The sequence below is a fragment of the Prionailurus viverrinus genome, chromosome C2 (genome assembly GCF_022837055.1).
Source record: "Prionailurus viverrinus isolate Anna chromosome C2, UM_Priviv_1.0, whole genome shotgun sequence".
Taxonomy (NCBI): domain Eukaryota; kingdom Metazoa; phylum Chordata; class Mammalia; order Carnivora; family Felidae; genus Prionailurus; species Prionailurus viverrinus.
The window spans coordinates 25008911-25080999 of record NC_062569.1 but is presented as its reverse complement, the minus strand read 5'-3'; the positions used below and the strand labels follow the sequence as shown (position 1 = coordinate 25080999).

Here is a 72089-nt window from a genome sequence, read left to right as displayed (position 1 = left end):
TTTGTTTTTATTTCCCACTGAGACACACACACACACACACACACACACACACACACACACAATCTCTTTCCCTTAAAAAAAAAAAAAAGTGACCATAGGTCAGTTACATTTTACCTCACATTTTTCAAATTTGAGGATTGTTTGTTCCCATCTGGGTGTAGGCATATCCTAGGCACTGCCTGATGGATGGCCTTGGTTTTTTCTCCATTCTTTTTGGCTCTATTTTTTTGCCAGTTTGAACATTTTTGCTTAGTTTCAACATCTTCTTTCCATTAAGCCAGACATTTCTGTTGCTTCACTATTTTAGTGTTTTTTCCTTTGTCAAAAGTATGAAATTTGACAGATCATTTACTGATAATGAGCTATTGAAAGATGAGGCCATTTCAAATTATGAGTTTCAAAATCTAGCTCTGGTGAATTTGTTTGAAATAATGAACTCTTAGACCCTTTCCCCTTTCAGGTTTTTTTTTTTTTTAATGTTAAAAATAAAGTGATAATGCTGGACTTCTCATCCTGTTAAGGATTTTGGTTTTCATCCTAAGAACGATGAAAAGACACTGAATATTGAATGATATTTCACAGAGAATAAAGTAACCAGATTTGTGTTTTTAGCAAATTTCTCTAGCTATTGAAAATGGATTGGAGGATGGGGCTCAGGATTGAGAATGAAGGCAACAAAATAGATAAAGTTTGTGTTAATACGGGCAGGAGATGATGGTGACCTGGATCAACAGGGCGGCAGGAGAGTTAGAGGGAAAAAGATAACTCAAGGGAGCTGTCTGAATTTGGTGATCAGCACAGACAAAGATGAATCAAAAATTAAGGAGCTAAACTAAATAATTCCACACACAGACAGACAGAATTGCATTCCGAATTACAGTTCTTCCTCAGAGCAAATATTATAGCTAAGATATAGCCATTGGTGTTCCATCCATTTCCTTTGGATTTACTTCCAGAGTCAAGAAAGTCAGCATCCATAGACCTAAATTCTTAATGATTTTAAATGATAAAGTTCATTTAAAACATACATATTGAGGGGCACCTGGGCAGCTCAGTCGGTTAAACATCCAACTCTTAATTTCGGCTCAGGTCATGATCTCAAGGTTCATGAAATCGAGCCCTGAGTTGGTCTCTGCACTCACAGTGCAGAGCCTACTTGGGATTCTCTCTTCCTCTCTCTCTGCCCCTCCCCTGCTCTCTCTCTCTCTCTCTCTCTCTCTCTCTCTCTCTCTCTCTCTCTCAAATAAATTAACTTAAAAAAACTAGACATGTTGAAAAACTAACCTCTTGAACGTTTCAAGAAAAAACCCATTCTTCCCCTTCTCCACAACAGACACCCTTTAAATTGAACAGTAAGCATACTTATTTAGGAAAGAAACAATCTCTTTATGTTTTTCCTCCCAAGATGGATGGTATTCTTATTCAGAGCTATAAGAATGTCTAGGAGGTTGGACTGTCTGATGTTTTGGTAAAGTGAGATAAACATTCTCAGAAGAATGATTGTGGGTTAAAAAAAAAATTTCCATAGAGGAGTTCTCCTTTGGGAACAGACACTTTTCTTTATATTTTCTCTAGCCACACACAGATGAAAAATATGAAAAAGGCATAATATATCAATTATGGAAACAGCTACATTTTAAAAGAACTCAGATTTTTTTCCAAATATATCTTAAATCTTCAACACAGGAATTCTAGATGGAGACAGGAATGAATTTTCTTGCTTCTAAAAGCACTCTGATCTCCTTCTTGTTAAACATTTTGCACCATTAACACTTATAGATTAGCTCAAGGAAAGTATTTGTGGATGAAAAACTGTTCAGAAGAAGGCATTGTATTAGTTAAACTGTCTGCCTACAAATAACCAAAACTGATTCCTGCTCTCTTAGAAAAAGAGGGGAGTAACTGGAAGGATATCTGGGGCTTGCTGACTTGATGGTAGGCTGTGGTCCCAGAACCAAGGGGGTTCTGAAAAGGACCATGTCCCAGGAAGTACCTGGTGCAAACACCTCCTTGTCCTGAGATGCACCATGGTTTCCAGATTTCAGAGCCTGGAGGGGAAGGTGAACCCAAGTGCCAGAGCCTTTTTCCCTGACTGTGTTCCTCCCAAAGCCTCACATGATGGAAAAATCCAAGAGGGGTGGGGATGCGAGACAGCTTTCGAATGACTAATGTCCACTCCAGGCACTCCTCTCTACTCCAGGACCACCTCTGCAATTGTCCTTCACTGGGTTCCTTGGATTTGGCTAACTTATACAAAACAGTTATCAATTCAGAGCCTACAAATTCGATATGACAAGAACTCATACAGGGGGTGGAAAAGAGTTTAACAGTGGCATTGACAAAGACAAAAAAAAGGTTTCTAATAAATGAAAGGAAGGTTGTTTAACTACTTAAGAGAGAATTAAATGCTTTGGAGCCCTGATGAAATTTATTGGTAGTCAAACCACTTAAAGTAGGTAAGCTCCTGGGGCTGGAATTTGATTTTTAAGGCAAGTCTTTACTTGGTAAAACTTAGTCTTTAAATTGTAATGCTTAAATGTGTTTCTGAACTGCTTTTGAACAAGGAAAGTTTGATTTTTTTTTTTTAAAGGTGAAACTTGATTATTCAGACTCTGCACTAATTCAGGCTTTCCTTCCTACCAACAAGCCCCTTTTAAGATGGTTTCTGACATCACTAATATTGTAATAAATGTTTCAGTAATGAAGACTATATATAATATATAATAATATAATATAATATAATATAATATAATATAATATAATATATAAAAACTTCCCAAAATATTTTCATGATTATTACCTTATCTCATCTCCACCACCATAATGTATACGAGGTAGATACATTATTTTCATTTTCCAGATGAGGAACTTGACACTCAATGATACTCACATAACTTATCCCAGGTCAAATAACTAGGAAGTGTCCAGTGATTACTCTTCTATTACATGGCCCCTTGTTATTATGGTTTTACTTTTTCATCATAACTCACCTCTTTATTATTGTTCCAAAGGCAAACTCCAAATCTGAAATAATGGAGGAAATCAATGCCAAGCCTATTTAACAACAAATGTTTACTGAGGGCTAGTACTGGCAAGGAAACGGGCCAAGCTGCTGTAACAAAGAGACCCCAAGTACACAAGAGCAGTAGCTCAAAAAGAATAGAAGTTTGTTTCTCTCTCACATAACCTTCTAGGGCAGTGGCATTTCAGGGTGGTTCATCCAAGGACCCAAGTTTATTTTAGCCTGCCCATCCTCTAGGGCAGAGGTTCCCAAATTTTCTTGGTTCACAGCCCCCTCAGCATCTCAGTCGTTTTTTCACAGCACCCATAGGTCAAAAGAAATGCTCAGAAAACGTATATTAATTAGTCAGGTCCAAATAATTTAATAATTGTATCTTAACAACCTATGACTATTTTTTATTAAAAATGTTTTAATCGAAGTATAGTCAACATACAGTGTTATATTGGTTTCAGGTGTACAGCATAATGATTCAACAATTCTATACATTACTCAGGCAAGGATGCAGAGAAAAAGGAAACCTGATGCACTGCTGGTGAGAATGCATACTGGTGCAGCCACTGTGGAAAACAGTGTGGGCCTTCCTCAAAAAATTAAAAATAGAACTACCCTACAATCCAGTAATTCCACTATTGGGTATTTACCCAAAGGAAGTGAAAACAGTAATTTGAGAAGACATGCATCCCTATGTTTATTGCAGCATTATTTATAATGAATAGCCAAGATATGGAAGCAGCCCAAGTACCCATCTACAGATGGATAAAAATATAAAGATGTGATATATATATATATATATATATATATATATATATATGAGATCTACCCCTTTGCAACAACATAGATGGATCAAGAAAGAAAGAAAGAAAGAGAAGGAGGGAGGAAGGAAGGAACAAAGGAAGGAGGAAGGAAAGAAGGAAGGAAGAAATAAAGTGTGAGAGGAGCACCTGGGTGGCTCAGTCAGTTAAGCGTCCAACTTTGGCTCGGGTCATGATCTAACAGTTCATGGGTTCAAGCCCTGCATCAGGCTCTGCGTTGACAGCTCACAGCCTGGAACCTGCTTCAGATTCTGTGTCTCCTTCTCTCTCTGCCTTCCCCCACTCATGCTTGGTCTCCCTCAAAAATAAATAAACATTAAAAAATATTAAAAAAAAAATAAAGTGTGAGAAATAAGACCACCACTCCAATCAAAGGAAGGATGTGGAGACTCAGAGCACAGTGGAAGTGAGACTTTAATCAACGTTCTTGCAAGAGCAGGTGTCTGATGGACAGGCACACTCAGGGAAGTTACAGCAGGCAATTTATCTCCTAGCAGGAAATCCCTCCCCTGAATCCTCATTGGCTGAATACTACAGAGGTTACAGCCTTACCCGACTTTGCCTATGCTCATGTAAGACCAAAGAGTAGTCTGATCGGAATAAATGTACATTCCTTGAGGTGACTCAGAGACTTCAGTTCTTTAGTGCATGCTCACTGCAAAGCCCGCAAAAAATAAGCCTGCAAAATAGAGAGGGAAAGAAGAACTAGGAAGTGAAGTGTCTAAGGGTTTGGGGCTCCATTGTGGGGCAGGGCGATCCTACATATTTCCAGTAGGTTGTAAACCTATTGTTAACAAGACAGCACAGCTTTTATTTGGCACTTCTGAAAATGAATCATCTCACTTACTTCTCACAGAAAGGAAGAAAGAAAGGGAGAGACAAACTAAAAAACAGACTCTTAACTATAGCGAACAAACTGGTGGTTACCAGAGGGAAGGTAGGTGGGTGGGTGGGTGAAATAGGTGAAGGGGATTAAGAGTACATTTATCTCGATGAACACTGGGTACTGTATAGAACTGTTGAACCATTATATCATACTTGTGAAACTAATATAACACTGTATGTTAATTATACTTGATTTTGAGAAATGTACACTAATCCTGAAGAACCTAGCAACTACTTGAAAAAATAATACATACAGATTGAAATGAGAGATGGTGTTTTGTTTTGTTTTTATATACAAATACAAATAAATATAAATGACCACAATGTCTTAATAATGGGATGAGTGTGACTTTTGGGCACTGCACAACTTCTCAAACCTTGGACTCAGATCGGATATCATCATCGTCATTTCTTATCCCACACTGATTTATGAGTACAGCATGCTTTTTATCATAACAACCATCTGAACCCCAGCTTTACGAGACATGATGTCGTGATCTAATGTTGAAACTGTGAACTATCTTGAACTAGTCATTTTATTTAGTATCTGGCAGAGGTTAATGAGTTTCCCTCAAAAATCTAAACTATCCTGGGGCGCCTGGGTGGCGCAGTCGGTTGAGCGTCCGACTTCAGCCAGGTCACGATCTCGCGGTCCGTGAGTTCGAGCCCCACGTCGGGCTCTGGGCTGATGGCTCAGAGCCTGGAGCCTGTTTCCGATTCTGTGTCTCCCTCTCTCTCTGCCCCTCCCCCGTTCGTGCTCTGTCTCTCTCTGTCCCAAAAATAAATAAACGTTGAAAAAAAAAATTAAAAAAAAAAAAAAAGAATCTGAATTATCCTGTAGCATTCCTGTGTGTTCACTGAGGTTCCCCAGGGTGTCTTCGCACACATCTAGGAGAACCACTCTACCATAGTGTTATCCTTGTCTCCCTGGCTGTGCAGTCATTGTGCTAAAGTTAGATATGGCTTCTTCTGCGGGAGCTATACCTTTTGGCCTCTCGGGTAATCACTTCCTAAGCTCTCCCCAGACTACTATCATTACGTAGTACCCATGGGTTATGCAGGAAGAATGAATGCTAGTGAGTTTACCAGCAATTTCCTTGCTACCATGCCTCAGCCGGGTGGGAACCAAGCTTCCCCACCCCTGCTTGCCTTACCCCAGTGAGAAGCCCAAAACAAAACTCGACTCACTTAAAAAGTAAAGGTGATGATTTGTAGGCTCCTACATTCCTCTGTTTGACATAGACCAGACTCTACACTGGGTTGAATTGTGAAGAATGAGATGTCCCTGCTTCCATGAATGCTCCATCCAAACACTGGGAACTGTGTGAGTCTGAAAGGGCAGGGCATGCAGGACAATGCACTGTAATGGGAGCCAATTGTCTTGGAGCCCACCGGCTCTGATCTGAACCACTGAGCGTCTCAAGAATTGATTGGTGTTGAGGCAATTCTATGTAGACAGCACAACACACAGACTTCAGGCGGAGGTGGGGGTGGAGGGTGGGGGTGGGTAAGAAGTCCAAGTGTCTTTGTTTGGACTGAATTTGACTTCTGTTTCAAACCTCTGTTCTGCTTGGTGATAGAAACGAAATTGCAGGCAGTTCTGGGTTTCCTACGACATTACGCTGAACAATGGGAAATTGCTGCTGTTTGATCATTTCTAAACAACAAAAATGGCAAATGTATAGCATTCAAAGTATAATTCAACTCCATTGCTCCCAGGTTTGTGTCTACATTCTATGGGGCTTATGTGGTGATGCGGTCGGGGCCACTGGGCCCCCTCAATCACTGCCCGCTCTGTAACGCCCCTGGGACTGGTCCATGAAGATCTCTTCTCTGTCCTTGCTCCATTTCCAAGGCCTCCATGAGGCTGCATCCCTCTCAGTAATTCCCACAGCCCCTTTGGGTGCATGTGAGATGTGTGTGGTGGGAGCAAGGCATAGTCTCCTTTCTCAGTAAGACTTACTAATATCCAAGTTCTGTTCCCTACTCCTCACGTCTCTTCCCCACTCTCTTGCAATCTCATTTATTCTTCCAAATCTATTGTTTTTGGCATAAACTTTGGGCCTTAATTCATTAGGGCTCAGATTTTTAAGCTCCCGCATCTCTAAAATTTTTTTTTTTTAATGTTCATTCATTTTTGAGAGAGAGAGTGCTAGTGCGAAAGAGGCAGAGCGAGAGGGAGACACAGAATCTGAAGCAGGCTCCTGGGCTCTGAGCTGTCAGCACAGAGCCCGATGCGGGGCATGAACCCACGAATGGTGAGATCATGACCTGAACTGAAGTTCAATGCTTAACTGACTGAGCCACCCAAGTGCCCCCAAGCTCCTGCATATCTTTAAAGCCTTGTTGCAGGAAACAAAAAACATGTGCTTCTACTTTTATGCCTTAATGTCCCTCCTCTGACATAGCAGATGCCTCCGGTGTAGCTTGAGGGAGAAAGCCTTTGGGGTAAAAATGATTACAAAAATTAGTATCAATGTATCATCCTGCTGTGTAGTGGGGTGCCTGACCCTTCCTTGTGCCTATGTCTTATCCAGGTGTCCAGAAAGACATTGGGCAGGGAGTCAGGAGACTGTGTGAGAGTCCTGACTTCACATTTCCAAGCGGTACAACCATGGACAAGTCACTTACCCTCTCTCTGCACATCAATTTCCTCAGGCCCTCAGAGTCAGAAAATGTATCACCAATAGGCGCAAAGCTCATGCTGTGTGGTCAAAGATATTTAGGCAAGGGAGAAAAACATCTTCCAGATTCAATCAAAGTGTAACTGCCTCCGGTTGCATTAGGAGCAGCAAGACCAAATGCTTTAAAAAAAACAAAAAACAAAAAACACCTAGAGATAGTATATTTGAAGCAATCTGTGTATACTTTATTCCGTCTCATCTACCCCCACTGGCCAACCCAAATGAAAAAAGGTACAAAGCACATTTCTGGCTTGACTATTGCCTGTTTAGATACAACCCATGGTGAAACACCCATTTTCCCACTCAGCTGTATTCGTGTTTATTCCTGTTAACACATGGTCTCTAAAATTGGCAATGACTTTCTCTTTGTTAGATTTACCTTCCTTTCGGGGGCCAGCCCAGACTCCTGGGTGGATTCATTTCCCATTGAATTACCAGAATAGGGCAGAATCTGATAGGAAGAAGTGTGTGGAAGAAAGCCCTGTTCCCAGGCCCTTCCACCAGGGGATTCGTCCTCCCATCCAGCCTGGGGGCCGTGGGGAAACTGAAACGGGACATCCTGTCCCCTCCATCAGCATTCTTTCCCTCACCAAGCAGCAGTATTGCCTTTTGTGCTGTCACACAATTCAGACGAGGTGGAGTAGCCAGTGTGGCACGACCGGAAAGACCCCATGACAGAAATGCCCCTTTCTCCAATGCTGAAGCCAAGGGCCCGAGGGCACACCGTTGTTTGGGGTGCCTCTGCCTATGGTCCTTTTAAAGAAGAAATACTCCAGGAATGGGCTGAAACACCAGGCAAGTTTGAAGCACAGGCTTCACAAATTTCACTTTTGAGGAGACAGGACAGCCCGGATCTACATTAACCAAAAGTACAAAAGGGGGCCCTGAAGACACACAGCTTCGCCAAGGACCAGCTTTCAGGCATAGGAGAAAGGGCAACGTCCAGGGCAGCTATTTTTCTGTGCTGAACGGTATGGTCGCCCTTGCCACCACCTCAGCCACATGGTGATGGGCCTGGCCTTGCGCCTGCCCTTGTCCTGAGCGTGGAGATATCTTTGACTCAGAAGTTGTTAGGACCTTCCACTTTCTAAATGTAGGACCCCGGATAAATCGCTTAACTTCTGTCTGAAGCTCAATTTCTTCATATATAAATGATAGTAGTAAACCCACCTACCTGACAGGGTTGTTTTAAAGCTTAATCAGAAAAAAATATGTGTCTAAGGGTTTTATAAAGCACCATATGAATATAAAGATAGTTTTTCCTGACTTAGAATCTTTTGGAAGAGAGCTTAAATAAATCCTTTACCCTCAACCTCTACTAATTCAGGAATCCTGGGCAAAAGGTCACCTACCCTCTGCTTGAATCCTTTCTAATGATGGGAAACTTGCTACCCTTCTTTGATGAGAAATTACAACTACCACAAAACTTTATGACTTGAGTTTGCTTCTTTTAAATCACAGCCACCTCGCATAAGCTCCAGAGTAAACGGGAAGAGTGGGTTTTACTCCTCCAGTAATTGCAGAAGGATCATCATGTAGATACAGTTGACCAGATGTTTACAGACATTTTTTTCCAATTCTGAAGTGATTATATTCATCTCCCTTTTTTGAAGGTTAAGTGCGTTTGTTTTGTTTTCATTATCAGAAACACATTAAAACCAGCTTAGGGACAATGTTCAGAAAAATGACAGGAAAGGTAAATTCACAGATGTTCAAGGCAGTGTATCCGCTGTATGAACAAGGAGTAAAAAGTGGCCCTAGGACTACTTCACTTTGGCTATTTAATCTTTTTTTAAATATTTATTTAGTTTTGAGAGAGACAGAGAGAGAGAGAGAGAGAGAGAGAGAGAGACAGAGACAGAGAGACAGAGCGTGAGTGGGGGAGGGGAGAGAGAGAGGGAGACACAGAATCAGAAGCAGGCTCCAGGCTCTGACCTGTCAGCACAGAGCCCGAAACGGGTCTCAAACTCATGAACCATGAGATCGTGATCTGAGCCGAAGTTGGACTCTCAACTAACTGAGCCACCCAGGCACCCCCACTTTGGCTATTTAGAGAGGACTCCTGTGACTGGTAGAAATGGGGAAGAAAGCTTTGTCCATTTCTTTTTAGCCCAAAGAGTTCAATGAAACAAACATATCAGAGAGATTCCTAACTTAAATCTCTGCTGTGAGATGCTATTGAGGACACCAGTATGTGCCTTCCAAAGCCTAGAACTTTCTTTAGCTTTAGTTGCAGCACAAAGGAAAATTGGTTTTGCTTTTGGATTTAAGATTTGGCAAGCATGTGAAATTAAGTACTACTTTGGGGAATTTTTACAGAGGGGAGCTAGGATTTTAGGAGTGTTAGGGCTTATAGTTTAAATCTGCAATTAGTATGAACATGCAAAGGTCAGCCTATGGAGACGCACGCACCTGTGATCTGTAGATGGAAATGTAAGGACAGAAGTTGGCAGACGGGGTTTTGCGAAAAGTTGTGCCACAGAGGTTCAAGTTCACACGCATGTATTGCATCAGTGATCTAAAAGGAATCATAGAGATTCAAGAGTGAGGAATCATCAGCCCAGAGGGATGCCATTGACCTTGAGCCTCACAAAGTAAAGGACAATTTTGGCTGAAAATATTAGTCATCAACTCAGTAGTGATTATCTCCTCCTTCTTTGTTAATGGAAAACTAAATCTGTTCAGAAATGCAGCAGATAGTTCTGGAAGCTAGGCTAGGCCCCACTGAAGTCTCAAGGTGTAAATCTTGATTAGTCTAGGTCCAAAATTATAATTGTTTCCATTGTCAGTGATTGTTTTAAGATGAGGCATTTGACACAATTCTGGCTAATGAGAGGTCTGCAAGAAGGACTTCTAGGAAAGTTTTCCTCACTCTTAAAAAGGTGAAACCAAATCAGACTTTCTGATTCTAGCATTTGGATATCGCTGGGAAAGATTGTGATGCTTAGAGCTCTTGTAGCCATCTAATGACCATGAGGGGACAAACCTGAGACAAAGGCAACATGCTTAGGAGAATCTTTTTCATGTTAGGAAGATGGAAAAATCTTGAATCCTGCACTGTGTTTTGCTGCTGAAGCAATCAATGCTGGTACTGCCTCCCTATGGACTTATTATCATGTAAGAAAATAGATCTTTTTCTTATTTATGGAATCATTTAGAGATGAGACCATAGACTGAGACGTCCTAGGTTCAAATCTTAACTTCACTGAAACTTTACTTAAATATTTTATATAATCAAAGGAAAGACTGTCAGCATGAGTGGTGGTCAGGCTTCAATGAAATAAGGCAGCAGCCCTGCCTTCTTGGATAGGATAGGTTCTGCTGCTATACAAGTTAAGGCCAAATCTCAATGGCTTAACACAACAAAATAGTATTTCTCATTTGGGTTACAGGTCCAGTGCAGGTCAGCAAAGGGTTTTTTGCTTCCCACAGTCTATCTGCCATCTTGGAGGAACACCTTTTGGAGCATATGGCCTCCATGATTTCAAGACAGGGGAAGAGAATATGAAAGAGCCAAACTGGTTCCTAGGTGCCTTACACCCTCACACCCATGCCTTCCAATCACATTCCCATTGGCCAGAGCTCATCCACAGGACTATAGGGGGGTTTGGGAAATGTGTGTGGCCATTTGGGAAGCACTACTTGTTACTGCCATAGACACTAACCTAATTACAGGGGTGGGGGGTGGGGGAAGATGAAACAAAGGGTTGAAGTTGAAAGCCTTTCTGCCAATCCTCACATTTATCAAAAAATTCCAACATCCAAAATACCCCAACCCACAATTATAATATTTTATTTTATAGGCAAGTCTTCACTTTCTCATTTGATAATCTTAGTACATCTTTGTAAGGAACAAATTAACTCATACTTAAGCTGCATATCAGAATTACATCTGCTGTCATTTCTTTTTAATAATGAAGCTTGAAGAATAGATGGCAAGCGCTAGCATTGGAGAGACTGGCTCCAAATTCCTTGATAGTGTGAAATACAAAAGAACAAACGTATAGATTCACCATATAATATGCGGATGTTTAAAACTGAGTGGGCCACTCTGGATGAAGCTTCTCTCACTTTCTTAACACTTTGCAAAAAAAAAAAAAAAAAAAAAAAAGTAGCAGGTAAGGAGGGGAAGTCCTGGGCTTCTTTCCATTCAACACTTTGGGCAGAAGCCGGGACAATGGAGCTGTCAGAGTAGTCATCCCCGCTGTGCCCAGCCAATTTGCCTGAACTTGAAAGGGAAGTGTTAACTTTATGGAGTGCAAGTCCATCCATCTTCTGCCTTTTTCCTCACTGAGGCTTTCAGCAGTGCCTGAAAAGTCTCCCCCCAACAAGGGGAAGAAAAGGTGGTTGTTTTATTCCTAATTGTACAGAGCAGCTGATCAGTGTCTGCATGACTTCTTGAACAATGAACGTATTTCAGGCCTTCTTACCGCTTGCTTACTTCATTTAAAATTTAACAGATGTCAGTTGTGACACAAACACTTTCTCCCTAGGTGATGGATTAAAGCAAATTTCATTTTAGGCCTGGCACTAAAGCCATGCTATAGTGTGTGTTGAAAGACCATTATTTTAAAAGAGAGAGAAAAAGAAAGGATAAACCATTTGGACTTAAAATGCTGTGATAATGGAAGAAAACCAATTTCCACAAAGGCATTGTTCTGGAAAGCTTTGTTGGCTTAGGGCGCCACCTACTGGGTCCTGTGGCGGATTACACAAGGGCTGTTTCAAGTCACTCGTGCTGTGGGCACAAAGGCAATGTGTGTGGCTGTGAATGCAATTTATGCGGAGTCCCATGCCCAGCGAGATTTTGTCTTCAAATTCTAGGTCTGCTTCTAATTAATTATGAAACCCTGTGCAAGCCTCTCAATCTCCCTGAGCTCCAGGGTCCTCACCTAAATGGAGGTTCTTGAAGTCTTCTTTGTGGAATTGCCCAGAGGACTCAGAGAGGATGTATTTGAAAGCGTGATATAATCCAAGGCTCAGGGACTCAGATACTGCGGGTCATGATGTCATAACATCATGAGGCCCTGCGTATTTTGTCTTCCTCCTTTTGGTAGAGATGCAGGTTCAGAAGTATGTTTCCCAACAATAAGGAAAACAAAAGCGCAAGCATGAAAATAAATGGCAGTAGGCAGCAGTCCTCAAGGTTGGAGGTGACAGGAAAGTGTGGGGACTGTAATGAACTGGACAACACTTGTCTGGTTTCAGGGGATGGCCACCGTCAGCCCAGTCGATAATGGTCAGTTTCCTGTTTGCCAAAAACAACCCCACTTACCCAGGTGGAATCTCCTGCTTTGTAAATTGGTTCAATTTTTGAAACTCTGCAGGACCTAAATAAGCCATACGTGGGAAATGAATTCAGCCTGTAGGTCTCCAAGCTCTACTGCTGTTCTACAGAAGTGTAAGAAGACAGGGCTCCTGGAAATGAGCCTGCTCCCTGAGGGCTGCTGGGTCTGGGAGAGGGGAGCACAACCCTCCATTTCTGGGGGCGTGAATCTAGTGACAGGAATGGGAGCTGGTCTGAAATCACCATTGTGCCGGCCCTGAAGTGAAAGACACAGCTAAGGAAGCCATTCCTCTGTTATCAGTTGCCTCTTCCTCTCTCCCTCCCTTTCTCTCCTGTTTCTTGGGACCTGTCTCCCTGAAGCGCCAGGCCCCCTGCTGAGCCCCTCCCAAGAGCCAGACAATCACTGGCCAAAGGGAAGAGTGCCAGACTGGGAGTCAGACCCTGCAGATAATGTCACTTGGGGTGTGACCTGGGGCCGGACACCTCTACACCTCTGAGTCTTTGTTTCCTCATTTGCAAAGTGGGGAGACAAACACCTTCCCTGGCTTCTTCTCAGGATGGTGCCTGGGTCTGGGTCGAATGAGATTATGTGTGAGGCAGTGCTTTTGAACTTTAAAGTGCTGAACATTATTTGGTTATTTGAAAACTAGGCCATCTACCCTTGAACAATTCTTAAATGCTGGAAATACAGCAATAAGAATGGATCATCCATTTATTTGGTCAATCATTCATTCAACAAATACTTAGTGAGCAGTGACTAAGACAAACAAGGATCTTCCTGTCCCAGAATGTACATTCTGAAGGAGGAGGAGGAGGCAGGGAACAAGAAAAGAGATGAAGGAAGAAGGGAAAGGAAAAAGGGGAATGAGGGAAGAGGAAAAAAAGGAGGAAGAAAAGAAAGAAAGAAGCTTGAAACAGGCCACGATAAAATTATTTACACCACTAACATTGACAGACTACAAATCAGGGTCCTTTCCAAGGCTGACTATTAAACATTTACCATCAACCACTGAACCAGAGGGCTAGATCTCAACAGTGAGGAGCCACAGAGGGATTCTGAGCACAGCAGAAAGATGATTCGCTATACATTTGTCAAAGATCAGTCTTCCACCATGTGGAGAATAAACTGTAACCGGACACAGTGGCAGCAGGACCGGCCTTGAAGGTCATGGCAGTAATCTAGGCTGGCGATGGAGGGGCTCAGATCAGGCCAATGGTAGAGCAGCAAAGTGTGAATGGATTCAGATAGGTACTGGAGCAGGGTGCACAGCATTTGTTAATGGATTGGCTGGGGGAGAAAGACAGAGATGGGCTGTAGCAAGGAGAAATCAGTAACATGTGAGCATTCACCAGCTGCCTCCCTACCCTCCTGAGCTTTCCATTTATCACTCCTGTGAGCTGCTGGCATAATGAGAGAAGTGGTAGAGATGAAAGTGAGAATGGGAAATCTGAGAAAACAAGTCAGGAGTATGGCAAGAGGGCCAAAAAAGACAAGACTGCTGGTATGAATAAACTATCTGATAGACAGCTTGGGAAAGAGAAAGATTTGGAAGACAGCAGGTGTACTAAAGAGGAGAGCCTTGAAGGAGACAGATGATGAGTTTCTTTAGGGCTGATGGCAGATTCTATCTTTCCACCCTTCCTGTACGGACTACCTTGGACATGTGACTTTGTAGATAGATACTCCTAATAAAAGCACAGAATATGTTTCACCATAATCCTTCCTTATCGTTATCCATGCAAAACTCATCTATGGAGTTTTCAGGAGACTGACAGTAATTAAAGTGCTTTTACATAATCATTTGCTTTACTGACATCTGGGATATTCTATTAGTCTCATATAGCCTATTTTTCTTTCTCTGGTAAAACTTTTCAAGAAAACTGGGGAGCCTGGGTGGCTCAGTTGGTTAAGCATCCAACTTTGGCTCAGGTCATAATCTCAGTTCATGGGTTTGAGTGCCGCATCAGGCTCTGTGCTGACAGCTCAGAGCCTGAAGTCTGTTTTGGATTCTGTGACTCCCTCTCTGCCCCTCCCCTGCTCACATTCTGTCTCTCTGTCTCTCAAAAAAATAAATAAACATTAAAAAATTTTTTTGGAAGAAAACAATGAGCTATTTCCCACCTATGTGTCAATGCACATTCTAAATCACATTTCCAAATTATTTTTATATTTATTGGTTTTTTAGCTTTTATTTATTTATTTATTTGAGAGAGAGAGACTGTGTGTGTGTGCACACGAGCTGTAGAAGGAGAGGGAGAGAGAGAGAGAGAGAGAGAGAGAGAGAATCTTAAGCAGGTTCCTCACCCACTGTGGAGCCTGATGCAGGGCTCGATCTCACAACCCTGAGATCATGACCTGAGCCGAAACCAAGAGTTGGATATTAAACTGACAAAACCCTGTTGGTTTATTAAAAATTATTTTTAATATCAAAGTATTTGGGTTCCATTGCTGTAATCCAGTTTTTTTTAATAATTTATTATTTTTTTAGAACGTTTATTTATTATTAAGACACAGACACAGACAGAGCATGAACATGGGAGAGGCAGAGAGAGGAGGAGACACAGAATCCGAAGCAGGCTCCAGGCTCCAAGCTGTCATCACAGAGCCCGACACGGGGCTTGAACTCACAAACCATGAGATCATGACCTGAGCCGAAGTTGGGACACTTAACTGACTGAGCCACCCAGGTGCCCCACTGTCATCCAGTTGTTATCAAAGTGAAGTCTATTGGTCAACTGTAACATAATCATAAAAATCATTTGGGGAACTTTCTAAAATTACAAATATTCTTTCCTCTCTTCTTTCTTTCCCTTAACAAACAATTCTGCTAAAATGATTAGCTAAAACAGAGCAAGACAGGCATCTGCACCAGCAGCTAAGAGTACAAGGAGGGAAAGTCTAGATGGCAGGGTACTCAGAGCAGGTGACAGGGCCCAAACAGGGAAAGGAGGATATCCACAGAGAAGTGCCTGAGCAGGGTAAGCATGATGTTGATGCGTGGGTGTGGCCTGCAACAAGGTGACAGACTTTGAGCTGGGTAAAGAGGTGCCCATTCAGAGAAGCAGCATGGCATGGGTTTTAAAGCCCAAGTGGGGTAAGGCAGGCCTCTATGTTGGAGGGAATGTGGTCCAGAATGTGGATTCAGAGCTCAAGCAAGGTAAGAATTTATCTCCCAGAAGGGTGTCCTAGTGTCCTGGTACAGGATGTCAGAGCCCAAGTGTGGTGGGGAGAGCATCTGTATTAAAAAGGGGGTGGTGGTGTAGCAAAACCATATGATCATCTCAACAGACATAGAAAAAGCATTTGGCAAAAATCTAATACCCATTACTAATAAAAACTCCTAGAAAACTAAGTATAGGAGGGAATTTCCTCAAATTGATAAAGGACATCTATACAAAACCTATACTGGACACATCATACTTAATGGCCAATAATGAATGCTTTCCCCCTATGATCAGGAATAAGATAAAGACACTTGTATTTAACATTGCATTGGAGGTCCTGGAGCATGCAATCAGACAAAGAAAAAGAAATAAAAAGGTATTCAATGTGGCAAAGAAGTAAAAACTACCTTTATATATAGCTGACATCATCACCTATGTAGAAAACTCAATGGAATCCACAAAAAAGTTAGAAGAATAACTAAGCTAAGTTAGTTAAGGTTGCAGGATAAAAGACTTAGCTAAGGTTGCAGGATAAAAGATCAATATAAATATCAAGTGTATTTCAGTAAGCAAATAACAATCAGTAAACAATTCATTAAAATTTTAATTTTAAAAACAGCATTTAAAATAGCATAAAAAATATGAAATACTTAGGGCTAAATCTGACAAAATACGTGAAAAATTTGTACATATTGCTGAAAGACATTAAAGACCTAAATAAGTGGAGAAATATACCTTATAGATTAAAAGACTCAACATTGTTAAGATGTTAATTATCTCCAAAATAATTATATATTCAAGATAATCTCAATCAAAACCCCAGCAGAAATTTTCTAGAAATTGACAAGCTGATTCTAAGATTAATATGGAAATGCAAAAGATCTATACTAGACAAAATGATTTGGGAAAAGAACTAAGTTAGAGGGTTAATACTACCTCATTTCAAGACTTATTACAAAGCCAAAGTAATCAAAACAGTGTGGTATCAACATCAAGTATTGACAAAGGTATTTAAAAAATACCTTTTATTCAACAATAAAAAGGAATAATCAAAAACATGGATGCATGTCAAAGTATTTATGTGGAATGCAAGAAACCAGGAAATAAAAGAGTATGTCCTGTATTATTCCATTAATATAAACCTCTAGAAAATGCAAACTAATCTATAGGACAGAAAGCAGATCAACAGCTGCCTGAGGAGGGAGGGTACAGGGAGGGAAAGATTACCAAAGTGCACAAGGAAACTCTTCGGGGTGACGGATATGTTCACTATGTTGATTATGGTGATAGCTTCACAGGTAAATGCATGTATCAAAACTTACTAAACTGTACCCCAAACATGTGTTTATTTTATGTCAATTATACCTCCAAATGTTGCTAAAAAAAATTAAGCTCAGATTAATTCAATAATTAAGAGTCTGACAGAAGGAAAAATCAATTAAGATTTTGCTTGTAGTTGGAAAATAAATAGAGCCAAATGGGTAAAAATTTGCTGTTCAACCCAATTAAATGTCAGTGAAAAACTGGAAATTGCCATTTGTGCAATGGTTTTGTACAGTGTGAATCTACAAGTTAAAGCACCATGCAGGTATTTAAAAAATCATTGTGAAAACATTTGTTTAATCCAAAATAAATTGAGAAGATTGAAAATTGTGCCTAACCCTTTGACTATGTGTGCATTTTAGTCAAGAACTGGAAAAATACATGGAAAAATAAAAAGAGTTTGTGTTGAGGTGATGGGACTATGGGTGACAACTTTCTTCTTATTAAATCTATGTAAACAATAAGTAATATAACTAGTAAAAAACGGAAGTGAAGTATTTTTAAAGCTATTAATTTTAAATCAATGGCCTAAGGCCGTTTATTCCTAATTATCTTTCTACAATGATTAAAAACCAAACAGATGGTTGAGGGAGCAAAACCAACACTTTTTGAGGAGTTCAGATAATCAGGGAATTGATTGCATCCACAAATGAATCCCTAGGTATTGATTTTAAAGGAAGGCTTTCCTGGGAATGATGAAACCCAACAATAATGACAACTGTCATTAAAGCCAAAAGGCTAGATTGAAATATTATTCAGAGCAAAAAGGTTGGCACCACCACTGATTTTTATTAAGCCTCTTCCATTGAAAAGCCCAATTTTTGTAGAGTGCTAAGGTAGGACTTGAGACAAATCTGTAAATTTACCACTTTAGGCTTTTTAAAACTTTTGCACTAGGACTTCTGGTCTCCTGAGTGCCATGGCAACACCAGTCAGGAAGGAGATAAAACTCCCCTCAGCTCAAACCTTTGTTCATGTCATTCCTGGGGCCCCCTAGGTGTCCATTGAAGATGATAAAAACTACAGTTCACAGAGGCAATTTGCATTCATTCCACAAGCCTTCCCAAACATCTACTTGTGCCAGGCTTTGCATGCTGGGCTTATAACCACGAGTAACACACAGTTGCTTCCCTAGAAGAATTTACAAATAGGGGTACTACAGGTGGTGTGAAACTGCAAAGTGCATATAAATGCTAGCTTATATAGTTTAATGTGATCTTTTTAATGTCAAACACTTTTTTATTTTATTTCTTCTGTTTTTACATTCTTATTGTAGAAAATTCAAACAATTCAGAAAAGAAGAAAATTTAAAACTCCCTAAAATCCTAGCATCAAGAAATAAACATCAATGACACTGGTAAAACACCCTTCCACTTACACATTCATGCATTCAATACATGGGAATCATACTCCAAATGCTATTTTTCAGTATGGCTCTCCTAAAGCAGCAATGTGTAGTAGATCTCCTGACATGTTTGTGTACATCTTTTTTTAATATGATGTTAGCTATAATCATTCACTACTTGAAGTCAAAATGCCTTGGCCTGTCATAAAAGCCTGCACCTCCAACTTATCGTGTAGGTAATATCTGTCTTTTGTTCCAGGGTGGAAGGAACTGTGATCTTGGAATTGAAAGGTCTTGGTTCTTGTGCTGACCCACTTTTGACCCTGGGCCATCATTTAAAACTCCAATAAGCTTTAACTTTTCTCTTCTGTAAAACAAGAGTGGTGTTTATTCTACCTACCTTTTTTCATTCAGTCAAAAAGCCTCAGTGCCTTCGGCTAGCTATTCCTTCTCACAAAAGTGTGCTAGGAACAGAGGAAACAACAAACCATCCTTTAACCTTCAGGATTCTACAGGCCAGTAAAAAACAGAGAGAGAAAAAAAAGGAAATTACAAAACACTGTTTTGTAATTTTGAGGTTCCTCAAAAAATTAAAATAGAACTACCTTATGTCCAGCAATCCCACTTCTGGGTATATATCCAAAGAAAATGAAATCAGTATCTTAAAAAGATCATCCACACTCCCATGTTCACTGCAGCATTATTCTCAACAGCCAAGATACGGAAATAGTCAAAGTGTCCCATCAATGAATGAACAGATGAAAAACTGTGGGATATATATATCAAATATATATATATATATATTACTTGACCTTAAATAAGAAGGCAATCTTACCATTTGTGACATGGATAAACTGGAGGATGTTATGCTAAGTGAAATGAGCCAGACACAGAAAGACCAATACTATATGATCTCACTTATATATGGAATCTAACAAACTCAGACTCAGAACCAGAAAGACTGGTGGTTGCCAGAGGTTATAAGGTGAAAGAAATGGGAAAATTCTGGTCAAAGGGTACAAACTTTCTATCATAGGAAGAGTAAATTCTAGAGTTCTAATGTATAATATAATGACCATCATTAATAATACTGGATTGTATATTTGAAATTCGCTAAGACAGTAGATCTTAAGTGTCCTGACCACACACAATAAAAGTATGAGATAGACATATTAACGAATTGGATTGTGGTAGTCCTTTTACACGTATATGTATATTAATTAAATCATCAGTTGTACACCTTAAAAAATCACATTGTATAACCGAGATATAATTTTTATTTGTCAATTATACTTCAAGAAAGCTTGATTAGCAATGGATTCTTAGATATAAGCACAAAGATATAAGCTTAGATATAAGCACAAAAAGCAATATTGATAAATTAATTTCATCAAAATTAAAATTTTCATGTATCAAAGGACATTATCAAGAAAGTGAAAAATCCAACCTACAGAATGGGAAAAAATATCACCTCTTGCAAATCATCTCTGGTAAGAGACTATCCAGAAAAACATGTATGTGTACTTATGTATTAATACATCTATACCTATATCTATCTATATATTGAGAGACAGAGAGACAGAGAGAGATTTAAAAAAATTTCTTTTTTATTTGAGAGAGAGCATGAACTGGGGAGAGTGGCAGATAGAGAATCCCAAGCAGGTTCACGCTCAGCACAGAGCCCGATGTGGGCTTGATCCCACGACCCTGGGATCATGACCTGAGCCAAAATCAAGAGTCGGATACTCAACCAACTGAACCACCTAAGTGCCCCGAAAGAGAAATTTTTAACAACTCAACAGTAAAAGTACAAATAGCCGAATTCAAAAATGGGTCAAAGGACTGAATAGATAGTCCTACAAATAAATGAAAATGGCCAACAAGCACATGAAAAGATACTCAGTATCATTACACATCTGATAAACTATTATCCAAAATATATAAAGAACTCTTAAAACTCAACAAGAAAAAAAATCCGTCAAGAAATGGGTCAAAGCACTTTTCCAGAGAAGACATCCAGATGGCTAATAGACACATGAAAGATGCTCAACATCACTCATCATCAAATACAAATCACAACCACAATGAGATACCACCTCACACCTCAGAATGGCTAAAATGAACAACCCAGGAAACAACAGGTATCGGTGAAGTTGTGGAGAAAGGGGAACACTTTCGCATTGTTGGTGGGAGTGCAAACTGGTGTAGCCACTCTGGAGAACAGTATGGAGGTTTCTCAAAAAAAATAAAAACAGAGCTACCTATGACCTAGCAATTGCACTACTAGGTATTTATCCAAAATTATCCAAAGGATACAAAAATGCTGATTCAAAGAGGCACATACACCCCAATGTTTATAGCAGCACTATCAACAATAGCCAAATTATGGAAAGAGCCTAAATGTCCACTGACTGATGAATGGATAAAGAAGATATGGTGTGCGTGTATACACACACACACACACACACACACACACGCACTGGACTATTATTACTCAGCTATGAAAAAGAATAAAATCTTGCCATTTGCAACAATGTGGATGGAACTAGAGTGTATTATGCTAAGTGAAATTAATCAGAGAAAGACAAATATATGATTTCACTCGTATGTGGAATTTAAGAAACACAACAGATGAACATAGGGGAAGAGGAAGAAAAATAAGATAAAAACAGAGGAGGCAAATCATAAGATACTCTTACATACAAAGAACAAACTGAGGGTTGCTGGAGGGGAGGTGGGTGGAGGAATGGGATAAATGGGTGATGGGCATTAAGGAAGACACCTGTTTGGATGAGCACTGGGTGTTAAATGAAATGATGAAATCACTGGGTTCTATTCCTGAAACCAATACTACACTGTATGTTAACTAACTTGAATTTAAATTAAAAAAAAAAGAAAGAAAGAAAGAAATGGGTCAAAGACCTAACAGATACCTCTCCAAAGAAGATATACAGATGGCAAATAAGCATACAAAAAAGATGTTCCACCAAACCCTATGTCATCAGAGAAATGCAAACTAGAACAAGATATCACTACACATGTATTAGAATGGCCAAAATCTGGAACACTGACAACACCAAATGCTGACAAAGATGTGGAGCAGCAGGAACTCTCATTCATTGCTGGTGGGAATGCAAAGTAGTACAGCCACTTTAAAAGACAGTTTGCGGTTTTGTTTTTTTTTTTTTTACAAAACTAACAGTAACTAACTTACTATACAATCCGGCAACTGAACTCTGATATTTATGCAAATGAATAAAAAACTTCTGTCCATATCAAAACCTGCACATAGATATTTCTAGCAGCTTTATTTATAATTATCAAAACTTGGAAGCAACCAAACATCCTTCAGTAGGTGAGTGGATGAACTGTGGTACATTCAGACAATGGAATACCATTCACCACAAAAAAGAAATGAGCTATCAAGGCACAAAAAGACACAGAAGAAACTTAAATGTGTATTACTGGTGCAAGAAGTCAATATGAAAAGGCTACATACTGATTATTCCAACCATATGACATTCTGGAAAAGGTATAACTATGGAGACACCCAGAAGATCAGTGGTTGCCAGGGGTTGAAGGTGAGGGTGCGGTTCGAGACACAAATAGTAGAACACAGAGGATTTATACAGCATTGAAAATACTCTGCATATTATAATGATGGATTCATGTCATTATACATTCATCCAAACCCACTGAATGTACACCAAAAGTGAATCCTAAAGAAAACTATGGATCTTAGGTAATTATGCAACATAGGTGCATCTATTTTAACAAACTGCTCTGTTGGGGGATATCAATAATGGCAGAGGCTGTGTGTAGATGGGGGCAGAGGGTATATGGGAAACCTCTGCATCTTTCTCTCAGTTTTGCTGTGAACCTAAAACTGTTCTTAAAAAAATAATAAATCTTTAAGTTTTTTTTTTTAAGTAAAACCATACACACATACAAAAAGAAAAGAAATAACAAATTATTTAGTGGTTTAAACCAAAATTCAATTTAGTGGTTACCTCTTGTTGAGGAGAAGGAGGGTGTGGTCAGAGAAGACCTGGTCTAAATTAATGCCATGTTCTCTTTCTTAAGCTAATTTGGGTATTTATTATCATTCTCTAAAGGTATACTAACTTAAAAATTTAAAAAAATAAAGGTATACTTATTTTTATACTTATATGAGTTATATGTAAAAATTTTAAATACATGCACAATATGAATCTCAATATGCCCAAGATTGTCTCTGGAACTTGAGTTTTTAAAACATACCAGTAATAGTATTCATATGCCATTAACATTCTTATTAAGGAGAAGACATATTAATTCCAAGGTGGGAAAAGAAGCAATGACAGGCCATACTTCTCTGAAGTCCGTGAGTAGTATACTAAATTTTTCCAAGAGGGCTAAAGGTAGAGTTCCTCCCTCCAAGAGGCAAGTATGGTATCTCTGCCTCCATAATGTCCACTCAGCACCTTCCCCGCTGAGCCTAGTTCATTATTACCCTTGGCTTGCCTGCACTTGGCCTCAGAATCCACCTTTTCTTCTGCAGTCACTCCCTCTTCCTTCTTCCCATTCATTTTTGGCCACGTCTTGGCTTTCAGATCTTGTTCAATCCACTTTTCAGCCTGTTCATGATTCTCCCTTGCCTTCGACAACTAACATTCCTGAGTACAAGCTTGGCAGGAAAAGATGAATCATGCCAACAAAATCCTTTATGAAGTATAAATGGACCACAGAATTGTTCTCCAAATCCAACTATCCCCAAACTAGGGGTAGCCAGAGATGATATACTGAGAGATCTTCCTCTGGGGTAGCATTCCTCAAAGTGAGTACTGCAGAGATTGGAATCCCATAAGGGACATGTTAAAAATACAGATTACGGAGTCCACCAGCCCAGGCCTTCAGAATAAGAGCATCTGAGATTAAGGTCCAGGTGTCACAATCTCTGAAAAGCACCCCAGATGATGACTCTGATGTTCTTTTGACTTTCCTGATTGATACTGAGGAAACTTGCCCCATCATATATAGGGCTGATCTAATCACAGATATAACCTTGTTAGCTGAATGTACGTGTTTTCATTTTGTCAAAGACTGACATACAACCAACCAGAACCAAGCTACGTTCAGGAAAAAAAGTGCAGTTAAACTTTTCTCATTTAGCAGATTTAAACACCATTCAGATTTTACCTACAATGTAAAGAACTCAAAACACTAGGTAGGGGATCAGCTTAGACAAAAACTAAGAGAAAATGGTCTCAGCATTTTAAATTCTCTCCATTCTCATTAGTCCAGCCATTTATTCTGGGGAGGTGGTGATGGGTTGGTAATACTAGGCTTTTAACAAGTATGCAAGGGCAGAGGTACCAGCCCACTGCAAGCAGGTGATCTGGCTATACCAGTGCACATCAGTTGACTTCTCAACCCTACCTTTCTTCTACAGTAAATAGTTTTGCCCAAGATTGAACCAGAACAGAGTATGTTTCTATTCATTCTATTTTGGGGAAACGACAATAGATGCGATTAGAACCTTAACGTACTTTTTTTTGCTAGACTTGTTTTCTGTAAAAAAGAACTGATAAAGGATTATAAAACCTCCAACTTTCTGAACTGCTTGAAATGTTACTATTGCTTCAAATTTATAAAGAGCTTTCATGACCTCAATATCCCAGTCATGCAAGCATTTGTTCTATTGTTAAAGACCTACTGAACTGGTATCTGGGAATTTTTTATGTGGGAAAAGGCATATTCCTGGCACACAGCCTTAATGGAGGTGCACATAAGATACAAAGCCTCCATGTGCCTTGGGAAAATGAACTAGAGATTCAACTGGAAAACTTTGTTTCAGACCAGTTAAAAACATAAAATATAGCTACCATAGAGCTTAATTGTACAGTGCTAGTTTCAATTTCTGTATCAAGAGACAATTTTTTGCATTTTCGTGGGATTGGCCCACAGCTACAGCCATATTGGACAGATGTTTTTAACTCTAAATGCAAGGCAGAATTACCTCTCATTTCGTTACGCAGATTGAATATTTTGCATGAGCATTCAAAAACGCATGTTTATAGTTTGAACTTCTTATGTTTATTGTTTTCTACTACCAAATGTACTTTCTACAGATGGAAAACTCAGAGTCTTTGATGATGGGTGGTGAGGAATTGCTCAAAAAGATTCAGTTACACACCGAGAGACGTATTACACGTAATGTTGGGAAGAGCTAGATTATACAATTATCAAAATATGTACAAGAGCAATCCTCATCTAGAAGTGTTTCAGGGATTCCAAATGATCATACTCAACAGCTGGGCCTATTTGCAAGACTTGGTCAATGGAAAACACTGCCACTTTTCTCCCCCTTATTGTCCCCACACTCTCTATTGCCATCTTTGCGAAAGCAGAGTGGCACACTGCCTTATCGCGGCTGCTCCTTATTACTCTCAAAGCACAGCAATGAAAGCAGGCAAGACGATTAAGCAATGTGGCAGCTCATTTTTATGAGTTTACCTTTAAAGACAACCAGAGAATTTTAGAGAAGTGGATAGAAGGCTTTACAGCTACAGGGAACTGCTGTGGAATATGTATTTTTGGAAGTCAACAACTTCCTTGAAGTCTAAGTGTGCTAATTGATATTACTTATTTTCAACAATACAAAGGTTACATGTTCTTAAGGGGAAAAAAGCACACAGAATACCCTTCTTACAAGGGTGTCCAATGCTTTTGGCATCACCTGATTTTGTCATAACTTGCAACATGTTACAAAAAAAAAGTGTATGAAATTTCTTCTTTAAACTCAAAGACTTGGGTTTTGTTTTGAGAATTTTGTAGTAACCCTCAACTTGCAAATATGCCTAAAATATCATGCAGGTTTAAAACAATTGTTTAAGATATATGTAATCTAGTTTTAGGATCTCAAAAATGTTACAAACTGTTATTTAGTCAAGGCTAATGAAATATTCTGGAAAATGGCCAATATATATTTATGTGTCCATACATACACACACATGTACATTTAAGGATTACTAACCTTTAGCAAATGATTACTTTAAACATCAAAACTTCATCTCTAGTGATTCAGAAGGCACTGTTTTATCTTACACAACCTTGATAATACCCAGTTTTCTGGTAATGAGTCCATTAAGAAATACAACATAGGAACCTCCAAAGGGAGAATTTCCTTTCTTCTGGCCTCAGCTGATAGAACTAGGAGTACCGGAGTCTGAGCTGGAAGAGGTGGTGAGTAATGACCTTTTGGACACATCCTCATGCAATAAATACGGTATGAAAATTTAAGCTCTATCATTGACAACTGCGATATCCCCAAATAAAAGGATCACTGAGGATAAGTGCAAAGTACGTAGTAAAATATTTACAGAGTCCAAAATGATAGGGACCTTGGCTCTGAAACTATAATCACATAGGACTTACCAAGCATTCGCACTAGGCACTGTTCTGTTGATGCATGGCATTGGAACTAACTGTTAACCATTTCCCATTCAATCTAAGAGGGATCATTTTCTCATGAAAACCTATCTCTTAATTTCATTAAGAGAACGCAGTACAATACAATGTACCAAAATTTGTTTGTATAAACTAACTCTACCAGATTAATAAACTAAACAGTATTTATGCTTCTGAATTTCAAGGATCTACACCTTGTCACATACTACCCACCCAACTCTCCAGCATTTCTTTGGATGATATGACATGAATAAGTAGGTCAAAAATGCACTTGGGAAAAAAAATTTCTTTATTTCTATTTATTCATTTACACAAAGACAGTATCAACAATAGGTAATAGGAACATACTTTTAAGTTTTAAAATTAATTTTCTATTTTGAAAGGTTCAGGACTTTGTCTCTTTTTTCTATCTTACTCCTTTAAATACTTCAGTCCAACAAAAAAGCAGAAAAATAAAAAGTTTATTCTCTTACTTAAGGTCAGATTGGGATAATTAGAATCGGCTCTTTTGAATTTAGCTATCATTTAGAGTAACCTGGAAATTTATTCACAGAATGATACATGTAAGAATGTTAAAGCACAACCAAAAAAACAAAACAAAACAATTTTTTAAAGGACAAATTTCAGGGTACTTTCAAATTCTAAGGCATAAGAAAGCCCTCTTAGGGATCCTTAAGTTAAAAGATTCTTCCCTTTGATACAGAGTGAAAATTATTAGGAATTATAAAGCACCCATGGGGACTGATAATAGGGCCCATGGCAGCTGCCTTAAGTTAGGGATAAATGGAATCTCCATGTTTTAGTGAAGGGACCAACAAAAGAAAGTCCAGGAAGCCACCTTAAACTCATTTCCATGGCAGGTCAAATGATGCGGATACATGTTTCCTTTAGAAAGATTTTATCCCACTGCCACCTTTCTAAGGCTTAGCCCTCAAACTGTTCTTGTTGCTACTTCTCTTCTTTACACCACCTGTTCTAGGAGCAAAACTCCTGGAAGAATGGTGTTACAGACTGGAAAATCAAGACTGTGGGGACACGAAAGGGGCTCTAGGGGCCAAAATACACAGCATCTAACAAGGAGACTAGCTAATCTAGAAATGGACTGTTAACTCTGACTGTAGTATATTCTCGAGATATGCTTACAACTTTAGTGGTACTTAAACATCAAAATTACTTGGACTCTTCTAAGTATATTTTACTTTTAAAAAAGGAAATATACCAGGCTAACAAGCAAAAATAAAAATGTATTTGCTCTTCAACAAATAATATTTTAATGTTTTTATAAAAACAATTCCTTTCAGATACTCTGATTAACCTTTAAGTGACATAAAAAAAAGTTTCAGCATTCTTTACCATCAGTATTTTGCACAATTTAAAATACAGCTATTGAGTGTAGCATTTCAATGGGAAAAAAAAGAAAAGAAAAAAGGAGAATGGTAACTCACTGAGAAGTTTATATATCTAGTAAAGTTTAGTTTGTCTTGGATTCTTTAAAAAAATCTGGCCCAGAATTTTAGTTATCCTAATTATCATCCCAATCAAATAGGGTATCTATGTGTGGATTCTAGATACAGGTAAAATATTTTGAACTAATAAACACAAGACCCACTGATTGGACTGTTTGTTTAGAATCTTTTTTACTGGGTTTGGACAAAGAAGACTTCAATAAAGCTAACTATATATTGAGTTCCACTGATTAAAAATGCAGTTTTAAACACTCTGCTTTTGTGGTAAATTTTGAGAGAAATCATAAGCGTAAAGAACAATATTGTAAATGTTGTACTGTTTGCAGGTAGTTGTTGGAGAAGTGAAATGCTTGTATTCAAACTATCAAAATTCTGACCTTTCAGAATAGGTTTTATAAAACAATTTCCTGAAAATCAGCAACTGCTTTAAACTCTTAAAATATCAATTTCAATAAAAAATATCCTTACAGATAAATCTTAAAGTTATTCCTTTCAGTCTCAATTATTTTTTACTTCAACTATATATTGAACACAGAACCAGTTTCTAAACATCTAATGAAGAACAATCTGAATGTCAAATAAAGCTAGGCAATCTAACACAACTTGTATAAGAAAGTCTCAGTGTGATTTATCAAAATTCAGAATTAAATTTCTAGAATAGTGAAAAACTTTCAGTCTCTTCTTAATATTCAAAATCAGCAACTTCCCATGAGACTAGAAAGTTAGCAGAAGGGATCAAACAGATTTAAGCACTGCCCGACTTCTTCTAAAGTGATGTACTCTTTTATCCTAGAAAAGACAGAAGTAAGTCCTTTTTATTACTTCACTGAAAACTTTGTATTATCGCTATGACCTAAGATAGTTGCAAAATAGTTAAGCATTCATTTTGGGTTTAAAAACTGTTAAGAGAAAAGTAGTCCTTTTGGGGAAGCATTCCTGAACAAATGTAACAAGTGTAACAAATGTACCAGTGAGTAGTTTTATTCACTAATTTAAAAAGAAATCTCAGGAAACAGAAACAGAAGACTTGGAGTCAATACCATTTTACAAAGATTATTAATTAATGATTTGGCAGTGATGCCCCAAAGACAGCTGGCATAAAGCATATTTAATTTTTAGAAGTACTGTTTTTACTAAAAGAAGTGCATCTGGTGGAAATCACAGCTTGAGAATACTACAATTCAAACTAAAATTTTATACTTTTAGGTTAAAAGCTAAAAGTTTTGGCATATTTAAAGGTATATCCTTAAACTGTGATGAAGATATATCACTCTTTAGGAAAGAGACAAAGAAAAATACATGCAAAATTTTCCTTTCACTTTATGTTGCCTGCAGATGTGCAGACAGAAGGAAGTGAGGCTGGGGTGCTTGGTTGGCTTAGTCAGTTAAGCATTGGACTTCGGCTCAGGTCATGATCTCACAGTTTGTGAATTCAAGCCCCACTTCAGGTGAGACCCATTTCTCTCTCTGCCTCTCACTCACTTGGTGCCCTCTCTTGGCAGGGGGGTGGGGAGGGTGGGGGTGGGGGTGGAGTAAAGCCTTACAAAAAGGAATGGAGCTATTTTCTTTTCTGTAAAAGCTTAACTGTGTGCCCTTTTCCTAGAGATTAAAAATCAGTTGGCATATAAAGAAGAGTAACTTCTGGAAATTATGTAACCTTTAATATACTCTTTTATATAACAGACTAATATCCTGTTTAGTTTTAAGCCCAGAAAAGTGGTCATAAATTCAAGTATCTTCAGAGGTCAGGTAGGACATGAAAGATTATAAAGACAAGATAGAAACAGTATATACCCTGCCTCAATGCATTCAAATTCAACTAAAACAACAATATTTAGCTAATCAAAATAGGTCTAGATACCAGACTTCAGACTACCAACTTGTGACTCCTAGCCCAGAGAACAGAAATCAGGAAAGTTCAAAGTAGGGTTTTTGGTTAATGCCAAGTTTAAAGACTACTTTGTGCCTTGTAAACAATTCATTTATAACTACTACCTGTTTAACTTTCAGAACTTTGGGCAAGGTAGGCTGTTAAACAATCCTAGTTCTTTCCTTTTAAATTATACTATGTAGAATGAAATAATAAGAAAACGAATGTCAACTTTAAATTTTTTTTTTTTTCAACGTTTATTTATTTTTGGGACAGAGAGAGACAGAGCATGAATGGGGGAGGGGCAGAGAGAGAGGGAGACACAGAATCGGAAACAGGCTCCAGGCTCTGAGCCATCAGCCCAGAGCCCGATGCGGGGCTCGAACTCCCGGACCGCGAGATCGTGACCTGGCTGAAGTCGGACACTTTAACCGACTGCGCCACCCAGGCGCCCCACGAATGTCAACTTTAAATGAACATGTTTACTTCCTGTTGAGAAGATATGTTAAGAACTTAATCCTACTATGGCTCTACTCTGGTGCATTATACAAAGTCCTTAGTATATCCCTATTAAAAAGGTTGGAAGCTTCATCCTACATCCATTCATAGATTAAAAAAAAAAAAAAGCTATTCTCCTTTCCCTGTTTTAAGACACAAAGCAATGGTTAAAATTTTCCCTTTGAATGTAAAATGGTGTAGTCGTTTTGGAAAAATTCTCACGATTCCTTGAAAGGTTAAACATAGTTACACAACATAGCAATTACATTCCCAGGTATACACCCAAGAAAGATAAAAGTCTATGTCCACACAGTAACTTGTCCATGAATGTTCATAGGATTACTCATCACAGCCAGAAAGTGGAAACAACCCAAATGTCTATCAAGTGATGAATAAACAGAGTGGTATATCCATAAATAAAAAGAAATGAACCACTCATACACACTGTAACATTGATGAACCTTAAACCATTATGCTACGTGAAAAAAGTCAGTCATAAAAGGCCACATATTGTACTATTCTATTTATATGAAATGTCCATAACAGGAAAATACTTAAAAAAAAAAAAGTAGGCTAGTGGTTCCCTAGGGATAGAGGAGTTGGGGGCGGGGGAGATAAAGAATAACTGCAAATGGTGAAAGGGTTTATTTTTGGGCTGGTTAAAATACCCTAAAAATGATTGTGGTCATGATGGCACAACTCTGCAAATACACTAAAAAATGGAATTGTGTGTTTTATAAGGGTTTACTGTATAGTATGTGGATTATATCTCAATAAATCTGTTGTTAAAAAAAACACAAAAAACCTTCCCTTTTAATAAGCACAATATTCCTCCCTCATTAGAGTGAGTAGTTGGTTCCTTTCCATATTCACAGACTCAGACCTAAGGGATCTTAAAAGACCTTTAGTCCTGTGTCTTCTCATTTTAAACTTGTAAAATCTGAAACCTTAGTTAAGATTATCAAGTAATCTATCTAATGTAACATAACCAGGATTAGAAACCAGAACTTTCTTAAATTCAAACACTCACATTCTCTTCCATGTCATCAACTCTTAATCAACTTCCATTTCTTTCTACTCAGCTCTTTTCACTGCTTCACTTTATCTCTTCTCCCCCCACATTGTTCAGGTATGTAATTTGAACGATCAATTTCTTCTCTTTCAAAAAATATTTTTTCAAGTTTATTTATTTTGAGAGAGAGAGAGAGAGAGAGAGAGAGAGAGAGAGAGAGAGAGAACACACACATGCGTGCTCATACAACATACAAGCTGGAGATGGACAGAGAGAGGGAGACAGAATCCTAAGCAAGCTTCACACCACCTGATGTGGGGCTTGAACTCAGGAAATGTGACATCATGACCTGAGCCAAAATCAAGAGTTGGATGCTCAGCTAAGCCACCCAGATGCCCCACTTTTCTTCTCTTTCGTCTAATATCCACACACAGCCATACCTCATTTTACTCCAATCTCATGTGTCATTTTTTGCAAATTAAAGGTTTGTGGCAACCCTGCATTGAAAGAGTCTATTGGCACCATTTTTCCCACAGCAATTGCTTGCTTTGTGTCCCTGTGTTACATTTTGATAATTCTAACACTGCACAATTATTACTATTATATTTGTTATGGTAATCTGTGATTGGTGATTCTGAGCTGCTGAAAGCTTAGATGATGATGAACATTATTTAGCAATAGAGTATAGATGTATTTTTAAAATGTTTATTTTGAGAGACAGTGTGAGCAGGGGAAGGGCAGAGGGAGAGATGAGAGAGAATCTCAAGCAGGGTCCACTGAGCCCAGAACCCAATGTGGGGCTTGATCTCATGTATTGTGAGGAGGCAGACACTTAACGGACTAAGCACCCAGGCGCCCCAGCAATAAAGCATGTTTTAATTTAGATACATATACCATTTTTTTAGATATAATACTATTGGACACTTAAGAGACTACAGTATAGTGTAAAGAAAACTTTTATATGTACTAGAAAACAAAAAACATTAACTTGACTCACTTTATTGCATATTCGCCCTATTGCAGCAGTATGAAACTGAACCCACATGATATCGGAGTTATATTCTGCTTAGTGTACCTAACATTTCCTCTTTTTCCATTTGGTGAAGCCAATATTCTCTTTCAACTCCCTTCTTTCACAAACCTTTTCAATTACAAGCTTCTGCTAAAGATTTCTTCTGTAAGGACAAACTACACTATATCAAGGTTTGAGCAGCGTAATGGCCAGGTAAAATTCACTCAGAGAGGTTTTCTGAGTTACTAACATCAAATGCCAAGAGTTCAATTAAATAAATGCTCTATGCAATCTCAAAATATATATTCTACAGAAACAAAGATACTTCATATCTGACAAATATGCTTTTTATCCTATATAATACTATTCCTTTTATACCTTGAAGTAGTCATCTTGAGTAACAAGAGAGTTTCTCAGTCTGTTCTCTGGATTAAACAGACAAGATACCACAGTCTGTATGCTTCTGTCCACAGATTTCTGAAAAAAAGAAGTTTTTCCAACAATCTAAGGACTATTCCTTTTACTTTAACAGGTTTTTCAAAGAAAGTTGAATACATGTACTTCTAAAGAATTCTTATGTAATCCATACTACATATTAAATGTGTTACACATTACATTTTCATGTAATTCATTACATATCACTTAATATGTAACTTTTGTATCAAATTTTAAAAATATTTTAGAATCTTAGTGATAAGAATACTGGTTATAAAGCTCAATTTAGTAAAACCCTCAAATATTTCCTTAAGGTTCTTTAATTTTCCCTGTTAAGATAAGAAACAGTAAACTTCAGCATTTGAAGAAAACATATCTAGGATAAAACCTGATAATTATAACTATTTTAATATTTTTTCAAATTCTAATCATGAATCAAATCAAGGAATTTTTTTACTCTGCAGTTCAGTAGTTCTCAATTATTTTTAATTTCCACTAAGAAACACATGGACAAAGTAGCTGATGTGATGGGAATGTGCACACAAACTCCAATGGGAATCCTTCAATGTTATTATGCACATTCCCATCACATCAACTACTTCCACATTCCCACCCATTCAACAAAAACAGGACAATTCAAGAGTGAGAGCACTGTTATATGAATTTGTTCCAACGATAAAAAAAGAAGAAATTGTACCTATTTTGGTATTTCGATTATTACTAGTGACTCTACCACTCTTGAGAGCTGCTGCCATATATAATGTTATGAAGAGAATGCCATAAATATTTGTATATTATTATTCAGCTAAGTAAATGTTTAAACTGGTTAAAAAAAGAGGTAAAATTCATATTAATCTCTTTTGAAGAGAGGATTCTTGAGGAAGCTATCTACTACATTCCACCGAAGTATGTTTGTACGCATTAAAGTATGTTTTAAAAAACAATGAAAATACAAGAGAGAAAAGGACTACTGAATCAGAAACTATATGTAAACAATGAAAGTTTGGGGGTGCCTCAAGTTTCATGAACTTTCACATAAAATGCCAAATTATTAGTCAATTATTTAAGCTGTTATTTTTGGCTTCCACATTTAAATTTGAAAAAAGATACTTGCATCTCCAAGGGCCATTATAAAAACTTCAAAAAATAATTATGAGAATATAAACAAAATATAAAATTAGATGTTTGCCTTTTGTGGGCCATTTCCAGAGGATGGAGTAGCTTCATGAACTGAACATTCACTTTGCAAAACTTCAGCTCCTGGATCAACTTCATTACAGTGGTAGTTAACAGCGGTATAAGTCTACATTATAAAAGTATAATTAAAAAGATGTACATTAGATACATTTCTGAACAATCTATTCTTCAAAATTAGCGGATATTGAGCATTTAAATGTGGGTTGTGTTGAAGCTGAATTATGTTATTTCAGAAACTTTATTTTGAACTGAATAACTGAATTGCAATAAGGCAGTATTTTATTCTGAAAAGTCTTCTAAACTTCAACATAATCAGATTAGAAGAGCTCTAAGAAAAAGAAGCTCCAAGGATGCCTGAGTGGCTCAGCTGGTAAAGTGTCGACTTTGGCTCAGGTCATGATCTCGTGGTCTGTGGGTTCAAGCCCCACGACAGGCTCTGTGCTAACAGCTCAGAGCCTAGAGCCTGCTTTGGATTCTGTGTCTCCCTCTCTCTACCCCTCCCCTTCTCATGCTCTTTCAAAAATAAACAAACATGTTAAAAAATTAAAAACAAAAAAACAAAAAACAAAAACCTGCAACATCTAGTTACAGAATGAGAATTTCCCAGTGCCTGAGAATTTGAATTAATGTCATATCATTCAAAGGTCCAATCTTGATGAAGGATACAAAGTAACAAATACTAAAGTGTTTTAAAGCTAACACCCTCTTTTGTGTTCTTATATATAACATCTAACAGTATTAACAGCAAAACATTTGCTTCTCTTCAGCAGATTTTTTTTATGGAGAGAAAACTAGATAGATTCAATACAAATTCTAAATTCACTGAATTAGAATTAACAGGTATTAATACTACCTTCCTTAGATTATATATAATTTAGCACCTATTGTATGCAGAGCAGCCATTGCCTGAAAGCACACAAAAACCACATGAGAAATGAAAAGTGGTTTCTCCCATGGAAGAATATACTTGGGCTGACATTAATAAAACATAGCACATAATGTGAAAGGGAATTTAAAAATATTTTTAGGCATATATGAAATGACAGAAAGTCAAGAAAAATATAATAGTTAAAAGTTAAAACAAGAAAATATTTTAAATATTTTAAATATTTAATTAATTAATATTAAAAATTAATTAATTAATTAATATTAAAAAATTAATATTTAAATATTTTAAAGAAAAGGGAGTATACGTTTTAAATAAAGAAAAGAGAGTAATTCTCCTTACCGGGGGTATAACATAACTCCTTTGTTCCCCAGCAGGCCACTGTGGTGGCATCTTAAAAAAACAAACAAAACAAAAGGAAGTAACAATTAGTTAACCATTCTTACACATTTTCACAAAGATAGACAATGTTGAGGTATTTGTCATGCTGGTTCCTTGAACTTGCAGTAAAAGAAACAGAATGGAAGAATGAAATACTTTAGGTTTCTAATACCTGAGGGAATTACTGTTACTTTATACATAAACCCTAATTTTTCTCAATTTTCTGGTGTTAGCTTTCAGAAAAACTCAAAGATAGTAGTTCTCTGGATTTATTCCCATAGCTAATGGTCATGGGCCATAGATATGGTCATATCTATGGCCAGAAATTCAGAGAACTACTACTTTGTAGTAGTCAGCTAAAATAAACACTACTAAATATAATTGGAATTCAATGCTCTAAAACCTGAGTTATTTTATTTCATCTATCCCCCTAAAAAAGCTTATAAAAGTTAGTTTGGATGGTTCAGCTATTTGCTAGCAAAAATGGAAGAAAACATGCTGAAATACAGAAGAGGACACAAAATCTTATAAAACAGTGTAAGAAATCTTTATGCTAAGTATATTCCTGTCAAATCTTTTTCCCTTATTTTTAAATAATTAAAGGTCCTAATTCTAGACAAATTCGAACTTTCTTATCTTAAGCATGTTCTACTAGTTTAAATGACAAACTATTGGAGAAATTCATATAAATGCCTGAATAATATTCCAAAGTAAATCATTTTGTTCCCTTTTAAATTACCTGATAATTATATACAGGCAGCTGATATCCAGTGATAACCTGAACTGGTGAACTAGGATAAGGAGGATATGCCTGCAAATAAAGTTTACAGAAAGAATGGATTAACATGGAAAATTCTTGAAAATAATAAAGTAAAACTTCCAATACAACAAAAATATGAATATAAATCATATTTTTCTATATACGAATGCAGAATTCTATTGGAGTGATTGGCTACATTAAGAAAAATTCTCTGTCAAATGTTAGTCTTTTGGGAGAGGAGAAGGGATGAATGAGGGAAGAGACTGATTTTGCCCATTTACATTTATCTTATTTGTGTATTTATCCCCACTGAGAAGTTCTTCCTTATACTGGTGATAAGGCTCTAATTAAGATAGATTTCCATATTAAAGTTATATTAATACATCTGTTATTTCTTTGTAAAAATATTTTTAAGCAGTTTTGTATTCCTTGACAATATCATGGAGTAATGTGTAGTCCTCCTACACACTTTATGGCTCTTTCTGTATTTCATTTCTACAAGTTAAGGGCAGTATATAACCCCAAAACTGAAATGAACAGTAGAATGCCTTTCATCTTTCAATAAATATTTATTAAAAGCATCTATGTAATATCATACATGAATACACCCAAGTTAAGTAATAGCTCACAGCAAACGTTAGGAATGAGTAGGGCTTTTCTTCTAACCATGTTTAGAGCAAGAAAAATAACAAAAGGTATACCCTGTGTTTAGGGTAGATGGAAAATGTAAACAAATGAAAGACACTACAGAAACATTTCTCTACAATTTTTCTTTTCTTGAAAATAAAATGTCTTTTAAACTGAAGAAAATAAAATGAAGAAAATCAATGTTATTCATCATCAATAGGAGATAGTAAATATTTCAAATCCCATTTCAAATATTCAAGTATCCAAACAAATTATATGCCAGAAAACTCACAGAATTTACAAATACAGTTAACTCATCAGAAACCTATCCATTCTAGAACCAGACTACATCCAGAAGTCAGTAATCTATAGAAGACATCTGAAAATCACTGAAAATAATGAATCAATAGAACTGCCAAACTTAAAGTAGAATAAATCAGGCAAACACATGAGGAAAGCTGCCTTCAAATATTTTAGGAATTATCCTATGGGGGGAAGGGAAATGAATGAGATGTATATATTCTTCATGGCTACAGAGGTCAGTTCTTAAAAACTTACAAACTATATAGAAGCATATTTTAGCTTGGTGTTAGAAACAATACTAAGAACAACAGATTTCTAACAAAAGTAATAGATTTCCTTCTCATCACTCAGAGACAGTATTACCACTTATTATGGAAAATATGCATCTGATTTGAGGGTAAAAAGTGAGACTGGCTTACTTTTAAGGTGCCCCCATCTATAAGATCTGCAATACTATTTAAAAAAAAAGAAAAAGGAATGTTAAATAATTTTTACCTGAACATACTGAGTTATAGGATTCATCATGGTTGGAGGCTGCATGTAAGTTTCAGTGTTTGGATTACTCCAGACACTCTGAAACTGCGGTGGAGGAGGAGGATTAAAAACCAAAGGACGCGGCTGCACATGATAAGCACCTTTTTAAAGAATAATACGAAAACAAAGACTACTTTTAGTTTCCTGAAAAGCTACATATGTTAATAAGAACAATTCTTCTCCTTACTCACATAAATTTTGTTTCCTGATTGCAGGTCCCAGTTTCAGCTTTTTACCATGGAAATTTATCTGTGACTGAAAATAAAACCATAATAAAGCTAAAATCAATTTCAAAGACTTCTAAGACTTCTGTAAATACCCCATATCTTCTAAAATTTCTACCATCGGAGATCATCACTGGTAAGAACATCCCAAATCAAAATTTATCAGCACGAAGCGACCTTACCCTCACTACCCAAGTGTTGAGAGAAGTCTTGGAATTTGATCAAAAACCTTTACACTCTGTCTTAACCTTTCCTGTGTCTAGCTCATGAAGCTAGATGTCCAGTTACAAATAAACAGGTTCTGACTAGTTATGTAAGATTACTCTAGGTTTGGATTTCAAACAGGAAGTTTATTTCTATATTTCATACAAGGCTATATATTCAGGACTCAACACTAAACACTGCATCCATAAACTGAGATTTTTCCATAAGATTACTTACTTCTACTATCTTCTGCACATCCACATCATTATAAAATGAAACAAATCCATAGCTACAAAGAAAGATAAATGAAGTGTAAAAATCACCACCAGAACAGTATATGGTCTAAAACTTCCAGTATTCTATGAAGTAACTGACTGAAATTATACTGATGAAGGATGAAGAATACACTGAAATAAAGTTTTAGATGTACATGATCAGTCATCTATAAATACTACCTTTTGTCTTCTTCCCCTGATCTAGGGGGAAGAAATGCATGAAGGTTAACATAGTGTGGGACATCATTCATTAACAGAAAATTCACATCTATGAACCTGAATTTAACTTACTATCTATTGCAAGATGGTTAAAACTTAAGATACCGTAAGATACATGAAAAAAACAGCTCTGATAGAACTGATTAATCCACTTACGTAAAATAAATGAAGGTAGGAAATATTTACATACAAACGCTATGAAAATGACTACATAGAAGAGTTGGCAGCAAACTTATCTTTTATATGTAAGAAACAAAGCAAAAAATTTATACAAGTGTAAGAACACGCGTTTTGAATTCTTCTATGCTACTCTATATAGAGACTATAGCTCACATATTTTTTATACTTTATACTGAACATTATGTTTTACTCACCCTTTGGACACACCAGTTCGATCCGTGATTATCTTCACTTCTTTTACTGAACCGTATCTAGCAAAGAAACTTCTGATTTCGGTTTCATCCATCTATGGAGAAGAATTTGACTTCAAGAGTAAAAATTCAGCATTCAAAAATTTCAATTATACTATAAAAAAGATTTGAAAATGTGGAGGTATCTCTCCTAAGGATCCCCAAACCACCTGTAGCTCTTTGTCAAAGATACTTTTAGTCTCTATAGGTTAAACATGAACTCAATTCCAAACCTGCATGAAGTACAAAAAAACCTTATGTTTGCATCAGGACCCAAACCCCAGTGTTCACTAAATATTTTCTTAAATAAATGAAATAGGAATACAATACCCTAACATCAATTCCACCAACAAAAACGGTGTTTGGCATGATTTTGCCTTCTGGTAAAACATAGCCTTGGCTGGTTGTAGCTGATGAGGACTGAGTGCTGGCCTCTCTGGAGATGGTAGAGTTTGGAGTCTCAGGATTTGCAGCAGACTGTAATTTGGAAAGCAGATATCATCACTAAACCACGACGTGAAACACAATCTTTGTATTTAAAATACAGAGTATTTTCATATGAATTACTTTCATAGTAAATTGACCAGTAATACAGCTTAGTTCAGGTTTAGGATTTAAGGTAATCAGAGTAGATCAGTATGAAATTTTAACAAAAGAGTACAGTACATTCTTAAAACCAGTGTTGCTTATCATCATCTCTTACACTAAAGTAGAATACTGACTTTATACTGACTTTGTGAGCTGGAAAGTTGAGATTTGTAAAAACAGTTATTAAACTCATTCTATTGTATGCCAGGTAAGCAAATTTTCACTTTACTGGGTACCTTATTAAAAAGCATGGTAAATCTTTAGAAAAAGATAATTTTTAAAAATCTGCATCAAAAACATACATCAAAGCTTTGTTTTCACTTATTTTTTATTTTAAAGAGAGTGCAAGAGACAATGAGCACATACCCATGGCACAAGCAGAGGACAGGGGTAGAGGGAGGGAGAGAGAACCTTAAGTTGGTTCCATGCTCAGCACAGAACCTGACAAGGGGCTTGATCCCACAACCCTGAGATCATGACCTGAGCCAAGATCAAGAGCCAGACACTCAACCCACTGAGCCACCCAGACACCCCTACCACAAAGCTGTAAACAAATTTCTTTTGCCTCCTCTTTCTAGTCACCAAAATTAACACGCATTTTGTAGTTAAATACTCTTTGTGTTAGTATGCATTTACTTTGGAAATGGATCATGAAAAGATTATTTGCTCACATATTGTAATACCTCCTGCTAAAAAAGGGGCTTACAATCCTTTCCCTTAGTGCTAGGGTGTTCAAAGCATCTTTTGAAATAAAATTTTTCCTCTTCACTAACACCAAATCAGTCCCCAGTGATAATTCTAATTTTCACAGTGGGCTGATAGATATAAATGATACTATCTTTATTTTCAAATTAAGAGACCCACACATGAAACTCATTTTTCTGGATTCTGGTCAGAACTCTATCTTTAGTTTTTCCACATAAGATTAATGTAAATTTTTCTGAAGCAAAATTTACTGGTAATATATATGTCGGAAAAGCAGTCTAACATAGTGAAACAAAATTGATTTCGCCAGGAGATCTGGGTTCATGTCCTTTACTAGGTTATAACCCCTTATTTGGTAGCTACTTATATATGGAAAATTGCTTTGAGAATAAAGTGAGATAACATCTGCAAATTCATTTTGTAAAGTATAATGTGGTACACCAATATAAGTTAGTGTTCTATTATCTGCATTTATTTTCAATAGTTTAAAAAGCTTCTTTCTTGGTTTTACCATTTACTTATTTATTTTGTACATACTGTATTAATTAACAACCAATTTCAATTGGAACTTCAAAGAACCAATTATTGGCACATCCATATATTTGAAATTCCTTTATGAAGTACCTATTGAGGGGTGTCTGGGTGGCTCTGTTGGTTAAGTGTCTGACTTTGGCTCAGGTCATGATCTCAAAGTTCATGAGCCTGAGCCCCACTTCAGGCTCTGTGCTGACAGCGTGGAGCCTGGAGCCTGCTTGAATTCTATGTCTCCCTCTCTCTCTGCCCTTCCCCCTCCCCAGAATGAATAAACATTAAAAAATTAAAAAAAAAAAAAGAAGTAGCTATTGATTAAGAGGGAAGTACAAAAGGCTGCAAGAGAAATAAACCCATTACATCTCTGCTTATGGAGAAAAACAGGGACAAAATAAACCAACTGATACATATATTTTTAAAAAGCAAGCACAGTAATTTCTATAGAAATCAGTGACAATAATAAAGTAGGTATAATTCCTATTTTTTTTAGATGCTAGAAGTTACTAGTAAATTTAAGATTCTATAAACTTCTATACTGATTAGAGATGAAATCAAAATTCAAATTACCAAACGTGTTTTAGTTCCTATTAATTTGTACACATACAACTGATTCTTGAACATGGATTTGAAATGTCCAGGTCCACTCATTCACAAATATTTTTCAAAGAAATACAGTACAGTACTGTAAATACGTGGAGGAACGGTGGGTTGGTGTCCCTAACTCCTGCATTGTTCAAGAGTCAACTGTACTTGCTATTTCGTGTTTCTATTTGGGTGCTTCCTAATTCTTTCCTCTTAACTATAGTATACTAATATTTCATAATAATGAAATAGAGTAAAAACCTTCTGAAGTTTTACCATTTTTTTTGTTTTCTAATTTTAGTTTTTTTCCTACATGGGACTGACTATACTACATACTCCACGTATCTTTAACTATTAAAACTTGACTAGATTTCTCTTCACTATAAACAACTTACCAATCTCTTTCAGTTAGTTATTTCATAAGTTCAAAACAAATCCAAAAGTGGCTCTGAAATTCTAACAGACTTTCTTTTCTCCTTCTCAATTTCCCCTTCATTTGTGGATGAACTTTGGATACCTTTCTATTTGACAAGCTAGTATTATCTGCTGTGAATGACCACGGATGAATGTTTTAATTTGAAGGTGTAAGGTCAGGCCAGAAAACTGTACCACATTATAAGGGGTTATGAGAATGTACTGATTCTCAACCAGGGGAGATTTTGTGATGCAGGGGCATTTTTGGTTGTCACAACTGAGGGGTACTCCTTGTATCTGGTAGCAGAGGTCAAGGATACAGTACATATCCTATAATGCAAAAAACAGCTTCCTACAACAAAAAACTATCTGTTCTAAAATGTGAACAGGGTCGCAGTTGAGAAACCCATGATAGCATCCCCAGAACTGAAGATGAAATTTCTAATTCTCATATTCTATTTAACAAAAGTAAAATGGATACTTGAGACATTAGGCAACAATTTGGGAAAAAAGGCCATTGTATATTATAGGAAATTTGGTTTGGGATTGAGTTATTCAAATTCACGGTCTCGTTAATTGAGATATTAAACATTATATTCAGCAAATCATTTTCTTTACATCTTAAATTAAGACACTACCATGTCTTAATCTTTAACCAGCAGGTGGTGCTCAAAGCTAACAAAGTAAGCAAAGTACTCCATTTTAATAAGACATCAGCAGGGATTTTTTTTAAACTTCTGTGTGTGTACTTGTATACAATTATAATTTATATACACAACATCCAAAACCAATAAACAACCTTTAATACTTTTAAACTACTTCTAAAAATACTCCACAAATAAATGCTTAGGCTAAAGCAAAAAGTTTGGTATTATTAAAGTATTAATATTAACCATCAATAGCATACAGAAATAAATTTCATATAAATTAAATATAGGGAGTAATTATTTTTCTTAATTATATCTTCAGGTGAGTTGGCGTGTTTTGAGAAAAGTAATGCTAGGATATTAAGTAGCAGGAAACTTGGAGGCCTTCATATACAGAATTCTCATCACTGGTATTTACAGTAATACATTCCCTGGTGTACTTGGATAACGAAATGACAAAAATACCTAAAAGCTGAAAAAAAACCTTATCATTACTAAAGCTCCTGGGATATCAGCTCTTTAACATTATTTCATTCAACTTTTATAGCTACATGCAAGGCAACTGCAATCTGTAATTGACCACAAAAACAATCTATAATTTGTAGTCACTAGAGTTATATCCACAGAAGAAGACACTAATAAAAATAAAAAGCATAATAGGAAATAGGAAATGAAAAGCAGAATAAAACCTTGTAAGTAAATCCAAGACTGGACTCTTAGAAACAATCCAAATAATAGACAAACAATCCTGAGAAAACCAAGAAAGAAAAAGGCAAGAAAGCAAAAATATACATTTGTGTTGAAAAAAGGTGGTATGACCACAGATTGTAACAGAATCTTGATGAAATGGCCAACTTTCTAGAAAAATGTCAATCTTAAAAACAATCTTAAGAAAAAATACTTGATTCCTAGCTTGGTTTCACTGTGATTTTTTTTCAAATTGTGAAGAAACAGATAATTTGTGTGTGTGTAGGTGTGTGTGTAGAGGGCACCAAGACAGAAACAATTGTACACAGAAGACTGTGTATGAGAAAGATTCAGATACTTTAACTGAAAAACATTCCAGAGAAAAGAGAAGAAAAAAGGGTATTTCTCAATTCATTTTACAAAACTAACACCTAAATAACAAAACCTAATCAAAATGGTCCACCTCTGCCCCAACACAAAGATGCAAAATTCCAGCAGTATATAAAAAACATACAATTAAGAACAATTTATATTGAAAACTCCAAGATGGTTCATTCTTAGGAAACCTGTTACTGTCATTCACCAAAGGAAAGCATTTTATAAAATACATCCATCATTGAATTTTTAAAAACCCAAGTAAAACAGAAATCTTACTCTCTGTTGATGCAGCTCTAAGCTAACATCAGGCTTAAAAAGAAACAGCAATTTCCACTGAAATTAGGAAATAAAGGCAACTCCTTACCACTATAAATGACAAAGAATATTAATGGAGTTCTTATAAATCCTTAAAAAAGATAAACATCCAAATAGATAGATGGATTAAGAATTTATAAAAAATAAATTTTGAAACCTAATGACAAACTTCAACTTCATTAATGAGTAAAAAAAAAAAAGCACATCAGAATGTATTTTCCACCTATTATTGGCAACTTTAAAAAGTGTTAACACCTCTCACTGGAAAGAGTGTGGAGATCATTCTGCACACAGAACACGTACTGGTACATGCTCCATCAAGAATAACTCAGAAAGATGTACTGTAATTTAAAATTGTTATAAAATGGGCATAACCCTTTCACTCAGTTGTTTCCATTCCTGGCAATTAATTTCAAGGAATTAATAAAATAAGTATTCCAAACCATTCGCACAAAGATATTTACTATAGTACTGTTTTAATACAGAAAAAGTATTCATTATAATTCATTATTCATTATTAATTATTTAAATTTGGTAAAACAAGTAATGGTATAATTTTACATCTGAACATTACATACTTGAAATCATTAAAAAAAATTTTTTTACATTTATTTTTGATAGAGAGAGACAGAGCGAGAGCGGGGGAGGGGCAGAGAGAGAGGCAGAGACACAGAATCCGAAGCAAGCTCCAGGCTCTGAGTTTCAGCAGAGAGCCTGAAGCGGGGCTTGAACTCACAAACCACGAGATCATGACCTGAGCCGAAGTCGGACGCTTAACTGACAGAGCCACCCAGGCACCCCACTTGAAATCACTTTAAATTTATCTTTGAAAAATAATATCCATTATATTAAGTGAAGGATGCAAGATATAAAAAAGTATTATGTAGCATGGTACAACTTTTATAAAATAAAACTTAACCTATCTACGTGCAATACATGCATAAAACAATCTGGAAGGGCATACATATAGCAAAACTTTGTTAAAGGGTTTGGGACAGACCGGTTTTCTTACACTGATTACTTTCAAATGAGTTAATATGCTACCGTTATAATCAGGGGGAAAAACGCTATTAGCATTCCCCTTTTTCTCTAAAAATGGAGAGGAAAAAAATACTGTACTTTTTTAAGAGCAACTCAGTGATTAGATAACGACATAACAAATAATAATACGTATAATTGCAGATTTTTATATACAGGATAATACATATAATTGCAGATTTTTATTTTAACCTTTATAGGTAGTAATATAAACTGTCTATAAATGTCCTCCGTTTACTTCTAAAAATGGAGAATACGAAAGATTACACTGCAAATCCACAGCGTCTAGAACACGTCTGTGACTTAAGGGTATGGGTCCAAAGTTTCAGAGTTGCACCTCGTGGTGGGTCACCGCCAAGCATTTACCAAAGCTCACCGAAACGTCCCCCGCCAGGAGCAAGGATTACTACTGTGCGGACGTTTGGTTTAAAGTCCTGCCGCATCTCGAGAGAGAAAGCGTTTCCCGAGCACAGAACTCGGGCCTCTCGGGTCTGCGGTCCCGCAGCAGCACAGGCAAGCCCGGCCTCGTGCGGCAAGGATGGCGTCGGGCGAGTTTTCCGCCTGAGGCCGCCGCACGAGGGAGCCCCCGGCGCCAGGCCAGGCACGAGGTGCCGCCACCGAAGCTCTCGTTTGTCCCCGCCGGCCGCCCGGTTTCCCCCGACGTGAGCACCCCGCGCCCCGCCCCCCCCCCCCCAAGAGCCCGCCGCCACCACGTGCGAGGGCCGGAAAGAAACCACTTGCGAAGGAAAACGCCGGCCCTCAAAGTCGACAGCCCAGTTCCCGGAGAGCCGGTGCCAGCTGGCTACCGGGGGCGGCAGCCCGACGCCATCTCGCACCAGACGCGCGGCCTCCTCTCCTCAGGGTAAGCGCGGGAAGGGAGGCCCGCCGGGCGGGGTGGGGGTGGGGCGGCCGCGCGGTATTCACCTCCCCCCCTTCTCCCCCCCCTGCCAAGTCCCCGCGGTCCACACCGCAGGCCGCCCTCACAGCCTAGCCGGCGCCTGCGGGAGGCAGGCGGGGCGGCGTGAAGGTCGTGGCCCTGCACGTGGTCGGCCGGAGGGAAAGCGAGCCCCGGGGCCATTCCCCTCAGCGACAGCCTCGGGGAATTCCTCCCCTCCCCCACGCCTCTAGGCCGCCTCGCCCTCCTCTCTCAGGCCATCTGTGGTGCACCCGGGCCGGCGCCCCAGAACAAGGAAGCGGGGTGGCCCCGATTTCAGCCCCCCTCCTGCGCGGCGCCAGAAAAGCCGAGTTTCCGCCACCCGGGAGATCCCCACCCGGGCGTGCGCCCCTCAGGCCTCCTCCTCCCCAACTCACCATGATGGCGGCAGCTAGCTGTTCCCGCTGAATGGGCTCGAGGAGGAGCGGAGGCTGGGCTTCTGGCACCACTCTTAGGGCTGCCGTTCGCTCTGCTCTTGCCGCTGCCCGGCTTCGACTTGAGCAAAGGGATAAAAGAGGACTAGAGGGAAATCGAAAGCGAGCGGCGAGATCCAGGAGCCCTAACAACCAAGTGGCGATGCTGAGGGGCGCAGGCGAACTGAGGCGTGGCCTGCGGGGCTCCCAGAGGTGGCTCTTGCGCCGGGTACTGGAGCTCGTGGTAGCCGCCTCAGCCAATGGGTGACAGCCCCCCGCCCCCTGCGGGGGGCGCTTGGGGGGGGTACCGGCTCCCCCACCGGGGGTATGGAGGGGGTGCGCGCGGGTCGGCACTCCGTAGCCAGGGAGGCGCCGACCTGAGACTTATGGGCTGACAGACCCCCTTTCCCCTGGACCCACACGTCACCCCGAAAATGCCTTTGAAGCACACTTGAAATAAGCGTGCATCCTTAAATGTATATGAAAATTAAAAAAAAAAAAATTAATGCATCTACGCTCTAGTTTCAAAATGGCGCCCGAACGCCCGGGATTAACCCGTTCCCGGTTATCCCTGTTGTCGCCCCCCCCCCAAATCGATTAAATGACTACAGAAATAGAAAATAGAACCAAGTCTGTAGACTACGGGGAAGGAGACCCCCAAAAGTCCAGAAACATGGGCGCTTTTCTGTCAAGTTTGAGGTAGATGGGGTTGGATTGGACAGATAGGGCGGGCCAGGTTGGTTGGCGTTCAGGGCGTTTATTATTTCAAGAAACGTGTTGATGGTATCGACTGGCGATAGCACGGTACCGCAGATACAGGATAGAATGAAACGGGCAAACATTTCTTCCTTCAGGGAGTTTAAATTGTAAGGAGGCGGGTTTATTTTGTAGGCCTTACAGGAAGAAACTAGGCCTGCTTAGAGAATTCTAGAACATTCTCAAGGTCTGAGAAACCAGGCCTAGAGCAAGGGTGAGCCGTAGGGCAGTTGGTGGAGCAAATCACACCCCTTTGGAAACTACTCTAGCATTCTCTACTCATAGGGGATAACCGGCTATGACTTTTATCCTCAAACTTCACTCTTGTACTGATGAAAAGCATTAAAATGTTACTTTGTGAGCTGGAATAATGGTGGACTTCTGTAACCTGAAAACCTTCACTACCAACACCTAGCATTACTGGATAAAATAATAACTGACCTTATTTTTAATATTCAGCTGAACTCATAAGGAATGAAGGGAAATCTCAAGATGTGAGAAATTTACCTGAAAACCAAAGCAGTGACTTCTTGAACTAATTCTTCTCTAGTCCTATGAGGGCTGGGGTGTAAGATGACCAGTCAACTAGTTTGCCCTGGGCTTTCTTGGTTTTAGTACTGAAAACCTCCCACACTTCATGAAACCAGGTCTGAGGCAAACCGGGATAGTTATATGCTAAGGGCAGGCGGGCGTGCAAGATATTGTTAGTCTCTGACTTGAGGCCTGTAAGTATATAGGCAGGAGGTAAGGGTTTGAAGTAGCTCAAGGTGGAGCTAGAACTGAGTACAAAAAGCTATTGTCCCTGAAAGACATCATCCTCAGGAAATGGGTAGATTAAGGAAGATATAACCCCCCCACCCCCGCAGTAGATAAGCAGATGAAGAAGTTTGTCCCATTTCTGCGTGAAAAGAAAATAATTATTTAACTGTGATGAAATTTTGAAACCCTATGTCTGCATTTCACAGAGAATTTGAAGTTTAGTTTTTAGCACTTGCATGTTACTGGAATCTCAAAACCTAGAAATTGATTCTTCAACCCCATCCTCTTCCCCAGAAAGATCTCAGAAAAGGAATCTGGAATGCCTTGCAGAAACAAACATAAAACCACCCTAGAGGGATGTTTCCAAAAAAGGCTCAACAGAATGGTCATAAGAAAAGGACCCTTGGAGATAACACTCACAATGAAAAATTTTAAAACATTACTTACTCAGAGCAATACACTCTGTGTATATTTTACATAGGTGTATGGTGATTCCACTATTTTAACATGTAAACTTAAAGTAGCAAACTAATACCTTGAGATATTTTAACTCTGTACAACTCCTCCATATTTATAAACAATTATTATTCACTACTTTAGTTCTGTCTTGTTTTCTTTCTATAAATTAGACATATTTTTTAGACCCACTGACATCTGTAAAAACATTTTGCTTACCATTTCCTTGCATATCTCAGCTCTTCTTTCTGGATACTTTTCCTTGTGCCTAAGGTAAATTCTGTGGAATTTCCTTTAATGAGAGTGTGACGTGATAAGTGCTCAGATTTTTCCCCACCTGACATACTTTTATTTTGCTCTTGATCATTAAAGATCATTCTACTGGATATATAATTCTAAGTTTATAGTGGTCTTTTTTCCCCTCAGAATATTGAACATGCTATTCTATTATCTTCTTGTTTCTGTTGCTACTGAGAAATCTGCTATTAATCTAATCCTGGTTAACATCTATTTTTCTTTAGTGTCAATGATGTGACTGGGGCAGTTTTAAAAATTTCTTCTGCTTAGGAGTTTTTTGGCTCTATGGATTTTTGGATTAGCTCTCAGCACTTCTAAAAAATTTCACACATTTTCTTTCAAAAAATTAACTGGTTAGGGGTGCCTGGGTGGCTCGGTCAGTTGAGCATCCAACTCTTGATTTCAGCTTAAGTAATGATCCCAGGGTCATGGGATTGAGCCCCAAGTCAGGCTCTGCACTGAGTGTGGAGCCTGCTTTAGATTCTCTCTCTCTCTCTCTCTCTCTCTCTCTCTCTCTATCTTTCTATCTCTCTGTCTCTCTCTCCCTCCTCCCTCCCTCTGCCCCTCTGCCCCTCTTCCCTGCTCATGCATGCTCTCTCTCTCAAAAAAATTAACTGGTTAAAGAATTTAACCTATATTCTTTTTTTAAATTATTTTTTAATGTTTATTTTTGAGAGAGAGACAGACCATGAGTTGGGGGGGGGGGCAGAGAAAGAGGGAGACACACAATCTGAAGCAGGCTCTAGGCTCCAGGCTATCAGCACAGAGCCTGATGAGGGGGCTCCACCTCACAAACCGCGAGATCATGACCTGAGCCAATGTTGGATGCTTAACCAACTGAGCCACCCAGGCGCCCCTGGAATTTAATCTATTTTTAATTCTTATAGTTATTTTTGTCTAGGTTATGATTTTTTTCAAATGTTGGTGGTATTTACCTGAAACTTTATGAAATCTTCACTTAATAGAAAAAGAATTGCCATTTAAAATCAGTAGCTGTTATTTTATTTTATTTTTTGAGAGAGAGAGAGAAAGAAAGAAAGAGAATGAGTGGGAGAGGGGCAGAGAGAGAGAGGGAGAGAGAATCCCAGGCAGGCTCCACACAGTCAGCTCAGAGCCCTACAGAGGGATCTATCTCAGAAGCTGTGAGATCAGGACCTGAGCAGACACCAACAATCAGATGCTTAACTCACTGAGCCACCTAGGCGCCCCTCAGTGGCCATTATTGAAATCAGTAGCCATTTCAATGTGTTAAGAAGGATAGCACAATTTATATATTGCTTCCTTATCCTCCAAAGATTGAGAGGGAAGGGAGAAGGAAAATGTCTGATATTTTTTTAACTCTTCTGCCAGTTCTTTTGTGTTCCTAAAGCCTGGGATTTGGATTAGAATGCTTATAATTAGTATAAGCAATCTCAAACTTCATTTACAAACCATTTTTATGATTTTTTGTTGTGTCTGCTCTGAATCTCTGTATTATTATTTACCTAATTAAAAAAGAAAGACTCATTGTCCTAAGCAGTAGTATTTATGAAATCACATTTATTGTGTTAGTTACTTTTTTTTAGTTATGCACATTAAAATTTAAAACAGTGTTTGTCCATGGATCACTTCAAATCATACTTTCCCAGGGCAACAGGTTACATACTTTTGGATTAGGAGACCTCTTTTAAGCTTTGGATATGCAAAATTAGGTCCAAGGAACTAAGGGGTAGAGTGTCAAATTGTTCTGCATAATGAGTGAATGTAATTGAATTTAAAAAGGAAACCAAGCAAGGCTAAAAGTGGAAATCTGGGAATTTGGAGAAAAGAGATAAGCTTCAAAAGCAACAAAAAGTTGAAGCCTAAAGTGAAAGATGCAATCTGAGTCATTCTAATCATCTGAAGGCTTTTAAAAGTTTATGTTCCCAAGCTTTACCCCACACCAATTAAATCAGCTGAGGGTGAGACCCAGACATCAATATTTTTTTTAAAAAGTGTTTCTCAAGTTACTCCAATATGCAACTAAATTTGAAAATCTTTGCTATAGAACTTTGCCACTCAAAATGTGGTCCTCAGACCAGTGGCTTTGTATCACTTGGGTGCTGTGGAATCTCAGGCCTCACATTAGATTTACTCAATCAGAACCTGCATTTCAATAAGATCTCCAGATGACTCACAAGCACATGAAAGTTCAGGAAGCACTGACATAGAGAATATCTGCAGTAAACAACTCGCATCTGTGGACTTGAGAATCCTTCACATTTTGGAGGAGAGACTGCTTTCCCAGCCTCTCTTGCAGCTAGACCTGGGCATGTGACAACATCAATGAAATACACATGTCCTCCGTTTTGAATAGGGGACTGATGATGCCACAAAGCAGTGAGTACCGAGAATACATTTGGAGAAGGGTGGCAACAGCAGCAGCTGTGGCATCAGTTAGAACCGCACTGTCTAGTCTTGTCAGTTGTGCAAACTGCTCTGTAATTCACTGCCTGGCAGTGGCAGCTGAGGCTTCTTTACTGGACCAGTTCTGCCACGGGATTTTGTGTGTCATTTCTTAAGGCACAAACTTACAACCTGGTTCTTCAGTCCTTTTTGAGATTCCTTTCATGGTTAAATCAGCCCAAACTTCTGTGGCTATTACTTCTAACAAAGAATATTGACTGAAATAGGTGATGAATGAAGTCAGCCAAAGCACTTTAAAAAAACATTTTTTTTTAATGTTTATTTATTTTTGAGAGAGAGAGAGAGGTAGAGAGAAAAAGACCGAGACACAGAATCTGAAGCAGGCTCCAGGCTCTGAGCTCTAAGTACAGAGCCTAATGTGGGGCTGGAGCTCACAGATGGCGAGATCATGACCTGAGCCAAAGTTGGATGCTTAACTGACTGAGCCACCCAGGCGCCCCAGCACTTTTAAGAAAAGGGTTAACAGCTAAAAGATTTATGCCTCTTTGCTCTGTGACTCAGTAACATAATGCCCTGCTATTGTTTGTAATCTTGAGTAAGGTTCTACTACATACACAAAAGCTTTGTGCCAGTGGTGTTTTGTGAGGGATATCAAGGAACTGGTCTGTTTTCCCCTTCTATAGCAACATGGTATAACCAGGAAATGCCTGCTGGGCAGTCGGGCAATCCACAGATGAAGTAATTTAGCAGAACAGAAGCTAGGGGCCAGAAGTGACCTGGAAAAGCATAAATCATACTCTCAGAATTCTCAGATAGGAAGAGATGTGTGCTGTTCCCACTGCATGTAGGCTGAGTTTGAGCCAATTCCATTTAAATGCGGTGCCTCAGCTTCTATTGGGTCTGCGTTCACATGGCCTAGCGTAGCAGCATACATCTCCAGTTCACTTGTGCATACTTGCAGAGCTATCTGTCCACTGAACAATGTTGCTTAAGCCCTGCTTGTTCGCCTTTAACCCTAGTGCCTGCATAATAGTTTATTCATTCAACACTTAATTTCTGAGGCAGGTTGCCTGAATTTTGGGGTTGGTCTGAATCAAGCTGCCCTAATCTTCACAATGGCTTCATAAGACCTGCCTCAATATATGACTGTGAAAGTGATTAACTTGTTAAAAGTAACGATAATAATAATTTCTGAAACTGATGTAGTGTTTTCTATGTACCGGGTACCATTCTAGCCATTTTATTTTTATTAGTTCATCTAATCTTTATGACAATAATAGGTACTGCTATTATTCTAATTTTATAGAGAATGAAGCAAAGGGACAAAGAAGTCCAATAATTTGCCCAGGATCACAGAGGTGGTAAATATCAGAGTGATGGTTTCAACCCAGTTAGGCTTCTGAATGTGATTTCTTAACCATTATGCTATATTAGCAAACCACATGGTAGAAGAAAGCTAATACAGTGAGACAAAGTTGTATATTACAACCCTGGTTTCCATGAGAGTGGCCAAATAAAGAAGGAGGCTGTGGGTCTTTTCCCATTAAAAATATTTTTTTTGTTATTTCTGATATATCTACATTAATAAGTAGGATCAGGATCAGAACTTCAGATGTTCCATCAAAATGAAGCAAAACCTCCGAATCAACACCCACACCAACCTATACCAATGAATCGCTCCAACACAGTCGGCCCTTGGCTACCCACTTCACAGAAAAGAAATTTTCCTCTGAATTTTGCCTGTAAGAGAATCTCTTAGTCCTTTTCTCAAGTGTTGAAATTAAATCTAAAGTGTCTGACAACCTCATCTCCAGCCCTGGCCTGTACCACTGGCTTCCAACTCACACATAAATTCCTCCCCATCACTTTGAAACTGATTTTCTGAGTCCAGAGGCATCACTGAGCAGGCTTTCATAAATCAGAGAAGCAGAAGCTGTTTGACACTTGGAGGAGCAGGGAAAGAAAGCTGGTAAAACTTACCCATCTTCCTTTACTCTCCTCTAGTCACTCTCACCTCCATTTCCATAGTTTTATTCTTTCTGTGTTTAGATTTTTTTTTCTTTTGCTCACCCATTTTTGAGAATACACAAATCTGTTTCTCTTTCTTATAAATAAATAAATAAATAAATAAATAAATAAATAAATAAATAAAAGCACTAAAGGTAAGGTTTAAGTTCCCTTTGAACCACCAACTCTGCATCCCAGATCCCTTCCCAGAGGTAACCACTCTAGTAGTTTGATATGAATCCTCTCAAACATTTTAATAGGCATTCCCTTTTGTATGCTTATGTAGAATATTTGATGTTTGTACTTACTGAAGGTACTTGTACTAATAGAAAATATGTAGTTCTTTCAGTAGGCTTGTAGAAAATATACAGTTAGGTTATATATTTATACTCAATATGTAAGTATATTTACAATATATAATAGTTTGTGTGTTTTTAACACAAATAGTATCATGTTGTATGCATCTTATAACTTGATTTTTTTCCTTTAATAACAGACTTCTAATATCTGTATAGAGGCACCTAATTCCTTTTAGCTCTGGCATAATTTTGCATAATGTGGATATATCATAGTTATATAGCCATTCCCTGGTCAGTGGACATTTAGGTTATTTTCACTTTTTCATTGTTATGAATAATATGCAAAAAACCTGTCTAATTGGAGCCACATGAGTATTTTTCTGCAGTGAATACCAAGAAGTATGACTGCTGGGTTATGGGATATGCACATTTCGAATTTTAATAGATAGTGTGAAACTGCCCTTTGAAGTGCTGTACCAATATATACCAATTTACAGCTGTGAGTAAGAGTCCCATTTGCCTATTCACCTGCCAATATTGATATTATCACACTTTAATTGCCACCCTGATGGGCAAGAAATGACATCTGTTTTCATTTTACTTTGCATTTCCCAGATTGCTCATGGAGTTGAGCCTCTTTCTATTTGTTGACTGTTCAGGTTTCTCTTCTGTGGATGGCCTGTTTCTAGCCTTGAGCCAATTTTCTTTTGGGATATTTATGTTTTTCTTACTGTTTTGTGGGAGGCTTGCCTCTTTATTTTCCTTGTTGGCCTCTTGGGCAAAGGGTGCAACAGTGTTGGTGCCTCCTTGAAGTTCTAGTCCAGTGTAACGAACCAGAGTTACATCCATTTCCAAGAATTTCTTTCCCCAAACTAAAGAGATGTAAGCCACAAATGAGAGAAAAGGAAATCTCTGCTGTAAACACCCAACTATTGACCCTTTCAGTGCCTTTGCACATCCCCTCTTTCCTGGACATCCTCCTAAACAAACCAGATAAGAGCTTCTACTTAAATCAGTCATTCCTTTATTTTCAAAGAACATTTCTTTAGGATCTCAAGGAATTACCAAAGAGGAAGAACTGTTAGGGGTGTGATTTCTACTGAGCTTTTCTGTATATTGCGTTTTTGTTAGGCAATGTGACAATTTGAAAGAAATCTGCTCAGAGCAGCAACGTACTGAGGTCCAACAACTTTTGAAGCTCTATTCTTGCCCCTGGTCCCCTTAGTTTACAGTGAGAATGTCTGTAGAGAAAAGAAATAAGGGGCACCTGGGTGGCTCAGTTGGTTGAGCGTTAACTTTGGCTCAGGTCATGATCTCACAGCTCGTGAGTTCGGGCCCGCATTGGGCTCTGTGCTGACAGCTCAGAGCCTGGAGCCTGCTTCTGCTTCTGTGTCTCCCTCTCTCTCTGCCCCTAACCCATTCACATTCTGTCTCTGTCTCTCTCAAAAATAAATAAACATTAAAAAAAGAAATAAATAAAAAAGAAATAAGACATTAGTTGAATAAATACAACATTCACAGGGTTAGCATGTAGAACTTAGCAGGTAAGGCTCTGAAAATAATTAACAAACACAAATTAATTTTTGATCACCCTATATAATGCTAAGTGAAATAAGTCAGAGAAAGATATCATATGATTTCACTCATATGTGGAATTTGAGAAACTCAACAGATGAACATAGGGGAAAGGAAGGAGAAATAAGATAAAAACAGAAAGGGAGGCAAACCATAAAAGACTCTTAAATACAGAGAAAAACAGGGTTTCTGGGAGGGAGGGGGTGGATCTAATAGGTGATGGGCATTAAGGAAGGCCCTTTTCAGAATGAGCACTGGGTGTCATATGTAAGAGATGAGTCACTGGGTTCTACTTCTAAAGCCAAGACCACACCGTAGTTAACTAACTTGAAAATAAGTTAATAAAAAAAACAATAATAAAATCTGTGATCACCCTAAAAAGGAGAAGCTGTTTCCTTTTCCCCACCAAGAATTTTTCCTGTGTCCTATGTGGAATTGACTGAAAAAAAAAAAAAAAAAAGCTATAATTCCAGGATCACTCTGACTTCCTTTTGGCAAGTGCTTTGTTTTGTTTAGATGCAGCAAGCATCTCAGCCACCCTGGACAAGGGAAAGGAAGCGAGAAGACAGAAGAATAGAACATAACTTGAAAGAAAATCAGAGAGGAAAGAAAGAAAAGGCACATGAAATGAAGAAAATAGACCTATACTTAAAAAAAAAAAATAGTGGAAGGAAACACTCTTTTGTCATTTCCCACATCTGGTCAGTCAGACCATAGGACATAATCTGGTTAAGAAAAAAAAAATCGGATCGTATTCTCTTTGTTTTGTGCCTGGATGATTCCAATCCCTGTATGACTAGAATCCATGCCAACTCAGTCTCCATTGACTACTGTCAATATTTTGCTTTTTTTGTTCTGTTCACAATCTTTCCAGTGTCCGTTAGTTCCAGCTTATCATATTAAATTTAACCTTTTCAGCCTGGCTCTTAGGACCCTTTAATATATGACCTCATCCCACATATCTCTGATCAGATTGTCTCATCAACATTCCCTTCTCATTCTGCCTTCTCTGTATTCCTTCCATTTGGAATGCCCTTGATTTTCCTCTCTGAATTCGACCTATTCTTGAAGGTCTAGTCAAATTTCTCCTTCTGTGAAATTTTCTGTCCACTCCACTTTTATCTTCTTCTCTCATAGCTATTTCAGTGTCCATAGTATGTCATGTGCAATTTTAGATGGCCACACCTGTGAAACTTAAAAGAGTATAGCAAGTCCTTTGGATTTGCATTAGTTTTTCATTGTCTCTAGCACTTAATGACCCTGGACAAGCTACTTACCCTCTCTGAAGCTCCATTTTCTTGTCCATGAAAGGAGATAATACTGTTACCTTAGAGGATCAGTGGAAGGATAAAGTAGGTGAAAGGATAGGTATGTAGTGCTTAACACCATGCCTGGCCCATAAAAAAAACTATAGCAGATATACCAGTAATTTCCTTCCTGTCATCATACCCCTTTCGGAAAGAAACTACTTTCTTTAAACTACTACTTTTTTTTAAACTACTTCTGCCACAGCCCCAGAAGAGATACCTAACATCTTGGATGCTTTTTGGATATAGGTAACTGAATGCCTGATTAAAAGACTAAATAATACTGATATTTAAAAATTATATATATATTATATATATGTACATATGTATATGTATTAAAATGAATTCTAGATGTAAGCAGTTCCAGCAATTGGTTTTGAGGCTCAGTGATATCAGAGCTCTGAATTGGCACCTCTGGAATTCTTTGCTTTGTTCCATAAAGAATGACTTCTCAAGAATATGGAAGGAAGAAAGGGATTCTCTTCTAACGTCTCTCTTTTATTTGAGAGGAAAATATTTCCTGATAGACTTCTTTTTAGATCTCACTGGACAGAGATATCATTTGTGATGTATCCGCTTCCAGCTCAAAGAGAGTCTGGATTAATGCATATCAGGCAAAAGGGAAATGCATTTATAATAACTAACCTGGACTAGGTATGATTCATCCTCTGGGCTTGGGCACATTACTGCCTGAAAGTGAAAGTGGGTTCTATTATCAAAGAAGAGGGGATGGCTGTAATGTAAGTGTCAACCATGTCTGCCCTTTGGGCAACGCAAGATGGCACATTGACCTCTTTCTTTTGGCTACAACTGATTGGAAATGAACAGTGAGCTAAACTGAATCAAGGACCAGTAATTCCTGATTCCAGTGCTTTAAATTCTAAGGTATACCTTGTATTTTTTCAGTAAAGTCTCCTTTTAGTGGGTTTCTGTTTCAAGCCACAGGCTCATTTAAATGATCTCAATTAATAATCACTAAAATAAAAACTGTCATAATATTTACTGGCCTGTTTTGTTTTTTAATGGTTTCACACATGTTAGTCTTCTCTTGCACATAACCTATAAATTCCTTAAGGCAGAAATCAACTGTGTACTTTGTTTTCCATAGTTCTTAAACTACCATTAACTATAAGATATGATGAGCTCCCTTAATACCTGTGGAATGATTGGTTGATTGGTTGCTATTCTTTTTAGTTAATATTTTTAACTGTTCCAGAAGTAGATAAAAAGAGAAATGTATTATCCCTCAGATTAGTAAAATGCAGTTCCAGATTGCTGGTTTGATAAATTAAAGATCTTTTAAAATATAGCAAATTGATAGAAGAATAAAGAGATGTACTTCAATATAAAAACAGTAGTTGTGTTACCTGTAAGAGGTAACACTGTGACTCTATCTTCATCATTTCAAATTTTCCATGTAGGACATGAATTACTTTCAGAATCTAAAAAGAAATAAGTTCATTTCAAATGAGGCAATAAGGGAAAAAATATATTTGGCCATTTAGTACATGTTTCTTAATTTCCTTCTTTTGTCTAACAGCATAACTTTGGCCTTCATTGTATAATATAAAATTCAGATTTTAATCTCTTTTTAACTTAGGATAATATTAATCTCATAGGAAAGTTTAGCACAATTTTTAATTCACAATACTAAATTATAAGTTTTCCTTTAAAGAACTTAAAAACATTCCTATTTAATTTATTTATTTTTCTTTTTTTCCTATTTAATTTAAAACATGACTTTAAAATGAACAAAAGACTGCTTGGCTATGTTTTTAGTCTAAAATCATTTGGGTTTTCTTGCATCTCTGCTCATTGTTTAAAAGGAATGCTACTTTGTTAGCAGATCATTCAGATGTTTAATGGGCATTTGTACAAAGTCTGACAAGTAAAAACAAAATTCCCCCAGAATCCAGTATCACAAAAGCTTTTGTTTCAGGCCACAAATTAGACAAATCTGTTTTTTTCCTAACACTCTGAACATTTTATATCAAACAGCTCCAGTTTAAGTAAATACCATTTCTTTAAAAAACAAAATTAATATTAGAATTCTTTTTGTTTGTAAAAAGAGCTAGATTCAACACATTCCAGATGTTGCAACTGGACCGCAGATGTATCCAAAATAACAATAAGGGAAATACATTTTTTGTTTTGATGCCAAGCAGAAACAATCGCCACTTAAGAATTCACGTTGAGGCCACAAAAAATTGCACTCTTGTACCAGCAAATAAACACGATTGTTTTAGCAGAATGCTTTAGGACACGATGTTGTATAAGTACCACACCTTCCTATCATAGGATTGGCAGCCTACACACAGATTTCTCATCTTTAAAAATCCAGTGCTGTTGATATTAGGGTTATCAGGGTCTAATATTAACCTATGCAACATTCAGATGTGCACAGAAAAGGTAGCTTCCTTAAGTTTAACTTATTTCAACAGGCCTGCGTGGGGTCAAAGGCTGTGGTGGGTAGAGGAGGCTGTGAATAAGGGTGAGACAAACTCCAATCTGGCCTGTCAGTAACACTTAAATATCTTCTGGTGTTAATGGACCCCTTTGGGGTGAATTCATTCGATTTGTATGTCAGGATCAGACTAAAGCTTCTTCCAGTTGGAATAAAAAATGGCAGCTGATAGATGGAGATTTTATAAGGCCTCCGATTGGAGGGGAAGGCCCTCCAATCCATGCCGGCTCCTCCAGAGCGGTGCCTGCAGCGTGGCCAGCCAGGCACTCTTTACTCTGGAGGCCGGTGGAGGCTGCTCTGTCTGGGTCCTCAGGCAGGTGTGACTCCCCAGTTACCTAGCCCCATGTGAGCCCTTCCTGGCCTGTGATTCTGGGCCCAAGATTCACGCAGTGGCCGGTCTGGGCAGCACCATCCCAACACGGCTCTGCGAGCCCCACTGCAGTCCACACTACAAAGCACAGCAAGGGGAGAAGGGGCAGGCTGGCTCAGGGAGGGCTCAGGGCTGACCCATTCTTTCCCCCTGCCCAGCCTGGCTCTGCCACCCTATGCCCGCTAGCCCAACTGTGAGGCCACTCCTTTCAGGACCCCTTGGTTTTGGGCTTTGCCTCCCTTCCTCTGACACATCCTGGCCCTCTGGGGCTTTGACCTGGAGTGGGGATATCAGGGCACACCGCTCTCATAGCTTGTGTTCCCTTTTGCAAAAAGGGCTGCCTTTTTTTTTCCTTTGTCTTACCAACTTCCTCCTCCTTCCAGGGACTTTGCCTCCCTTTCCTGGGGCTGTGATAGAAATGGGGAAAAGCCAGATTACCCAGAAAGGAAACATGAAAATATGGAGGAATTGTTTGTATATTTCAACTGTGTATCAGGGTTAGATTTGTCTGGAGTACTACCTCAAAACAATAGTGGCATAAATAAGATTGAAGATGATTTTTTTCTCATATAAAGTCTGGAGGTGGGCAGTCCAGGCCAGGTACGGCCCAAGGAAGTACCCCTGACTCAGGGCTGCTTGGGACTGGTAAGTCTACTATGTGTGATATTTAGTTTGATGGTACCTTGTGGTCCAAGATGGAGGCTCCAATTCCATCCATCTTGTCTGCATTCTCACCAGAAGCAAAGGAGGAAGAGAAGAGCAACGAGTGAATGTTAGCTGGCTTTTAAGGAAGCTTCCAGAAGCTGCTACAGGACACTTGTCTCACTTGGTAATATGGCCACATCCAGCTGTAAGGAATGCTGTGAAATGAGGTTGCATAGTGGGCAAGCACGTGCCCACCTAAAATGAGGATTCCTTCACAATGGAAGGAGGGGAACATGGTTATTGGGGAACAGCCAGAAGTCTCAGACTTGAAAAGTTTTCATTATTCCATCTTGAAACAAGTTGCAGGAATACGTTCTTGAGTTTCTAACTTTATGGTAATGTAGAAAGAGCATTTGACTAAAAGTGAAAACAAATAGCAAAAAACAAAACAAAACAAAACCCCCAAAACCAAAAATCCTTACTTTTTAGTTCTAGCTTTTCTACTAGCTTATTGTATGGCTTTGAGGAAGTCAGTGCCTCTCTGATTTTGATTTCCTTTTCTATAAAATAAGGAGGTGTACTTGAGGCTTCAGAAGGTTCCTTGAAGCTCTGATTGTACCTGTGTCTACAAATCCAACCTTAATTTTAAGGATCTATGTTTTATAATTCCTACTTTCACTTTGTATAAGTATGAGAACTTATCATGGTGGGCAATGATGGATGCATAAATCCCTTGATTGTATGTGCATTACAAAACTGTGTTAATATAATGCAGTTGCCCAATATCCCCCATACTTTTTATCTTAAACACTCACCAATGATTGTCTTTGATCTGATTTTTAAATTTAAATCTTACTTATCTGGTGGCAGATACAGAACATATTAACCTAGGTGTTCATAACAAGATGGATATATGTATTGATAGCTATGGAACATATTATCTATTGGTATTGGTTCAAATAATATATATGAATATGTTATGAATCATGTTCATGTGATGTGAATATTTTACTAACAGTTATATATTATATAATATGGATTTTATATGTATATTCTATGGAATGTGAATATGTATTCATTATGATATGAATGCATTATGGATGTTAAGTTTATAAAAATATTTATTAAAGAAAAGATGGAGATATTAGTTACAAATATATTCCTAGTCTCTGAGATTGAGGTCATGTAGCGTAAGTAGACTCCCCTAGAAAAAGACTGTGTATCATCAGGGAGAAAACAATTGGCTAGTTGAACCATTGTTTTGCTCCTGAATGTCATTTTTTAATGTTCTTATGAATTAGACCTACAAATAAAGCTTGGGCATAGCTTGGAAATTTTAGAAGACTGTGTCCTTTGGCATGGGCAGAGTTTTGCTCACTGCCTAAGTGCCCTCCTCATAAAGTGTATGTGGGGTTGCATATTGATTCCATATCTGTTTTATCTTCAAATTCTCTATGTAGAATATTTCCTACCTTAGGTGGTTTTTCTAAGAATCTAAATTCAAAAATCTATTTTCCTTCTTTTTACTGTGTATTTTTGGTGAGGAGGAAGAAATGGCAGAGAAGATGACAGGAATAAAGTCTCAGTTGGTGTTTGCAACCTCTCTGGCAATCATGCTTAGCTACCAATGTTCAGAATCTTCTGGAGCTTCTCAACTCAAAATTACATGGCCACTTTTGTCTCCTGTCTATTTCTGGCATTTCTTTTCTCCCTTGAGTAATAGATAGAGGCTCTAAGGACAGAAGCTGCTAAGCCATATCCTCCTTTGAAGGCCAGCAGATGATAGAGAGAAAGACATCCTAAAATGCTCTCTCTTTACTGTTTTCAACACAACCTTTGATGTGTCTGTTGGAAGCCACTCAAGATTGGGAAAGGAAACGATGGTGCTGTAAGAATCAGGTGGGGACATATTGCAGATAACTCTTGTTACATTGAATAGTTGTAACATTCACATTTAAATATGTATGCATATTTTTGTTTGAGACTGAGGTATGAATTCCTTCTTTCTCTATGATTTCCTACGTCTTACTAAATTCAAAGAATATTGGCCATTGGTACTTTAACAGTAATTACATTTGTCTTTGCCTTTTCCTCCCAACCTTTGCTTACTATGGGCTTCAGCACAGAGACAATTTGAATTCATAGGTGTTTATTTGTTCACCCCCTTTTGAAAGTGTGCTACTGTTTTTGCAACTAATTATTATACTACTTTTGACTGGACTACTTGTAGACCATACTAAGTAAGACACAGCAAATTACTTTGAAACATTTTTTATTTAGGGAAGAAATACTTATAGTCTTCCTTGTTTACCTAATTAAAGACACCCACTTCTCTGAAGAATGAGTACAATAGACATTTTCTCTGCCTCGTTAATATCAAGCCCTTCACATGGGCTATATGGTTCATATTAGAAAGTCAAAATAGTGAAGAGCAAAATTGAGAATATTTAAGTGTGATCAGGTTCAGTTAGTATTTTAGAAGTTTATCTCCATATGAAGAAAATGGGACTTGAACCAAGAATAGAATTAAAAATACAAGGATGGTGAAAAATCAGACAGGTCAGATTAATACCAACAGGTGTCTCTGAGATCTAACAGAAAGCAAACATGTAGTTATTTGCATAATTTTGATCATCCAAGAGTAATATGGCTTACACACACTTGGATGAAAACTGACTGGTATTAGGGTATTCACCAAGGAAGGATTGCAGAGGCATCAAACAAGGAAGCTTAGGATACCAACCACTCCCCAAAATATAATAATATAGTGAATATAAATGCTTACTTTGGGCACAGAAATAGGTGGCATTGTGGGGGTCATACAAACCAGACTGAGATAGTGGGCAAAACTTCACAAAGGAGGGATTGTGGCAGATGTTGTAGGCTGGCTGACCCAAACTCAATCTCCAACGTTTTCCCTTATCTCCCTTCTTTTCCAGCCTCTGGTATAGCTAGGGCACCAAAAAACATACTTCAGGTCAATGAGATACAGGCAGAAGTCCTTAAGGGGAAGCCCCTAGTGTGTCACTTCCTGAATAAAAAGGCCAAGCCTCCTGAAGAGAAAGCCCCTTGCCCATTGTCCCTTGTTCTTTTCCTTCTGGGACATGGTCATGAGGCTTGGAGGGGCCGCAACCATCGGAGAACAATGAACTGACAGACATGGATGTGAAAGTCATTACATTACAGATGGAGTAGTAGAAAAAAAAAGAAAGAGCCTGGGTCTTTGATAGCATCACTGGGCTTCAGTACCAGCTTTGCTTAACTTAAGAATGTCATGTTATGTGAAAAAGAACATACTCCCTTAAATACTAGTTATTTAAGTCATTTTGGGCCTTTTCTGTTATTTGCAGATGAATATAATCTTAATTGACACAGTGATCAAAGAAAGGAAGGGTTTTAAGTTTAGGATAAATACATAAACACAAGCGTGTATGTTTGAGAGAACTTCTTGAATGTTGTCAACTTATTACTTCTCCTGCTGAAACGAGTTAACTGATCATATGGCTTTATATCCAAGATATGGCACTTATTTTATTTTATAACTGGTCAACATCACTATATGGATGAAATCATGAATAGGGGGAAGATGGTGGCTCAGACTTCTAGAGTCCTCCAGGACCTGGCCTGGGATCAGACCTAGCTATGTAACCCATTGCTGAAATGGCTCTCCTGACCTTGACATTGCCTCTGAGTAGGGAGTAGAATAGTCAGTCAATAGAATGCTGTACCCATTGCTAAAGAGGAGGAAATCCAATTTGCATAAGGACCAAGGGCCTTCTCAGAGGGAAGAGTCTGACACCCCAATCCCTACTTTCTGAAATTCAAAGTTAAAGAAAGATGGTGGGGTAGAATGAGATGGCTTTGACCAGGAGGTGTGGTCCCAGTATGAACTTGGGCATGACCATGTGATTTACTTTTGTCAGTGAGATGTAGGAGGAAGTAATGTGTGTCACTTCTAGGCAAGGCAAAGAGGCAGTGTGAGGTTTATACTGCTCTCTTTCCTCCAGCTGGCAGTGTTCCAAATAGTGGCTGCTCTGTCCATGGGGATCCTGGAGTGAAGATGATGCAGAATAGCCATAGCAGACCCATACGGGTCTATTTCTATTATCTATTTCTATGTAAGAAATAAGCCCTTGTTATGATCCAATTAAGTTTGGAGTCATTTGTTTCTTGAACATAGCCTAGCTATCCTGACTCCTCAACTAGGACTAATTGAGTGCATTTAATGATATTAAGCTCAAAATAGATGCTTTGTGGTTACATGCTTTGCGGTGCCTCATTTCCAAAACTGGGTCCCACAGAGGGCTAAAGTTGTAGCAAGCATCAGTAGGATTCAGTGTTGGGGGTGGGGAGGAATTGATACTAGTGGATTTTTTCTTTTTAAATATCTAAGAAAAAAATCAAACCTGTAGCATCATGGGATAATTTATCATTAAGAAATGGTATGGCATTCCTGAGAATACTGCTATTGAGGGATAATATTGAGAATAATCTATTGGTGCTCTCCTTACTTCCCTCTTTCCACTCCAAAGTTGTACTTAAAAAAATTTTTTTTTCAAAGTTGTATTTTCAAATCAAATTCCTTCTCTTCGGCCTTTCGCCTCTCCCCCCACCCCAGGCAGCCAGATATGACCAGTCACCTTCTGTGCATGGACAGAGGCACTAAAGACAAGAAAATAAAGGTGGCATATTTGAGTCTTGAATTCAAAATATACTGGTGAAAAGTAGACAATTGTAGAGGTAGTGAAAAGCGGACTCGATAGAAAGAACTCATGGGATGGGGAGAAATATACTGGGAAGGATTGGGAGGAATTGTTTGAAAGGGATGCAGCATACTAGCGAGACACCATAAGTCCCCACCAGAATCAGCACAACCTGAGGTCCTCCAGAAGCCAAGCACAGGTTCATCTATGTTGCCTGTTGTGGTCCAAAGAGGACTACTGATAGACAGTCATCAGTATAGTGCTTGCCAATCATCCAGCAGGAGTGGTGGCCATCTGTGCTCTGAGATTTTTTTCAGGGCCCCTCTCTGACTCACCACAAGTAGGTAACAGCCCAGATGCTCAGGAACCCCCTGGATTATAGAGTGGGGTGTGGACGCTTTGTAGAGGGTAGGGTAGTGTTGGGGGCTTGAAGAGAAAGTTCCTGCTTGGACGAAGATGGGACCCAAAAAGGCCAGCTGGAAATCTCCCAGCATGTCCCTATTACCCAGAAAGTTACTTCCTGCTGATGCACAGATGAGAATGTTTAATGTGCACTTTGTAACAAGGGCAGAATTTACCTAGGTCTGTGTTCTGTATTTTGTCTTAAAACATATTTTTTGTCTTAAAATCTTAATTTGATCCAGGAGAACTGAAAACATATTATCACATAAAAGCTGGTACATGAATGCTCATAGCAGTATTATTCATAATAGCCAAAAGTGGAAATAACACAAATGTCCATCATCTTATGAATGGATAAACAAAAAGTGGTATATTCTTCACATAATGGAAAATTATTGAACCATTAAAAACGAATGAAGTACTGATTCATGCTACAGCATGGATGAACCTTGAAAACATTATGCTGAGTGAATGAGCTAGACATAAAAGATCACATATTGCTTAAATTCCATTTGTAAGAAATGTCCAGAAAAGGCAAACCCATAGGGACTAAGTAGATTAGTGGTTGCCAGGAGCTGGGGGCTGAGGGAAGTGGGGAGTGGCTGGTAATGGGAATAGGGTTTCCTTCTGGGGTGATGAAAATATCCTGAAATTAGTGGTGATAACTGCATGGTAACTAAAAATCATTCTAAAAGCCTGTGATATATCTTGATAAAAATTAATTTGTAATATTTAGTTTTGATTGCATGTAAAAATATTTATTCTTTATAAACATGTTCTCTGTGGATCTGAAATTGAAAAAAGAGTTTTAAACAAAAAGCACTCTTGATAGCTCACAAACTGTGTCAGTCTAAAACAAGCAAAAAGTGAAATGCTTCAAAGTGAAAATGAAAAATCACAGACTTTGTTTTCTACAAAAAGAAGGAAGTGAGCTATTCAGGATGAAATAATTGAATTTTAGAGAAGCCTGCTTCAGTAGTCCCCAAATATAGCAAAGCACACTGATCATATTGTTCTTCATTTTCTGGAAAATGTGAATTTTTTCAGATTATAATGTATTAAAGGCAAAATTTCAGAATAGACTGTATACTCTTTGATCAGCAACCTTGTTGCTGATATTAAGCAGGCTCACAACTTTTAAAAAGTCACATAAGAAAATCTGGATGAAACAAAATTGACTTTGAAAGTCTAAGAAATGGTCTCGATTTGTTGATTCTTGGCATAAAAATGACTTGTTTTTGGCTTTATTCTAAGACTAATAAGACATGCAAATCAAATTTTGATCATTGGCTCAATTAATTGATCTGTGTGACCTATTTTTTTCTGTCCTCACTAATATAGTCTATGCATTTTATCTCATGACTTCTAATTAATATCCTGTCAGTAAATTATACTTGCAAAAGTGTTCTGCAGTTAAGCAAGTTTGGGCAGTCTGCTGTGGCATCCTTCTCTGCACACCTTCACACCAGAAAGCTATATTTAAAAATAGGTTATGCTACAGGAATGAACAATCCCAAAATCTCGATTGCTTTTTTTTTTTAAGTCTATTTTGAGCTCACATTCCATATCCTAGGTGAGTCAGCAGGAGTCTCAGCTGGCAGTCAGCATGGCAGCAGTTAAGTCTTCATGTTCACCTCCATAGTTTCTTTGGAGGGCACTGCAGTGTCTTGCATGGGCAGTTACATGCACCGTGCAAAAGAGCACGTCTCTCACTCACATTTCATTGGCCAAAGCAAACTACATGACCACACCTAATTTCCAAGGGGGCAGAGACCTGCAATTCTACCTTGTACCCTGAAGGAAGAGAAGCCAACTATAAACAGCCCTAATATCTACCCTCTAGTCCACTCACTGTCCAATGGAAGTATAGCCCAAGCCCCAAATGTAATTTCCAGTTTACTAGTAACAACATTTTTTTAAAAAGTGAAAAAGAAGCCGGTGAAATTAATTTTATTTTTTTTTAACGTTTATTCATTTTTTTTGAGAGACAGAGAGAGAACGAATTGGGGAGGGGCAGAAAGAGAGAGGGAGACACAGAATCTGAAGCAGGCTCCAGGCTCGGAGCTCTCAACACAGAGTCTGACACGGGGCTCAAACTCACGGTGAGATCATGACCTGAGCCAAAGTCGGACACTTAACCGACTGAGCCACCCAGGCACCCCTGAAATTAATTTTAATAATGTATTCTACTTAAACCAATTTATCTAAATATTATTTCTAAAATATTTCAACAATATTATTATTAATATTAATATTTCAACAAATATTTCTCAATAAGAAATTGAGAAGTTTTATGCTTTTTTTTTGAACCAAGTCTTTCAATTCAGGTGTGTATCTTACATTTGCAGCATATCTCAGCTTGTACTACCATATTTCAAGTGCTCAGCCACATGTGGCTAGGGGCTGCCTTACTGATGGCACAGTCTAGTGTTTATGGCTTGTGAACATAGCCCTAAACACTACCACAAGCTTGAATTTCCTTGAAGAGCTTTGTTTTAATAACAAAAATTAATATGTATATTTTAGTATAAAATAACATCTTATAGATTATTATTGCATAAAAATTGTTCAGGAAAAATAAGCCGTGTTAATCCTATAGCTCTGCTTCTTGCCAACATATTACCTTGAACCTCAGAAGGACTGGACCCGCACCTGGAGATTTCTGTTCCAGTTCTAGGGGATACTGATTAATTGGAAGGCTTTACATAAATCATGTGGCCTTACTGAGCCTCAGTTTCCTCATCTGTAAGATGGCATGCTTAGATGAGATCATCTTGAAAGAGCCTTTTAAAATCTCACATCTGAAGATTCTAGTTAGGACGACATGGGCTATCATGGAAAGAACTGGAATTTTTTTTTTTTTTCAAGAAAAAGGGAACTTTTGTACGGTAGCCTGTAGAGTAACGTGCTTGGCGCCACTTTTTTCCAAGGAGGAGAATCGCTAGCCATCTAAACTGCATCATTACTGAGCAGCCATTGGCAAAAGGAGGCCTTGCAGTCCCCTAAGTCAAGTGGCACAGGCAGCTTCTGAGAACTTAGGAAGACTTGCCTTTGGTTTAGGTTTAGTTGGCAGTGAGTGCCTGTAAACGGGGTCTGATGAATCCTCTCTTCTGTCATTGCCATTGGAATCCCACTGGGCATTTCACCTCAAGGCAGGGAAAAAGTCCAGTGTCTGTAAGATTAACAATCCGCAGGGTGTTTCCAAAGCCAGAGTATTTCAACATAAAGGGGGAGGAGAATGAAAACTTCCTTCTTTCACTCCCTGGGCAGTAAACTAGTCTGGTTGAGGATGAAGCTAATACCTGAGGATAGGACCTCACTCCTGTACCTTCAGGGGGTTATTCACTGGGGTGGTCTTGATTACTCTTTGGAGGGATGTCCTGCACAGCCAGGAAGAGCTTGAAAGGGCCTCAGGCACAGGCTCTGCACAGTCCTGAGTTGCCTTGTTGCCTGACGTGTTCTTCAGACAAGGACACATCAGCTTCTTGCCTTTTCTCCTGTCAATTTTTAGAGCAACAGCAATGGAAACAGAAGTGTCTTCCTGTAGTCTGCTCTGAATTCACTCACAAGGCAAATTTCAGTTCCTCTAATTATTCTAAGTTTCTTCTCACATAAGACACCAGGATTAATTAGCAGAGTTCATTTACTGTCACTTGTGCACTTGGGAATAAAGAATTTAGAATCAGGTCACTAGGTGAATATAATTCATTATGATATGGCAGGGCAAAAGGGATTACTTGGCGATATCAGCAATGGTATTTTATTATATGTCGATTGAAGATGTATAGTATCTTCTAGTCCCTTTCTTCAAGCCCATGTAATAAAGATACATTGAGTGTTTTTATGAGAATCTCTGATTTAAACTGTTGGTCTCCCTTTAGATCAAGGAAGTGAGAAATTGCAAACCGAAAACTTCCTGCTTAAATATTTGGACTCCAGAATCTGGGCTAGGACACCGGTATTTTGAAGCTTTGTGCAGAAACTCTAAACTTCAACATTTTTCTTACCCCTTTGGGCAGGAATTCATACCCAGGTTGAGTTTCCCCTTAAGAAATGGCCCTCATGTTTAAAAAAAAAAAAACAAAAACATGATAAAAGAGCACAAAAGAGTGTCCAGTTCAGCTTTCCTTCCAACTGAAACATCTTATCAGTAAATTCTTACATTCCTGGATCAATTTCTGGTGAGTGAGACAAAATAAAATATGCAATATGAGTTCAGGTGAGGTGAAGTGAGGGTGTTTACTTGAAAAAAACACCTGTGTTTTTGTTCTCTTACAGCTGGGTGTTTCTTTCTGGCTCTGTGTGCCACACAGGACTAACAGAGAAGGCCGGTGCTGCATTAAACGCTTGATGCATGTTGACTGGTTCTGATTCTTGCTCCGGCATTTTTGGTAACCTTATGTAGAAGATATGTCAGGACCTCCTGAAATAGAAGATAGGCAAGTCATTGAGGGTTACATCAGGTCTTCTGCTGGCCCATCTTCAAACTCAGGCCCACAGGCCTGGCCCTTGTTGGTTAGAGACCATCATGGGCTCCCAAATGCCACTTGCCTTTCCTGTCGGTCCTATCCCTGGTGTGATCCCAAGCCCTTCCCCACCTCTGACACCTGTGACCGCCCGGAATATGCTGTGCACTTTCTCACACCTGAGCTGTCACTCTTGATGTTCTCTCTGATTGGAAGAAACTTCTACTCTCTTCTTGTTATTGGTTTTTCAGTTTGCAGCCTGAATATCTCTCCCCTTATGAAGTCCTTCTAAGATCCCTGCCCCCACCCTGCCACCCTTCGAAAGTAACTGCCACTTCCCTTGTGCTTTCAAAGCACACTGATTGTTTCTCTCTCTCTCTAGTCTACCCCATGGCTTTGACAGAGTTCAGGACAGCTTCCCCAAAATATAGTATCTTGTGCATTGAATATTTTAAAGTGAAGGAAAATGAGAAATGGCAAGCGCAAGAAGAACTCTCTGACCTTCCCCTGAAACAGATCATAAGACCCTCATGTGAGAGGTGCCTTCCCTAATCCTGGAAGAAAGGAGCATCCTTATCTCTTAAGAAGAGGAACACCCAGAAGAAACTGAAATGGGTCTTACTAAGTTCCCCCCAGTTTACTACTCTTAGCTCATACCTTTGTCCTATCACATTTCCCTCTCTTCATCCAACTGAGCTTAAAAGCCCTCAAGTTTAACCGCTTCTTCTGTCCTCATTTCCTTATAGAAGGTTCCGGTGTCATGTAAAACTTACATAAATTTGTATGCTTTTCTCTTGTTAATCTGTCTTTTGTTACAGAGACCCAGTTGGGAATCTTAAAGTGTACAAGGAAAGAGTGTTTTCTTCCTCTACAGTTTCATAGTGTCACATGGCCTTAAACACGTGCCTTACTGCACCTCGGTTTCATCATCTGCAAAATGTGAGCAGAAACAGTGCCTCCACCATAGGGCTCTTGTAAAGACATGAAACTTAGCCCTAGCACAGTGCCTGGCACACAGTAAGAACTCCATTAATGGCTGCTACTATCCTTATTACTGTAATTATCATCATAATTATTAATGTCACAGAACAATGTGGAATAGTGGCAGAATACCACTTGATCGGCAGGGTTTAGTGGGAGGACTGAAGCGACAGTATCTTCTAGCTCTACTCCATTCCTTTTTAAGAACTTTTTATTATGAAAAATTTCTAATACAGACAAAAGTAGAAGGCACAGTATAACAAACCCCATTACCCATCTTCAACAATTATCGATATCCTGTCTAATTCTTCATCATCAAGATAAGCATACTGTTTTGTATACCTAATACAGTTGTTTTAACCACCAAATTAAAAAATTTCTGAATATATCATAAACGGTACTGTACAAGATATTACTTATTATATAAGTAATGGAACAAGACCATGCATTTGTACTATTCTCTGCAGTTTATTAAAAGCTCTAATAATATCCCACTAACTCTTTCAATAAACCCATGGCTTAGATATCATTATCTTCATTTTACAAATGTGATCCTGAAGCTCAAAGAAGTTGAATGTCTCCCTATATCAGTCAGCTTGGGGTTGTCATAACAAATACTATAGACTAGATGGCTTAAACAATAGAAATTTATTTTCTCACAGCTCTGGAGACTGTGAGTCCAAGGTCAGGGTGCCAACATGGTTAGGACTCTCTCTTCTAAACTTGTAGGCAGCCTTCTTCTTGCCATGTTCTCACATGGGAGAGAGAGAGAGAAGCAGGGAGGGAAGGGGGAGGTGGGAGGAAGGGAGCTAGAGCAAACTCTCTGCTATCTCTTCTTATTAGGGTACTAATCCCATCATAAGGATCTCCCTTCATGACCTCATCTAAATCTAATCACCTCCCAAAGGCCCCGTCTCCAAATGCCATCACACTGGGGATTAGGGCTTCACCATATGAATTTAGTCAGGAGGGACCCAGTCCAATCCATAGCACTCCTCCTCTCTCTTTCAAGGTCACGTGGCTCATAAGTGGCAGAGCCAGAAATTAAACCCCTAGTTTTCCAAATCCAAATCTTGAACTCTTTCTTTCCCTAAAACCAGAGGCATTTAACATTATTTTGAAAGTAATTTAGTCAGGACTTTCACCTGTTTTATCGGCTACTTCTTATGACAGACACCCCTTAATTCATTTACCTGGCTCTTGTGGAAATTGGATTTGAGAACATTTCTTCCTGGTGGTGATTTCTTTACAGGTACTAGATAACAGATCCTGGGTAGAGCCCAGTCGGACACTAGGGAGTTGCCAGAAGACCTTCAGGTTTTAAGGTGCGCAGTAACTTCAGAAATTATTAATATCATGGAAAAAATGAAACTTACAGAAATTGAGGTTTTGGTTCTTTATTTGACCTATTGAATGTAGTGTGATTTTTTTTTAAACCTCTATGATATAATATGATTTTTCTTGGTAACCAGTGAAGTTTAGGAGAGTTTTGTTTTTCTCTTTCATAAAAAGCAGGGAAGCAATGATTTTATTTTCCTGGGGACTTTAATCTCCGTAAGCTTTTTACCTCCAGTTGAATATAGTGATAACGGTTGTAATTAGAGTGGAACCAGAGGTTGTCCTTTGCTCTTTTTGCCTCCTGTAGATTCCTGCTGCTTCAGATTTTAGGATTTATTATTTTGTTGCTTAACTGTTATGTTTTGAATGTGAAAAGTGACCTTGAAGAGTTGAGTATTCTTAAAGTTTTAACTTTTTTTTTTTAAATTTCTTACTCTATTCCTAAAGAGAGAAGAGACCAATTGGTTTTTCACTTTAACACATCATTGGAGGTTATTTCTAGAATATTCCAGGGAAGGTTTAAGAAGATGTTGACATAAGAGAACCAGAATCTTTTTTTTAGAAGTCTGATGAACAACGCAATTGCTAATAATAGAACGAACTCAAGGTTCTGAGGAGGCCTAGAGAGAAAGGCTCCCTATTCTGCTCCCTGTATGTACTGATACACAATCTGGGAAATGCTATAAGCAATTTGAGATGGTTAATTTTATGTTTTAACTTGTCTGGGCCACAGAGTACCCAGATATTCAGTCAAATATTATTCTGGGTGTGTCTGTGAGGGTGTTTCTCAATAATATTAGCATCCGAGAATAGCAGGTTGCCCTCCCTAATGTGGGTAGGCCTCAACACATCAGTTGAAGGCCTGAAATGAATAAAAAGCTGAGTAAGAGAATGTTTCTGCCTGACCACCTTTGAGCTGGGACACTGGTCTAATCCTATCTTCAAACTTGAAACATCAGCTTTTCTTTGGTCTTGAGCCTGCTGCCTTCCAGACTGGAACTTACACCATCAGCTCTCCAGCCTGCTGACTGCAAATCTTGATACTTGTTGCCCTCCATAATTGTATGAGCCAATTCCTTATAAGAAATCTATCTATATGTCTGTCTGTCTATCCATCCATCCATCCATCCATCCATCCATCCATATATCTATCCTTCCATCCATGCATCTATCTATCCATACATCCATACATCTTATCGGTTTTGTTTTGCTGCAGAACCCTGACTAGCACACTTCCATGTATCTCCTGTGGTAGCTTTATAAAGTGTCAACTTGATAACACTGAATTACATTTTCCAGAATTTTCTTCCCTGTGTGTTGAAAGTGGATCACAAGACACATTCTGCCCCAAATTTGGGAGCA

The 72089-nt window shown here is 38.3% G+C and overlaps 1 protein-coding gene across 1 annotated transcript; it reads right to left on the bottom strand.

Annotated features, from left to right (window-relative positions):
• Positions 1–26245: 26245 nt before the first annotated feature.
• Positions 26246–45713, bottom strand: DAZL (deleted in azoospermia like). Its single transcript, XM_047875441.1, has 11 exons — positions 45482–45713; positions 38616–38762; positions 38250–38341; positions 37619–37670; positions 37145–37208; positions 36915–37054; positions 35469–35540; positions 34691–34741; positions 33455–33568; positions 32209–32307; positions 26246–28227 (listed from the first exon to the last, which is right to left on the bottom strand). Exons 1-11 carry the CDS (start codon positions 45482–45484, stop codon positions 28174–28176), a joined length of 888 nt encoding a protein of 295 aa, XP_047731397.1. The 5' UTR covers positions 45485–45713; the 3' UTR covers positions 26246–28173.
• Between the last annotated feature and the right edge of the window lie 26376 nt (positions 45714–72089).

Excerpts from the sequence above, each read along its gene's own strand:
- DAZL (XM_047875441.1), bottom strand. Across the intron at positions 37,055-37,144 it reads AATCAGGAAACAAAATTTAT|GTGCTTATCATGTGCAGCCG; the intron begins GTGAGTAAGGAG and ends TTCTTTAAAAAG. Across the intron at positions 32,308-33,454 it reads CTGGAAATGGCCCACAAAAG|AAATCTGTGGACAGAAGCAT; the intron begins GCAAACATCTAA and ends TCTTTTTTTCAG.